The sequence below is a fragment of the Nicotiana tabacum genome, chromosome 1 (genome assembly GCF_000715075.1).
Source record: "Nicotiana tabacum cultivar K326 chromosome 1, ASM71507v2, whole genome shotgun sequence".
Taxonomy (NCBI): domain Eukaryota; kingdom Viridiplantae; phylum Streptophyta; class Magnoliopsida; order Solanales; family Solanaceae; genus Nicotiana; species Nicotiana tabacum.
In genome coordinates, this window is record NC_134080.1 from 38231864 (window position 1) to 38303952 (window position 72089).

At 39.3% G+C, this 72089-nt stretch overlaps 2 protein-coding genes and 1 long non-coding RNA gene across 5 annotated transcripts; 1 reads left to right on the top strand and 2 right to left on the bottom strand.

Moving 5' to 3' along the window:
* The first annotated feature begins 39724 nt into the window (after window positions 1–39724).
* Window positions 39725–41992, top strand: LOC107808076 (uncharacterized). The gene is made up of 3 exons (XM_016632560.2): window positions 39725–40399; window positions 40495–41688; window positions 41762–41992. Exons 1-3 carry the CDS (start codon window positions 39725–39727, stop codon window positions 41990–41992), a joined length of 2100 nt encoding a protein of 699 aa, XP_016488046.2.
* A 565-nt stretch (window positions 41993–42557) lies between these two features.
* Window positions 42558–53494, bottom strand: LOC142179516 (uncharacterized). Of its 3 annotated transcripts, none has more exons than XR_012707872.1 (5): window positions 53146–53494; window positions 51499–51771; window positions 51337–51417; window positions 42921–43052; window positions 42558–42851 (listed from the first exon to the last, which is right to left on the bottom strand). It is a non-coding gene; the product is annotated as an uncharacterized LOC142179516 (long non-coding RNA). The 3 variants fall into 3 exon arrangements; XR_012707871.1 differs by having other exon boundaries at window positions 51533–51771; window positions 51847–53494; XR_012707870.1 differs by having other exon boundaries at window positions 51847–53494.
* A 14454-nt stretch (window positions 53495–67948) lies between these two features.
* On the bottom strand, window positions 67949–69549 carry LOC107775407 (uncharacterized). The gene has a single exon (XM_016595135.2). The coding sequence runs from the start codon at window positions 69418–69420 to the stop codon at window positions 68260–68262; it is 1161 nt and encodes a 386-aa protein (XP_016450621.1). The 5' UTR covers window positions 69421–69549; the 3' UTR covers window positions 67949–68259.
* Between the last annotated feature and the right edge of the window lie 2540 nt (window positions 69550–72089).

Here is a 72089-nt window from a genome sequence, read left to right on the forward strand (position 1 = left end):
TTTCGAACTATAATCCAAAAATATTTGCTAGAAGCCTAAACAAAAGTTTAGAAGAGTTTAAGCTAGACATAGAAATCGAATTTTACTCGATAATAGATTTAGCCATACATTTTATATATCTAGAACAAAATAAGAGAATTTGTTCAGACCTATACAGAAAACAACTTCATTTGATAATTTTACTGCTATCATATCATCTACGAAGAATATAATATATCATCTATCTGGTTCTCTTCTTCGTAATTATCATCGTCCCCTGAGCTTTAGGACCTTTCTGGACTTGGATTAAGACTGGGATTTTTAATCATATCACTTGTGTTAAAAGTAAATTCTGCATTTCGAGGCCTTAAAGAGCTCTTTCGGCATTACCTCGATTTACGTGCGCAATCCGAACGCGTAACCTGAAAACTATTATGTGAAAATCTGTGAAAATGATAAATTTTACCTTTAAAATGGATTTAAGTTGACTTCGGTCAATATTTTGGGTAAACAGACCCGAACCCGTAATTTGACGGTCCCATAGGCCCCGTAGGAAAATATGGGACTTGGGCGTATGCTCGGAATCGAATTCCGAGGTCCCAATCCCGAGAAATCAATTTTTAAAGAAAATTATTTTCTGGGAATTTTTATGAGTTTTGGAAATGAAATGCATTTAGAACTTGATAGTATCGGGCCCGTATTTTGGTTCTGGCGCCCGGTACATGTCTTATATGTGGTTTAGGATAAGTCTGTGAAATTTGGTAAGAAAGGGACTTGAAACGACGTGAGTCGGATCGTTTTTGAGAAAATTGGAAATTTGAAGTTCTTAAGAAAATTTCATGATTTTGATGCTAAATTCATAGTTGTTGATGTTATTTTAGTGATTTGAATATACGAGCGAGTCTGTATGATGTTTTTAGATTGGTGTTCATGTTTGGTTTGGAGCCCTGAGGGCTCGGGTGAGTTTTGGATAGGCCACGGGATGGATTTTGGACTTGGTGAGTTACAGGTTTTTAGCTGATATGATCAAGCCTGCAGGCTTCGCATTTGCGAAGCCTGGCTCGCAAATGCGAAGCAGCCCAGGCCAGCTCTTCCTCGCAAATACGAGATTTCCTTCGCAAATGCGATACGTCCCTTTTGGGCCTGTTATCGCAATTGCGATCCTTTGTTCGCATTTCCCAACTCGCAAATGCAAACATAGCAGAGGTCGGGGTTCGCAATTGCGAACCTTGGTCGCAATTCCCATATCTGCAACCTTCAATTTTATAACTTGTCACACCTCCTTTTTGCGCGCCCGCCCCGAAGGGTAAAATGCGCGAGGGGTTTTTTCCAATTTAAGTGACAATATTCGAAATGGGATTGTTTATTTAATTCAGAGTCGCCACTTGGGAAAGGTTTGGTTTTTGGTGTCCCAAGTCACCGGTTTATCTTGAATCCCAAATCGAGGAAATTTTCGACTTTTCCAAATGAATTCTGCGAACCAGAAATTCTAAGTAAGGAATTCTGTTGACCCGAGGGAAGGTGTTAGGCACCCTCGAATCTCGTGGTTCTAGCACGATCGCTTAAATTGTTATAATGGCTAAATATCTGATTTAAATACATGTTGTGACTTATGTGCTTTTATTAAGTTTAAACCGCTTTCATTATTACCATTTTTTATGGAATTGCAATGTCGTGAAAATGCATCTTGAACCACGTCGCAATCAATGCACCCGTAGTTGTTAACACATCTTGACTCCGTTGAGATTTGGATTTGGGTCACATCAATGTGCACCCAAATTTAAGAATGTAATTTAATTAAGTCGCGCCTAAAGAGCCTAACGCATTATTATCTTTGGGGAAGGAGTGAACTTTTCTAGACAGTCCATCCCAAAACCTATGTGTTTATTATGATCAATTATTGAGGGCCCCGCAATGTGTATCTTTATTTGACGAGGCTCGTCTCATTACTTTTTAAAAAAAGGATGTCCTAAAGTGACTACATTTCTATTACGTTTGTCTCTAAAAAATAAAAGAAAGAAGATACCAAATTTACTTGTTTAAGCAACTACATGCTAAATCTTTACTATGTTTGCCGAATCCGAATTTTGTTTGATTACCTGATTAGTTGTTTACGAGGTGAGAGTTACCTCATGCCTTGTCTTCAACGAGTGAATACGCTTGTTAATTTGCTAAGGGAGATTGCAAGCAAACTAATAACATATACTAAACTTACATTAAACGACCTTCAAATTTGAATTTTAAAACTAGCTTATTTGGGCTTGATTAATGAAATCGGTTGTTTATTAGGAAAACTACTACTAATTGAACTCAAAAATGCCTATTAGTTTCCTAAAAAGTCATCGCATTATTTCGAAACAGTGAATCTATATCGAAGCCCATATCGAACCTATATCGGAACAAGTAGTCTAACAAGAGAGTTGGCGTACATGGCCAAACTGTTAACGTAACCACATGAGAATTTGTTTGGGATACATTTATCCTGAAGTCAAATGGAACCAAATACAACAGATTTGACAGTTCAGAGGTCTAGACAAAATACATACAGATGCTTGCCATGATTCTATGTTATAATGTCATAACTAAATCAAGACCCAATGGTTATATGCATTAAAATACGTCTGATCTAACAAACAATGCTATCTAATAGTTCATCTCAATCAGAATGTATGTTAATTCATACAGAGCAATTGCAGTTTGAAGTTAAACAAATGCAGGCCAACTTATCAGTCAAACTATGGCTATATTTTGAACACAAGCATTGTGAAGTAAACAACATTCATTTCTTTATTTCTGCTTCAAAACTTCAAGCTTTCAACAACACATGGTTTCAGAAGTGTGTACCTGGAAGTGTTTACAGTTGAAGAAGAAGAGAAGTCAGCAGAGTAACAATGGCAACAAATGCAGCAGCAGTAACAACAGATAACAACAGGACAAATCCCAGAGCAAGGTGCAACTATAGCCGATAGAACAAGTAGTAACAAAACAACAACAGCACACAGTGCAGTAGAAACAATGCTCCAAGACAAGACCAAGTCCAGGAGAACAAACAATGCAAACCAAACAATAGACTTAGTCGAGACTTGGAAGAAATCAAGATTGATTGAACAGGTTGAACAAATGAAACCCAAACAACAGTAGGAAGAAACAGTTTCTGATTTTTTGTATGTTTTTCTCTATTCTGTATGTGTCTGTATATGCCTATTCTGTGATATCTCTCTGTATCTATGCTTTCTTAAACCCCTCAAAATCCAGTCTAATTTTTTTTCAGTCCCCAAATCTGTCTGAGTTCCCTCCTTTTTATAGCCTAACATCATCCCCTTTTAGTTTGTTAAACATATCAGAAACCCCCTTCCTTTCTTGCTATTTTTCCACTCAACATTTTAAAATATGAAAACCTCCCATGAGATTCCTGACAGCCCTTTTAATCAGCTTATTAAACTAAAAGCAGACATGGGCAGCAGGAATATAACCTGACAGCATATGCTGTCAAGTTATTTTAGACTCTAAAAGGGCCTTTATGCACATGTTGTGCACAAGTGCACATGCCACCAATTCAGACTGCAACTACAAACCAAATCCTTAGATTTCTGATTCAAATTAACAACTATAAGTAGCTATACTCGATCCTCAATTTGATTCAAACAATGTTCAGCAAGAACAGATCAAATTGTTATCATTCAAACAGCTGAAACTATTCGACGACACGTATCGAATCGACTATACTAACTATAACATATACAATTAACAGCCAAGGATTGGAATCAAACAGTATTGAGCAGGGGTTCAGATTGTACTGTCAAAACAAAGACGACCTTGGGAACTAATTAAATGACCAATTTCAAATTCAATCAACTATGCAGTTTACATAATACACACATTATTAGTGAATGAAGAAAGACTTGGCCATATACAGAGGTCCGGGCAAAGTGGACAACAATAGTTGATAAACATTCAAAACATAAATTAAACAAAACATTTGGACACCTAAATAGACATTCAAATACAACAGACAAAACGAACTGATAAAGAAAACAAAAATTACCTTAAAACTTTGAAAAATCAGAAAACCTTAGCTTGGATTTGAATAGATCTTTCTTGGGGTTGAACGGACTTTAAACGAAGTGTTCTCAACTGAGAACACTTCGATTAAGGTCCATTAGACCCTAATCACTCGGCTCAAACGGACACAGACCGGGCATGAGGATTCCTAGGGTTCCTAGAGGGCAGATTTGGGTTTTGGGTTTCCTTGGTTAGATTCGGACCAAACCAAGCATGGTTTGGTCACGAGGGAGGTCCGAGGACTGTCTGGTGTGAAGCTGGGGTAGATCGGTGTAAGTCGAGGTCTGACTCGTATCTTCAAATGAAGATTCGAGAAGGTGGGAGGGGATTCGAGCTAAGTGGTTGGTGGATTTGGGTTCAGGGTGGTAAGGTGCATCTATGGTGTTAAGGTGGGGGTCACAGGCGTCCATGCCACCGGGATTAATGGTGAAGGGAAAGGGGGCGGCTAGGGTTTCGTGGGTTATGGCCTGTGGTGAGGATGAACTAAAGGCAGGGGTGTTTGGATAGGGGGTGGGGTATGAGTTTGGATTTATATAGTTAAAGATTGAATAGATCCTGGCCGTCGGATGAGGTGAGATGAAAGGCCAGGATCTTTCAATTAGTGGGGAACGGTGTCGTTTCAAACGCCACGGGTTGGGTTGGGTTGGAGGTTGAACGGGTCGAGTCTGTATGCGGGTATGGGGATGTGATCTTGGCCGTTGATCATTCTGAGATCAACGGCCCAAATCAGACCAGATCAAAACTACGTCGTTTGGATGCCCCTAGGGTCAGCTGGTTTGGACCGGGCAAAACACAGGTTTTGGGCTTGATTTGGTTCAGTTTTGGGCCTGTTTTGTTTTGACTTGGACTGGCCTGATCCGAAAATCCTTCTCCTTTTCTCTTTTTTTTTTAATTTCTTAAATTAATTTGCCAGATAATACTATATAAAACATTGAACAACAATTATCACACAATTAACATTTAATTACACTAACGTCACTTAATGACAAAAATAGAATAAAAGATGTATTTTTTACACTAAAGATTTGACCGAATCTTTGCTTCAAAGATTTCCTACATATCCTGGGCTAAATAGGAATCAGGTCAATGTAGTTCGGGAAATTTTGGCAACTGGGACTACCATGGGATTGCAATGCTTGTTGTTACTGCTGTTGCTGTTGTCACCGTTGCTTTACTTACCGCCTTATTACAACCAAAGAAAAATTGAAACTGAACTAAATACTTATGCTTGTCACTTGCTAGTTACAAGATTCTTATCTATGATTCTTTTGCAACTTGATCTCGGGTCTTAGCTGATTTTGCTTGTAGACTTCGATCCGAATCTTGATGCTTGCAAGTTGTAGGTGCCTGTTTATTTCTGCGACACTGAGTGAGACGGGAGTGGTAGAGCTCGGGGCCTTGATCGAAACTTGGAGCGATCCGCCCTTCATTTTTTCAAGCATCTCGGAACATCTTCTCTTTTTTTTTATTCTGGGTTGAGGCTCATCTCGTGGGTCTTCTCGATCCATGCGCCTCGAGGTCAGACCTGCAGGGAAAAACAAAGGAACGAAATTTTCTGCCCCAGTTTCACTAGGAAAATTTCGTGAGTTATTTGCCAGAAAAGTTCATAGAATTGATGAAGGAATTGGATCAACGATATTCCCACAAGGTAAGAATACTCAGCTTAGGGTTGGAGCCCTAAGGCTGGCAGAATGGAAATAGTTCAGTTCAGGGTTGGAGCCCTAATGCTGGCAGAATAGAAATAGGTCAGTTCAGGGTTGGAGCCCTAATGCTGACTGGCTGGGGAGAAGCTCAGTTTAGAGTTGAAACTCTAATGCTGACCAACTGGGGAAAAATTCAGTTTAGGGTTGGGGTCCTAATGCTGATTAAGGAAAAGTTCAGTTTAGGGTTTAAAATCCTAATCCTGACTAAAGGAAAAGTTTAGTTTAGGGTTTAAAACCCTAATGCTGACTAAAGGAAAAGTTCAGTTTAGGGTTTAAAACCCTAATGCTGACTAAAGGAAAAGTTCAGTTTAGGGTTTAAAACCCTAATGCTGACTAAAGAAAAAAGTTCAGTCCAGGGTTTAAAACCCTAATGCTGACTAAAGGAAAGAGTTCAGTTTAGGGTTTAAAACCTTAATGCTGACTAAAGGGAAGAAGTTCAGTTTAGGGTTTAAAACCCTAGTGCTGACTAAAGGGAAGAAGTTCAGTTTAGGGTTTAAAACCCTAATGCTGACTAAAGGGAAAAGAGTTCAGTTTAGGGTTTAAAACCCCAATGCTGACTAAAGAAAAAGTTCAGTTTAGGGTTTAAAACCCCAATGCTGACTAAAGAAAAAGTTCAGTTTAGGGTTTAAAACCCTAATGCTGACTAAAGGGAAAAGTTCAGTTTAGGGTTTAAAACCCTAATGTTGACTAAAGGGAAAAGTTTAGTTTAGGGTTTAAAACCCTAATGCTGACTAGAGGGAAAAGTTCAGTTTAGGGTTTAAAACCCTAATGCTGACTAAAGGAAAAGTTCAGTTTAGGGTTTAAAACCCTAATGCTGACTAGAGGGAAAAGTTCAGTTTAGGGTTTAAAACCCTAATGCTGACTAAAGGAAAAAGTTCAGTTTAGGGTTTAAAACCCTAATACTGACTAAGTGGAAAAATTTCAGTTTAGGGTTTAAAACCCTAATGCTGACTAAAGGGGAAAGTTCAGTTTAGGGTTTAAAACCCTAATGCTGACTAAAGGGAAAAGTTCAGTTTAGGGTTTAAAACCCTAATGCTGACTAGAGGGAAAAGTTCAGTTTAGGGTATAAAATCCTAATGCTGACTAAAGGAAAAGTTCAGTTTAGGGTTTAAAACCCTAATGCTGACTGAATGGGAAAGTTCAGTTTAGGGTTTAAAAACCCTAATGCTGACTAAGAGGAAAAAGTTCAGTTTAGGGTTTAAAACCCTAAAGCTGACTAAATGGGAAAGTTCAGTTTAGGGTTTAAAACCCTAATGCTGACTAGAGAAAAAAGTTCAGTTTAGGGTTTAAAACCCTAATGTTGACTAAAGGGAAAAATTCGAGGATACTAACTGGCCGGTTTTTTTTTGAATTTTCTTGTTCTAGTAAGAGATAAAAGAGAATTTCGTGGAAACCTAACTTTCTTGTGGATTCCTTATTACCGAACTGTTTCTTGTACTCATGTACCTTCTTCTTTGGGTGACACCCGCTTCTTGCACGGTCGTCTTGTATTATACCTGTTTTAACTTCTCAAACAAAAAACAATTGTTAGTTCGGAAATGGCGGTTGGTTCGGTGACCTTGATTGTTCCAGTTGCTTTGTTGCGTCCTTATTTCTGTTGAGAAGTCCTTCCATTGATTGGATTCAAATGGCGAAACCCTTTTGGACTGCTCAGGCTTGTATTTCCCAAATTCTGTGATGATTTGCATTGTAAGGCTCCTTTTTTGTGTCCCATTTTGCTTGGGGATTCTCAACGGGGATTTTAATTAGGAGACTCTATGGGGATTTGTACAAGGCGGTCTTGCCGGGGAGTTGTTGCAAAGCGGACTTGCCGGGATTTGTTGGGAAAGTTCGCTGGGGAATTTTACAAAGGGATGGCGCTGTGGGGGATTTGTACAAGGGAAGTTCTGTGGGGATTTGTACAGGGGAAGTTCTGTGGGGATTTGTACAAGGCGGACTTGCTGGGGAAATTTCTCTCCCTTTTTTTTTTTACTTTAAATGTAGTCGAACATCATGATTCATCAGGTTTGCCCAAACATGCCAACGAAACAAGGTATTTTCCTTCAAAACGGAATTCCGTGAAACCAAACCTGCCACCTGTCCTTTCCGGTATATCTGGAAACTTAGGGTTAAAAATGAAAGGGATTTGAAGAAAAGCAAAGAAAGGAGAAAGCAAACTTCAGAAAAGAAGTGTCCCTTTCGGGACGAAAAAGACTTATCTGAGGAAAACAATGCTGACTTTAAATGGACATGACATGCTCTTTGGACTGGACGCCTGACCTTCAATGAACTTGCATTTCCTCCCGAACCAAAATGGGTTTGTGTTTCAAACTGGTGGAACTTTGCCGAGACTTCCTGGGGTGGAGTCATCTTTTCGGCCAACAGCGCCCTTTGTGGGTTTTCGCTAGTTGACCTCTCTCGTTTCCCTCATTGTTGTCGCTTGATAGCACTCTTTACGAGTTTTTACTACACAAGCTCTCTCTTTTTAATTTCTCTACTCCCGTCGCCTCGAGGTGCCCGGAGGTTTTCACCGACGAGACTCTCTCATTTTATTTCTCTCAATTTACAGTGTACCGGTCTCTATTCGTGACGTTTTTTGTCTTCCCGTTACCTTTGGTAATTGATCTGAAAGGCTTGTGCTTGGCAAAGAAAAGTAGATGATACTAACTTCTAAACCGCTTGACGTGCCCCGGTTTCAATTTCAGGGTAAATGGGATTTTATTGTTGGTGTGACTGAACCTCAGGGAGAGGCTACCTACGTATCCTTTCGGAATCAAGTCAAACGTAGTTCAGGCCTCGATCAATGTTTTGTTTTGTTTGTTTTTTTTTGTTTTTGTTTTTGCTTTTTTCTCTTTTTTTTTCTTTTTTTTTTGTAACCGGCTCAAAGGCTTGTAGAGAGAGTTGATAATGGGAATAAAACCTTCAGCATTTCAAATGTGTCAGGACCGCTGGGGCGTCACTCAGACATAGTATCTTTTGACTGCGTCTGCATTCACTGCTGTTTCGGGATCATTTCCTTCAATGTCACCTAGGTACAATGCTCCTCTCGGCAATATCTTCCTGATGATGTATGGGCCTTTCCAGTTTGGAGCAAATTTCCCTTTTGCTTCCTGGTGATGTGGCAGAATGCGCCTCAGTACCAGTTGACCTACTTCGAAATTCCTAGGTCTGACTTTCTTGTTGTAAGCACGGGCCATTCTTCGTTGGTACAACTATCCGTGACAAACCGCGGCTATTCGTTTCTCATCAATCAAAGTCAACTGCTCCAATCGAGTCTTAACCCATTCGTTGTCCTCGATTTCTGCTTCAACAATGGTTCGAAGCGAAGGGATTTCTACTTCCGCTGGTATCACAGCCTCGGTCCCATAAACCAAAAGATAAGGAGTTGCTCCTACTGACGTGCGTACCGTAGTGCGATACCCCAATAATGCAAATGGTAACTGCTCATGCCACTGTCGGGAACTCTGGATCGTTTTCCTCAAAATCTTCTTGATATTTTTGTTTGCCGCTTCTACAGCGCCATTGGCCTTGGGCCGATAAAGAGTAGAATTCCTATGCGTTATTTTGAATTGCTCGCACACATCTCCCATCAAGTGACCATTCAGGTTCGCTGCGTTATCTGTGATGATAGTTGCAGGGATACCGAAGCGACAGATAAGATTCGAATGTACAAAATCCACTACAGCTTTTTTGGTGACCGACTTGAGAGTGACAGCTTCTACCCATTTTGTGAAGTAGTCAATGGCAACCAGTATAAATCTATGTCCATTTGAGGCCTTCGGCTCGATCGGACCAATGACGTCCATGCCCCAAGCAACAAACGGCCAAGGTGCAGACATGGGATGCAACTCCGTGGGAGGTGCATGAATCAAATCACCGTGCACCTGACACTGATGACACTTCAGAACGAAGCTAAAGCAATCCTTTTCCATGGTTATCCAGTAATAACCTGCTCGAAGGATTTTTTTTGCCAAGACATACCCGTTCATGTGAGATTCGCACACACCTGCATGTACTTCGTGCATGATCTTTCTTGCCTCCTCGGCGTCGACACATCTTAGTAGATTGAGGTCCGGGGTCCTCTTGTACAACAATTCACCGCTCAGAAAGAAACCACTTGCATGCTGCCTAATGGTTCTCTTTTGATCTCCAGTAGCATGCTCGGGGTATTCTTGCATCTTCAGGAACCTCTTGATGTCATGGTACCAAGGCTACGTATTTGATCCTGCCTCGATTACGTTGCAATAACCGTGTCTTTCCCTGATTTGGATTTCCAAAGGATCGACGTGGGCGTTGCCCGGGTAGGGTAGCATTGAAGCCAGAGTAGCAAGCGCATCTGCTAGTTCATTGTGACACCTCGGGATATACCTGAACTCTATTGATTTAAAACGCTTGCTGAGGTCCTCCACGTGCTGTCGGTAAGGGATAAGCTTGACATCCCGAGTTTCCCATTCACCTTGGGCTTGCCGGATAATCAGGTCAGAATCTCCCATGATCAGTAAGTCTTCGACATCCTGATCGATCGCCATATGCATGCCCATGATGCAGGCTTCATACTCAGCTGTATTGTTTGTGCAAAAGAAACGCAGTCTAGCTGTGGCTGGATAATGCTGACCGGAAGGCGAAATCAAAATTGCCCCGATCCCTACACCTTTGGCATTCACGGCTCCATCAAAGAACATCTTCCAAATATGAGCGTCCTCCGAGACCACTTCTACGGTGTTTATTTCTTCATCTGGAAAATAGGTATTCAATGGCTGGTATTCCTCATCGACTGGATTTTCGGCCAAATGATCTGCTAGCGCCTGGGCTTTCATTGTTGTGCGAGTGACATTGACTATGTCGAATTCAGTAAGCAAGATTTGCCACTTGGCCAGTCTTCCAGTAGGCATTGGTTTCTGAAATATATACTTCAAAGGATCCAACCTGCTTATGAGGAAAGTAGTGTGAGCTTGGAGATAATGTCTCAGTTTCTGAGCCACCCACGTTAAAGCGCAACACGTTCTTTCCAACAGAGTATACTTGGCCTCGTAGCCGGTGAACTTCTTGCTCAAGTAGTAGATTGCTTGCTCCTTCTTTCCGGTTATGTCATGTTGCCCGAGGACGCAACCGAAAGAGTTTTCCAAGACTGTCAGATACAAGAACAGTGGTCTCCTTGGCTCTGGCGGGACCAAAACTGGGGGGTTTGAAAGATATTCTTTGACTTTGTCAAAAGCTTCCTGACATTCAGCCGTCCATTTGATCGCCGCATCTTTCCTCAACAGCTTAAATATGGGCTCACACGTGCTTGTCAGCTGGGCAATAAATCGACTGATATAGTTTAATCTGCCCAACAAACTCATCACGTCTTTCTTCGTTCTTGGGGGAGGTAGATCCCTGATAGATTTTATCTTTGTTGGATCTAATTCGATACTTCTCCTGCTCACTATGAAGCCCAAAATCTTGCCCGACGGAACTCCGAAAGCACATTTGGCTGGGTTCAGCTTCAAGTCATACTTCCTCAGTCTCTCAAAGAACTTTCTCAAGTCTTGGATGTGATTATCCTGCGTCCTGGACTTGACTATCACGTCGTCCACGTACACCTCTATTTTTTGATGCATCATGTCATGAAAAATGGCAGTCATGGCCCTCATGTAAGTAGCCCCAGCATTCTTCAGACCAAATGGCATGACTCGATAACAGTAGGTGCCCTAAGGTGTGGTGAAGGCAGTTTTCTCGGCGTCTTCTTCATCCATCAATACCTGATGATACCCAGCGTAACAATCTATGAAAGACTGTATCTCGTGTTTGGCGCAATTATCAACGAGGATATGGATGTTGGGTAGTGGGAAATTATCTTTGGGACTTGCTCTATTCAAATCTCGGTAATCTACACATACCCGAGTTTTCCCGTCCTTTTTTGGTACTGGAACCACATTTGCCAACCATGTTGTATACTGGACTACCCGAATCACTCCCGTTTTCAGTTGTTTGGTGATCTCCTCTTTAATCTTGTCACTGACCTCAGTTTTGAACTTTCGTTGCTTTTGTTGAACTGGAGGACAATCAGGGTGAATTGGCAATTTATGAACCACTAGATCGATACCTAATCCCGGCATGTCATCGTATGACCAAGCAAACACATCTTTAAATTCAAAAAGAAGTTGAATTATCGCGTATCGCGTTTTCTTGTCCATGTGAATGCTTATTTTGGTCTCCCGGATTTCTTCAGGAGTTCCTAAATTAACCGGTTCGGTGTCATTTAGATTTGGCTTAGGTTTGTTCTCAAAATATTCCAACTCTCGGTTTATTTCCCTAAAAGCCTCTTCTTCATCATATTCTGGTTCTGGGTTCATTATTTCACAGTTAAATAGCTCATTGTGATCTGGGCGTGAAGTCCGCAAGCATGTCATGTTTAAAGCCGCATTATTATAACTGAAAGAAAAAGATAAAGGAAAAAATAACAAAATCAGAACAAAGGAAAAATGGAAAAACAACGATGATTTTTTTTCATTTTTCTTCTTGAAATTTGGAAGACAACAATGTTTACAAACTCAGGAATTCGAAACAACAATTAAAAGAAGAAAAGATCCAAGTTATATCCTGGAGATAACTTGGGATGCAGGAAAGGTGGCAAGACAGGTCTACCCGGACTTCCGCTTAGTCGGGAATAGCGTGGCCTCCCAGTTTCGGAGTTTGGCGTTTTGCCCCATATATAGTATTTCGGCAGTGCTGGTGCCTTCTCCTGGTTGAACCATGTGAGCCTCGTAGAGCATTTCTCTCATTGCCCCACATATCTCCTCGATTTCCGCAGCCGTGAAGACCTCATTGTCTTCTTCTTCGATATATCTCGGTCTGACGAAGGTTTAATATAAATCGGGCAGGGGCCGAGGCAGTTTCCACCCCCCATTCTTCCTCTTCTTTGCCCATTCTTCATCTTCCGGGATGGGTTGGAATCCTATCCCAAAAAGTTTTTCGGCGGAAGGCAGGGTGATGGGTTTCGTTATTCCCTGTAATGTCTGTCTGAGCCCTTTCCCTGGCCTGAATCTGTGCCGGATCATCTCTTTAGCTACCATAACCGAGGTGTTAGACAAGAAGGGTTGGGGGCAAGGTTTTCCCTCTTCATGCTGCTCTGCTAACACAATCTCGAAAGCTTGATAGACCGTGTGTTCGCTCCCTTCTCTTGGTTCAAGATATGGGATAGATGGGTCCCGATAAATAGCATGCTCGTCTTCTCCATGGACCACGATCTCTCGGTCTTCGTACTCAAACTTCACCACCTGATGAAGAGTGGAAGGAACAGCTCCTGCCGCATGAATCCAAGGTCTGCCGAGGAGGAAATTGTAGGACGTATCCATGTCAAGCACTTGGAAAGTTACCTCAAACTCTACTGGCCCTATGGTCAAAACCAAGTTTACTTCTCCAAGGGTGTCTCTCTTGATGCCGTCAAAAGCCCTCACGCAGACATTATTGGGGCGGATTCTTTCGGTCCCAATTTCCATTCTCTGTAGTGTGGAGAGCGTACAAATGTCAACACCTGAACCCCCATCCAACATTACCCGCTTGACGTAGTAGCCTTCGCATTTAACTGTTAGATGCAGGGCTTTGTTGTGTGTCGCTCCCTCTAGGGGTAGATCGTTCTTGCTGAAAGAGACTTGGTTGATGGCAAAGAACCTCTCCGTCATCCGTTCCAATTGTTCAACTGAGGTTTCTACTGGTACGTATGCTTCATTAAAGTCTTGAGTAAGATCTTTTGATGCTCGGTTGACCTCATTAGCAGAGATAGCATGGACACTTGTTCAGGGCACTTGCGCAGTTGATCCACTACTTCGTAGTCTGGCATTTTCATTTGTTGGAAGAAAAATTCCGCTTCTTCAACGCTCACAGGCTTCTTTGGTGGGAAGCGTCTCCGTGTGGCGTTGTTCAGCTCTTGGGTATTTGAATACCTTCCAATGAAAGTATTTTTCGGAAGTTCTCCAGTGACTTCTTTACCTTTGTATGTTACCAACGTCCTTTGATAATTCCATGGCACTGTGGACGGGTTGGTCATCGGCTTTTGTGGCACGCGTCCGATAACCACTGGCTCATTCAGCCGAGGTGGTTGAATCGTCCCCCGGACCACATAGGCGCCTTTCGGTACGTACATAGGTTTTGCCCTTTTGACCTCGAAGCTCTGCGGCTTCTCTGCTCGACCTCGTGGGATGTAAAGAATCCCATTCTTCACCGGCACCGCCTTCTTCCCCACCTTCTTTTCGGGCTCGCACTTTACAATATTGGCCTTTTCCCCTTTTTCTGGTTTCTGAGCTGTTTCAGGCTTTTCCCCTGCGTCAACAATGGCGATTATAGCCTTCAAAGCAGGGTCAAATTATTTGTCTTCGCAAATCATTCTGATCATCGGCCCATTATTGTGAGCAGGTAATGGATTGTTAGTCACATTTGGGACCTCCTCGTCCCTTAGCACTATTTTCCCTTGCTCTATTAAATTCTCGACCACTCTTCTCAATGACCAACAGTCAATTGTATCGTGCCCCTAGGCCCCTGAATGATAGGCGCATCTGACACCGGCTTTGTAAGAAGGTGACGCCGGGTTGTGCCTTGTCTGAGGGACTGGCTGCAGGAAACCCAACTGGACTAGCTTCGGGAACAAAGTAGAGTATGGCTCACCGATAGGCGTGAAAGTCCTCCTCCTAGGTGGCTCTTGAGGACGGAAGTTATTTTACGGAGGCTGTGGGTTATAGTGGTTGTGGTAAGGAGGCTGATTTCTGGGAGGTGGAGCTTGGCCTCGGTTGGCTTGGTGCGGCGGATGGACATAAGGCTGGGTGTTCATGACCATGTAGGGTTGAGGAGGATATGCCGCATTTGAGTGGGGGTAGTAGTGTTGCGAGGTTCTTTCCGGAAAACGGGGCCTGGGATTACGATATTCCCTTGCTTCTGAGGCTGCCATGGCTGTTTCTTCCTTTTTCTTCCCTCTTGCCATTCCTCCCGACCCGCTTTGGACGGCTTGGGAGGTCGTCCTTATGGCTGCTTGACTCAAAATCCTACCTGTTTTCAGACCATTCTCTACCATCTCTCCAATTTTAATTGCTTCTGCAAACGGCTTTCCCATGGCTGACATCATGTTTTGGAAATAGTCAGACTCTTGAGCCTGGAGAAAGGTAGTGACCATTTCCACTTCATCCATGGGAGGCTTCACCCTCGACGCCTGCTCGCGCCACTTAATAGCATACTCTCTGAAGCTTTCTGAAGGTTTCTTTTTCAAGTTCGACAGAGAATTTTGGTCTGGTGCAATGTCGATGTTATACTGGAATGGTCTCACAAAATCTCTGGCGAGATCATCCCAGACATGCCATCGGGACATGTCCTGGTCCATGTACCATTCCGAGGCTATTCCTACTAGACTTTCCCCGAAATATGCCATTAGAAATTCCTCTTTTCCGCCGGCTCCCCTTAATTGGTTGCAATATTTCTTGAGGTGAGAAATGGGGTCACCGTGCCCGTCGTACTTCTCGAACTTTGGGGTATTGAAACCCACCGATAGGTGCACGTGAGGGAACATGCATAGGTCGGCGTAAGAGACGCTTTTCTGTCCGCTCAAACCTTGCATGTTCTTCAAACTCTGTTCAAGGCTTCTCATTCTTTTGGCCATCTCATTTTGTTCAGCAATTCTGGGGTTCTGATCCTGCCCAGGTGCAAGCTCGCACTGAGGTTGTGGAGGATTAGTGCTGGTGGCGAACCTAATTGGTTCCATTGAGAAAGATGGGGATTGGAATGTAAACGAGGACGAGTCAAAAGTCGGCTTGTATGCAGCAGGTTGTGCCGTGATCGGGCAAGGTGGTGCAGTAAAGATATTTGTGTTTACATCCGTCGTTGACACTCGGGGATGAGACTCAGAGGGCGATCCAGCAGAGAAGGCTGAAATGGCTGGGTATCCGAACGGGGTAGCAGGATAGCTTATGGGGACATTAGAAGTCCCGCTTGTCCTGGAGAATAACTCAGGGAACCCAAGGACGATGCTTGGTGGCTCTTTTCCATTATTCCAGTCATCAAGCATTTCCAGCATGCGGAGCCGCAAGATTCTATTTTCCTCCGCAGTTACGGATTCGAGCATGAGGACGGCCGAGATAGAACTTTCCTCGGAAACAGGGATTGTTGGCAACGGAATCTCTAAAGACATTTCTACACTTCCTTTTGACCTTGTGAAGTAAGTGTGAGCACTGCCTCCTGTCTTAACAATAGGTAATTGAACACTCCCTTTCGATCTCGTGAAATATGAGTGTGAGGCCAGACTTTCACCAAACCAACCACCTTTCCAAAAACCTGGAAGGAACTCAACGACAAACGATCGGTTAATTCGAATCAAATAACAGATAGGCAATCTCACGTTGGGGCATGATGAACCTATACAGTTAAATGGATTCCTACATGTTTGCGACGAAAGCATGTGTCATTCCGGCATTCTTTTAGGCTATCCTTTTATTATTTTCCCTTTTTTTTTTCAATTTTTCTCTTTGGTTAAACCGCGACTGGATCCGATGAGGATTGCCTACGTATCACGATGCCACGTGAATCAGATCATTACGTAGTTCAAAAACACAAATGAGCGCAAAAGAAGCACACCTTTTATTGTTGAAACGGTCTATTACAAACTACATTTTGCAAAAGAAAGAGCAAACTTTGAAAATAAATCTAGACTCAAATAGACTAAAACAAACTGATGGGAAAAACAGGCAGAAGATGCTAAGATACAGACTCGATTTATGAGTATATTATGGTTTTGAAAATTGGTGCCCGCGGGGCATCATTCGGCCTTGCCGCGGTCCTAGGTGTGAGATCCCTCTCAAGCTGCTCCAGCTCATGCATGGTCTGCTTGACATAACCCATCACTGCCGAGAGGACGGTAACGCTGGTCATGTTCTCAGACATCGTCTGGTGATGGCATGGGCAATGACCTTGATCCTATCTCTGGTTTGCTTCTTCTCTATGAGTAGGCGTTTTATCTGATCGCTACACATCTTGAATACCTGAGAATCCTGTATCTGCTGATTCTTTAGTCGCCGTACTTCTAACTTCATCTGGGCTAACAAGTCGTACAAGTATCTGCTCTCAATTTGGAAATCCTTGGCCTGATTAACTACTTTAATCTCAAGTATAGCCATATCTCTCTTCATTTTGGCAACAATTTTCTCGTGGTCGCGTTTCAATTGGTTCAAGTATCGGTGATGCTTCTCTACTCTTGTTCCCCACTGTGCCTTGAGCTTTGCCATGACCTTTTCAGATTCTTCTAAACCATCACGCTATTCCGTGACTTCTCTTTTTAAACATTTAATCAACTGCTGGTCTGATCGACTTCTGGGCTGTTCATCAAGAGACAATCTCAATTTTTGGATTTGGGCCTTAAGTTCTTCATTCTCTTGGATCAATTTATTCTTTTCACTTCGATCCGCCGCGATTTGTATGTTGTTATTGAATTTCAGAGTGTCAATTTGTAGCTTCAAATCACCGATCTCTGCCCGATACCCCTTTTCTTTTGCTAACCAGTTCCATTGCCCTTGGGACGATTCTACAAAATCTTTGAGATGCGGTCTCTTAGCTGGTCTTTCGCAAGACAGGTCGCCTCTGAACCAAGCGTGATACCCTGGGGCAACTTCCTCTTTTGCTATATCCATCACACAAGTGCTTGCTGTCAGATGTTGGCACTCACTCCAGATTTGGCGAACTTCTTCTTCGGGGAAACGACCGTCCGGACTGATTTCAATCACTTGGGTACTCAGATCTTCATCTTTCGGCACCACTTGATATCTCCCAAGTTGCCTCAAAACCCGATATGGTGCATAGGGTTGGATGCTTTTAAGTCCCATCAACAGAAAGTGGGGCCTGGTTGCCGGCATGTATATGATTTCCTCAATAGGCGACCATCCGAGCGTCCACTGGATTTGGCTAGCAGTGAGAGTTCGGAGAAATGAGGTCCATGATGTGACTCCCTCAGGTAAATTGAACCCTTTGATTCTTGTGTAGAATTCTCCAATACAAGTTTTTTCGGGCGAACCGTAGCCCAAGAGCGGGGAGCGGTGGCATAAATGATCGGTCATCCATATTTGCAACAGTAGGTTACATCCTTCGAAAAAGTCGCCCCTGGCTCGACAAGCAGTGAGAGCCCGGAAAATGTCAGCCATAATCATAGGCGCCAGAGTACTTTTATCTTGGGTAAGCAAAGTACTGACGACCCCAGTTATTTTTAGATCGATGTTTCCGTCCTTCCTCGGGAACACTATAAGACCCAAGAAGGCTGTCATAAAAGCTAACAGCCTGTGTTCGTCCCACTTTTGTCGGTTGCCTTTGCTACACAGTTTGAAATCCGGCTTATTGAACCCGCCCTCGTGACCGTATCTAGCATACATGAGGTGGAGACTGCAGAAACCTTTGGCAAGATCTGGATGGTGAAATGTTCGGGGTATTTTCAGGAAATCCAGAAACCAGTGTACCGTGACGGCCCTAGGTGCAATCAAGTATTTGAACCTTAACGGAGCTTCATCTCCCCCAATGTATCCCGCTATTTCTTCCAGAGTCGGGGTGAGCTCGAAGTCTGAGAAATGAAATACATTGTGCGTCGAATCCTAGTAAGTGACCAATGATCTGATAATATCGCCCCGAGGCTGAATGTCTAGTAAATCCGGGAGATTTTTCAGATATTTCCTTACTTTACCTTGCCCCTCCTTGCCTAAGTCGTTCCACCATAATCACAACTCAAAAGGGATCTTGGTCATTATTGAAAAAGGTTCGTTTTGTATCGTGATCATCCTGCACATTTATTTAGGGTGATTAAAAAAAACCTTTATTAGACTCAAAAATTAAAATTATCTAGATCTTTTTTTTTAAAAGATTTTTTTTTTTTGCAAAATGGGAGGTTGGACCCGATGAGAGTTGCCTACGTATCTCACACCGTGTGAGAATCAAACCGGCGTAGTTCGGTCGGATCAAAATAAAGGAAACAAAAATAAAATCCTTTAAAGAAAAGAAGAATAACTATTTTTTCTGGAATTTTGTTTATATGTTTTTTTTATTTTATTTTATTATTTATTTTTTAAAAAGAAACCAAGGAAATACTTATACATTTTAAACTTCCTTTTTTTCATTTTTTTTTGAAATTTCGAAAATCTTTTAAAGAGTACTACAAATGAACAATAATTTTTTTTTGATTTTTATTTATATATTTATATATATTTTGGATTTTGAAAGTGATTAAAAGGAATAGTCAAACTGAAAGACAAGCTTTGTTTTTTCATTTTTTTTATATATATATTTTTTTAAAGAAAATTCTGGTGAGGTTTTGACATTACTTGGACATTGGTTTCCAAAAGAATAAGTAATTATCTCCCTACCCTGCTATTCTTTTTTGAAAATTTTTCGGAAACCGGTCAACATGCAGATCTGAAGCAAATAGATGCGCAAAACAAACGGGATGCAGCAGGATGGTCTTTTCATTCCAGGTTGCCTGTCCTAGACGGACCCAACCCCTGTGTTGAGTCCCCTATGTCAAATGCAACATGATGCAGATAGGCGTTCCTACTAGGGATCCGGCATGAGGTTTCGTTATACTAGGTTTATGATCTGGGTAGATGTTCTAGACTGTGTACCCGAGCGGACAAGTAACTTATTCGTCCTCTTTCTTATTTCAGGTATTGACACTAACAGAATAGGGAGCCTCAACCAGCGAGCTTCTCCCCGGAGGTGAAGAGAGAAGGGTTTCGGCACAGTTTATATACAGTTCAGATAATATCAAAGCGGTAAAAGACAACATTCAGCACGTTATATCAAAACATGTAATAAATATCAGATAATAAAGCCAAATATAACAATTATTCTAAGCTCGAATTCTTGAACCCTGAACCAGAGATTCTGGGTTCGTTTCCCCAGCAGAGTCGCCAGAGCTGTCACACCTCCTTTTTGCGCGCCCGCCCCGAAGGGTAAAATGCGCGAGGGGTTTTTTCCAATTTAAGTGACAATATTCGAAATGGGATTGTTTATTTAATTCAGAGTCGCCACTTGGGAAAGGTTTGGTTTTTGGTGTCCCAAGTCACCGGTTTATCTTGAATCCCAAATCGAGGAAATTTTCGACTTTTCCAAATGAAGTCTGCGAACCAGAAATTCTAAGTAAGGAATTCTGTTGACCCGAGGGAAGGTGTTAGGCACCCTCGAATCCCGTGGTTCTAGCACGGTCGCTTAAATTGTTATAATGGCTAAATATCTGATTTAAATACATGTTGTGACTTATATGCTTTATTTAAGTTTAAACCGCTTTCATTATTACCATTTTTTATGGAATTGCAATGTCGTGAAAATGCATCTTGAACCACGTCGCAATCAATGCACCCGTAGTTGTTAACACATCTTCACTCCGTTGAGATTTGGATTTGGGTCACATCAATGTGCACCCGAATTTAAGAATGTAATTTAATTAAGTCGCGCCTAAAGAGCCTAACGCGTTATTATCTTTGGGGAAGGAGTGAACTTTTCTAGACAGTCCATCCCAAAACCTATGTGTTTATTATGATCAATTATTGAGGGCCCCACAATGTGTATCTTTATTTGACGAGGCTCGTCTCATTACTTTTAAAAAAAGGATGTCCTAAAGTGACTACATTTCTATTACGTTTGTCTCTAAAAAATAAAAGAAAGAAGATACCAAATTTACTTGTTTAAGCAACTACATGCTAAATCTTTACTATGTTTGCCGAATCCGAATTTTGTTTGATTACCTGATTAGTTGTTTACGAGGTGTGAGAGTTACCTCATGCCTTGTCTTCAATGAGTGAATACGCTTGTTAATTTGCTAAGGGAGATTGCAAGCAAACTAATCACATATACTAAACTTACATTAAACGACCTTCAAATTTGAATTTTAAAACTAGCTTATTTGGGCTTGATTAATGAAATCGGCTGTTTATTAGGAAAACTACTACTAATTGAACTCAAAAATGCCTATTAGTTTTCCTCAAAAGTCATCGCATTATTTCGAAACAGTGAATCTATATCGAAGCCCATATCGAACCTATATCGGAACAAGTAGTCTAACAAGAGAGTTGGCGTACATGGCCAAACTGTTAACGTAACCACATGAGAATTTGTTTGGGATACATTTATCCTGAAGTCAAATGGAATCAAATACAACAGATTTGACAGTTCAGAGGTCTAGACAAAATACATACAGATGCTTGCCATGATTCTATGTTATAATGTCATAACTAAATCAAGACCCAATGGTTATATGCATTAAAATACGTCTGATCTAACAAACAATGCTATCTAATAGTTCATCTCAATCAGAATGTATGTTAATTCATACAGAACAATTGCAGTTTGAAGTTAAACAAATGCAGGCCAACTTATCATTCAAACTATGGCTATATTTTGAACACAAGCATTGTGAAGTAAACAACAATTATTTCTTTATTTCTGCTTCAAAACTTCAAGCTTTCAACAACACATGGTTTCAGAGGTACCTGAAAGTGTTTACAGTTGAAGAAGAAGAGAAGTCAGCAGAGTAACAATGGCAACAAATGCAGCAGCAGTAACAGCAGATAACAACAGGACAAATCCCAGAGCAAGGTGCAACTATAGCCGATAGAACAAGTAGTAACAAAACAACAGTAGCACACAGTGCAGTAGAAACAATGCTCCAAGACAAAACCAAGTCCAGGAGAACAAACAATGCAAACCAAACAATAGACTTAGTCGAGACTTGGAAGAAATCAAGATTGATTGAACAGGTTGAATAAATGAAACCCAAACAACAGTAGGAAGAAACAGTTTCTGATTTTTTGTATGTTTTTCTCTATTCTGTATGTGTCTGTATATGCCTATTCTGTGATATCTCTCTGTATCTATGCTTTCTTAAACCCCTCAAAATCCAGTCTAATTTTTTTTCAGTCCCCAAATCTGTCTGAGTTCCCTCCTTTTTATAGCCTAACATCAGCCCCTTTTAGTTTGTTAAACATATCAGAAACCTCCTTCCTTTCTTGCTGTTTTTCCACTCAACATTTTAAAATATTAAAACCTCCCATGAGATTCCTGACAGCCCTTTTAATCAACTTATTAAACTAAAAGCAGACATGGGCAGCAGGAATATAACCTGACAGCATATGCTGTCAAGTTATTTTAGACTCTAAAAGGGCCTTTATGCACATGTTGTGCACAAGTGCACATGCCACCAATTCAGACTGCAACTACAAACCAAATCCTTAGATTTCTGATTCAAATTAACAACTATAAGTAGCTATACTCGATCCTCAATTTTGATTCAAACAATGTTCAGCAAGAACAGATCAAATTGTTATCATTCAAACAGTTGAAACTATTCGACGACACGTATCGAATTGACTATACTAATTATAACATATACAATTAATAGCCAAGGATTGGAATCAAACAGTATTGAGCAGGGGTTCAGATTGTACTGTCAAAACAAAGACGACCTTGGGAACTAATCAAATGACCAATTTCAAATTCAATCGACTATGCAGTTTACACAATACACACATTATTAGTGAATGAAGAAAGACTTGGCCATATACAGAGGTCCGGGCAAAGTGGACAACAATAGTTGATAAACATTCAAAACATAAATTAAACAAAACATTTGGACACCTAAATAGACATTCAAATACAACAGACAAAACGAACTGATAAAGAAAACAAAAATTACCTTAAAACTTTGAAAAATCAAAAAACCTTAGCTTGAATTTGAATAGATCTTTCTTGGGGTTGAACGGACTTTAATCGAAGTGTTCTCAACTGAGAACACTTCGATTAAGGTCCATTAGACCCTAATCACTCGGCTCAAACGGACACAGACCGGGCATGAGGATTCCTAGGGTTCCTAGAGGGCAGATTTGGGTTTTGGGTTTCCTTGGTTAGATTCGGACCAAACCAAGCATGGTTTGGTCACGAAGGAGGTCCGGGGACTGTCTGGTGTGAAGCTGGGGTAGATCGGTGCAAGTCGAGGTCTGATTCATTTGAAGATTCGAGAAGGTGGGAGGGGATTCGAGCTAAGTGGTTGGTAGATTTGGGTTCAGGGTGGTGAGGTGCATCTATGGTGTTAAGGTGGGGGTCACCGGCGTCCATGCCGCCGAGATTAATGGTGAAGGGAAAGGGGGCGGCTAGGGTTTCGTGGGTTATGGCCTGTGGTGAGGATGAACTAAAGGCAGGGGTGTTTGGATAGGGGGTGGGGTATGAGTTTGGATTTATATAGTTAAAGATTGAATAGATCCTAGCCGTCGGATGAGGTGAGATGAAAGGCCAGGATCTTTCAATTAGTGGGGAACGGTGTCGTTTCAAACGCCACGGGTTGGGTTGGGTTGGAGGTTGAACGGGTCGATTCTGTATGCGGGTATGGGGATGTGATCTTGGCCGTTGATCATTCTGAGATCAACGGCCCAGATCAGACCAGATCAAAACTACGTCGTTTGGATGCCCCTAGGGTCAGCTGGTTTGGACCGGGCAAAACACAGGTTTTGGGCTTGATTTGGTTCAGTTTTGGGCCTGTTTTGTTTTGACTTGGACTGGCCTGATCCGAAAATCCTTCTCCTTTTTTTTTTAATTTCTTAAATTAATTTGCCAGATAATACTATATAAAACATTGAACAACAATTATCACACAATTAACATTTAATTACACTAACGTCACTTAATGACAAAAATAGAATAAAAGATATATTTTTTTTATTTTTCTTTTAATAAACGGATTACGGTCCACACGACGTATATTTTTTATATTTTGTTTGAATAAAATAAACACGGACAAGATCACAAATAACTAACAAAATGGCACGTAAAAAATCCAAAAATTGTACAACAAGACCATTTGTTATTATTTTTGTTTCTTTTGGAGTGATTGTCGCGTAAAACAAAAATCACGTGCTCACATAACTTAACCGAAAATCTCTAATTTTTCACACTCTTTCAAAACACTCTTGGGCGATTTTTTAAAGACAACTCTTCTTCCAAATCGATTGTAAGTCAACTTTAACTCGTTTCCTTCAATCATTAACATCTTTTCACATGATTTCAACTCAAAATCAATGATTTTCATGGGGAAATTGGGTGTTAGGTTGAACCTAGGTTTTTCAAAAATTGGGGATTTGGACCTCGATTTGAGGTCTGATTTCAAAACAAATTATATATTTGTGTTCGTGGGGGAATGGGTAATCAGGTTTTGGTTCGAACCTCGGGTTTTGACCATGTGGGCCCAGGGCGATTTTCGACTTTTTGGGTAAAACTTTAAAAAACTCATTTTCATGCATTAAAACTGATTCATTTAGCATTTATTGATGTACTTAAGTAACTTGTGGCTAGATACGAGCGAATTGGTGGTGGAATCAAGATGTAAAGCGATAATTGAACGTGAATTGTGTTCGTGGCATCTAGGTAAGTGTTTGGTCTAACCTTAGCTTGAGGGATTAGGAGTCGAGTCCTATTTGCTATGTGGTATTTGTCGAGTATCTATACGTTGGTGTAAAGCATGCCCGTGAGTCTTATATTGTGACTATTATGGCTTCGTTGTATTATTCATTCTTTGATGATGATTTCTATTATTGGGCAAAGTTTGTGGAAGTAATTGTGACATTTGAACATTGAGGAGCGTTGGCTCGAGTTGTACAAAGAAATGTGAAAGTATAAGTGGAAATTGAACCTTTTAGAGCATTGGCTCAAAGTGGTGAAGTGAGTTGTGAAGTAAAAGTGAAAAAGAGAAGAGAATCATTATATTATCTCCCTTGCCGGGATATTGTTGCTTTTTAATGTTATCTCCCTTGCTGGGATGTTGATGTTTCTTTTGATGTTATTCCCTTGCCGGGACTTGATTGTTGAACTATTGTTTCCTTGCCGGGATTCTTATTGTAATTTTATTTATTCCCTTGCCCTATTATTTGTGATTGTTGTTTGGGTGAGGAAGAGTGTTAAAGCACGAAGGGTGATGCCGTGTATTGTTTTGGCGAGAGAGTGTTAAAGCACGAAGGGTGATATCATGTATGATTTGTGAGGAAAGAGTGTAAAGCACGAAGGGTGATGTCGTGCCGCACGATGTACAATTCTGTGCCGATTCTATTGATTATATGGTGAGGACGAGAGTAAAAGCATGAAGGATGATGCCGTGCACATTTTCATTACTTGATTGATTTGGTGAGGACGAGAATAAAAGCACGAAGGGTGATGTCGTGCACTTATTGATTTCTAATTATTTGTTGATATGTGAGATACGTTGTTTCTTTCAATTGCATGTTGTCTTTCTATTCTAAATCGATAGTTCCCCCGCATCATGTTACCCCTCCCCCCCATACTTGACTGTATATTACTGTTCTTCTCTTCCGCTGTATATAGTTGAATTGCACAGGTTTATTTGGTAGTCTGGTCCTAGCCTCGTCACTACTTCATCGAGGTTAGGCTAGGCACTTACCAGCACATGGGGTCGGTTGTGCTGATACTACACTCTGCACTATGTGCAGATCCCGGAGCAGCATCATTTGGACCAGATTGGGTGGTTGCCTTCAGTCCACACGGAGATCCAAGGTAGACCTGCAGGCGTCCGCAGGCCCTGGCATCTCCCTCTATCCCTTTATTCCTGTTTCATTCCTTAATTCAGAAACAGTGTATTGTTTATTTTTGGAATTTGTATGTAGCATTCTTAAATCGTCTGTGGTACTGTGACACCAGTTCTGGGTGGTCGAGGTTCAAACAGTTGTATTAGACATATATATTCAGATAATTTACTGCATGTCTTCCGCTTATTAAAATTTTTCGCTGTCCACACGCTTTGGATTTATAATTGTTAAAGAGTATAAAATGGATAAAGAAGCAATTTGTTCAAATAATTGGCTTGCCTAGCTCACATTAGTAGGCGCTATCACGACTCCCGAGGGTAGAAAATCTGAGTCGTGACACATATGTTTGTCTTGTTTTTCTTTTTCTTGGAAGAAATTTTCTAATGTCTGTTTAATTATGTCTTCTATTTTCTCTTCTTTTTTTTTTCTTTTTGGAAATTATACTCTTCCTTTTTAATGTTTATCCCTGTGTTAGTGTTCTAGGTAGTCTTCGTCTTGATGAACCTTCATGTTCACTTTTCGCAAAGTGATAGCCATAAACAGATTTGATGTGTCTTTACCGGTCACCATTTGAACCGGACTAACTCTATCATTATGCGATACAGTAGATTTTGTTGCATTCATTGGGGAATGCACACCCTTCTTATTCATTTTTTCTTGAGATGGAGAACCCTGTTTTGGACTACTCATCTCCGTGTCTTGTTGAGAAATAACTTGAGTCTGACATTGTGCTAATTCAAATTTTAATGCATGTATTCTCTATTCTAGTACCTTCACTTGCTTCATCAATCTTGTTTTTTCATGTACCAGGAGTTCATTCTTCTGGTTTATTCTTTTGAAGGCTTCCGTTATTGATGAGCAATAGTCACAAAATATTATTTTATCGTTGTTGGATGTTATATTGGAGAATTTTTTATGGGTTTTGTCTGAGTGCTGGAGAGATATAGTAGTTTGGTCCTAGTATTCCTCTTGCATAGTCTAATGCTTTAGTAAAATTATTAAAACCTTTGAAAAATGGCTTTTCAAAATCTTTAATAGAGCCTAGTACTTCTAACTAGGTCTGAAAAATACTATTTATCTTACCATGTATAACTACATAGTATTTAAATCTTTTTTCTTGATTTTTGTCTGTAAAATACTATCCTAAAGCAGTAAGAGCTGCTATAAAATATTTAGTATTTTTTTAATTATATGCAATCCATAAATTATCAATTAGACACCTTTGAGGTCTACTATGACACATTCTGGTAAAACTCTAAATGACATGTTTGACGGTGGAAAAAATATTAAATTATATTTTTCAAAACTTATCCTATCTATATTAGTCTGTTTTACAAAAGACTGTGACTTAAAATGAAGGTTACCTAATACTGTCTGCAAGTATTTGTCTGAGGGTAAGGCTTGAATGCCATTTCCCTTGTCTTTGGTTTTGGGAACTGTTGGTCTGATGCTTTACATGTAAAATATATTTATTAATTGACAGTAATTTTCAGCCTACTTAACTGATCTGCGAGATTATTATCTTTTTCTTTAATATGTTCAAAAACTAAATTATATGTTGATATAGTATCAATAAAGTTTAACCATCTTCGTCTACTGCTATTCTTTGCATTTATCTTTTGGTGAAACTTAACTATAGCTTCACAATCAGTTCTAATTGTTACTTCTGGTTTATTCAATATATATAGTTTGAAATTATTTAGTCCGTAGATTATAGCTAATATTTCTGCATTTATACTGCTCATATTTCCTTTTTCTTTATATTTACCACTTTGGTAAGCGCATATTTTTTTCTGTATTTTTATCACTATATTTATTTGATTTTGCTTTCAAAACTGCTCCCCATTCTTCAAAACTTCCGTCTGTTTCTATAATTAAGTAGTCTATTTCTAATGGCATATTTAAATCAGGAATATTTTTTTATTTTTTCTTTAATGTTTTGTACCAATTTAATATCTTCTGTATTGAAATGTTTTTGTCCAGTAGAGCCTGTCTTAGCATATAGCGGTCCTGCTATTTTTTATTTCAAGAAGACTATAATTACGAAAGTGGGAACCCCAAAGTTAAATTACTAAATTACCCCTTTAGTTAACCTAATAAATACCCTAATTGATTTATATAAAAAAGACCTAAAAATACAAAGAGACGTTTGCCTTCGGACACTTAATACGAAGAGATTCCTCTTCAGACACTTTTAATTTAATACCTCACTTATTAAGATAAAGGAATTCCTTTTTAGTCTCAAATTCCCCTTTAACTCAAATTCCTTTTTAGTCTATTCCAAAATAAATGACACATCTCTAAATTTGGAAATAATTTAACTTTAAACTTTTCATTTTACCCATTTTACTCTCTGAGAAGCTTTTATAACCACACAAATATCATGACCTCCAAATTTAGTTACACTTAATTTAAAAACTTGAATGAAATAGATCTGAGGTAAAGGATTAAAACATGGTCTATTTATTAAGATAAGTGGAATTTGAGATTATATAATAGAAGACGTCTTTCAATTTCAAACGTTATAATTGACATCCTTACACATTCCAAATTGCGACTTTAGTTTAAATATGTTTGGCCTACTGTATATGTTACTCATGGTGTAACTGTAACGCATTATGTTAACTTGGATGTTGAAAGTTTTTTGATGTTAGAGATGTCAAACTTATTAAAAGTACTTCTTGAATCACTACAGTGTGACCTTATCAATCGAATTTTTGCACAACTTCAACAAAATATTACTTTTATTCGACAACAACTTCTTGGTATGTATGCAGCAGTGAAAAGGAGGCTACAATTTCTTAACGACAAAGCTGAAACTTCAAAATGCGAAATATTTGTCTCATACCCGACATTGCTCATATTCACATTTAAACTAAGTAACTGATATATTTAAAACAAGAAAACAATCAAGTTAAATATTCGATATATTAGAAGACAACATCCATATGACGATACATATTAATTATTCTTATAAAAACATGTACTTTGTTTATCCATATATAATATCTATGCCGAGTTATATAATATACGGTATTGTATTATCAATATTATAAATACAAAGTTTTGATCACGTGCAACGCACGTGCAGAGAAACTAGTATATATATATATATATATCTTACTTATTGAAGTTTATTCTACTTTTTTTTTTGTAGATTTAACATGTAACCTTATATATTAGACTAGCAAATAGGGAGGAGTAATAAACAAGCAAACTTTTCACAAATTAATGACAAAGAAATCTGTTACTACAAACTGTATGACTCCCTTTGTACCAAAATATTGGCACTTTGGTCCTTCTGGAAGTGGAAGTTAATTAGAGTAGTACTAATATTTAATTATTTATATGTTTTATCATTTTGATATGCAAAAATTATAACTTACAATCATTGTCGTAGCTTCTAAATAATTTTCTTTGTCTCAATTTATGTGATAGTGTTTGATTGGATAAAATACTTTAAAAAAAATAATTTTTGAAATTTGTAATTTAAAACAAGTCATAAATATTTGTGTTACTATAAAGTATAAATCAACAAGTTTAAAATTTAATTTTTTATAAATATAAAATATATTATTCTTTTTTAAATAGACTAAAATCGAACAGCAACAGAGTGAGTACTTTTTACTGTACTATAAGTTTGGATTCTTGCCAAAAACTTTTCTTCTACTATAAATACAAAGTTACTCGTAGAAAAGAAAAGATAAATAAAAAGACAAGACAGAATTGAACCCAAAACATTTATGAGGGGAGTCTTGAGATGTTAATTACTTCTCCGTTTCATATTAAATGATTTACTTTTTTTTAGTCTGTTCCAAAACAAATAATACATTTTTAAATTTGAAAATAATTCAACTTTAAATTCTTTTATTTTATCCATTTACTCTTAATGAGATGCTTTTATAGTCACACAAATGTCATAACTCCACAAATCTTTTACTCCTTAAACTTTTAAAACCACAAATTTTAAAAATTTTATTCTTTTTTCTTAAACTCCGTATCAGGTCAAACTACCTCTTCTTAGATGAAATGGAGGGAGTACTAGAGTAGTAGTAGTATAATTTTGCTGGCACACTGACAATGGCCGGTCAACAGACAGAAGCAGGGAAACTCAAGACTGAAAGAGCTTATTGTTTTGATTTCCAATATCTACCAATCCCATACTTACTGGTTATTTTTAGCCACGTCTGACCTTTACCGGATTTAACTGAACCTATAAATTTATATGTAAAAGTTTATTAATATTGAACCTTAAATAGATTTTTTAAATATAAGAATTCAATAATAAAAATCTTAAAAACTAAACACATAAAGATTAAATTTTAACCTTTACTTCTTTAAATGTATTTGAACCTAAGAAAAGTATAGTAGAGAATAGATTGGAAAAGGGCAGAAGTAAATGAAAAATAAAAGTGGACTTCCAAAAGATAAGGGCGCATGCACTAGATTCGTTACTTCAGGTTCACGAGGCTGACTTCTATTTGGAGACAGCAGTCCGTGGAATTTGTTGATCAGTTTCATCACCCCCCACCCCCATATGCACATCCACACATCGCCTTCTCTACCATTTTACTTCACTATTTTTAGGTCCTGAAGTGTCACGTCACCGTACAAAAAAGTTATACGTACTATACTTTTGCTGAAGTATAACTTGAACTCGAGTCCGAAATTCGTGGGCTTTAAGTGTATTTTTTTTTAAAAAAAATGTCTAGTTTTTTGAAAATTACTATATTTTTAAAGCTTGCAATGGCTAGATTTTTGACTTATTTAATAAACTTAAATGTTACTATGTTAAAATAAAAATTAGAAAACAAAGTAAAAAATTATAAAATATTAAAACAAAAGACTTGTAATGAAATATTCTAGTAATTCTAAATTTATAATAGATTTATAATTTATTTAATATAATTTCAAAGTATTAACTATTAAGTAACTAAGACAATTCATAAATAAAATTCAACGCTTAGAGCCTTTTATTTTATTAATAGAACTTTCAAATCTCAAATACAAATGAAATTCTTTTGAAGAGCACATAATCGACGCAGCCACCTTCTAGGAAAGGTTCTGTTTGAACTAGGCCTTTTAGTAGCCAATTACAAATTATCATACTAATATTTGTAAGCTCTTATATAGCTTCTTTGTAACTTATCAATAATATCTCTCGGACATTCTGTTGGAATTGGCAATGTTGATTGATGTTCCATGAGCTCCATGTCGTCATAGCTCCCAGTAGTTAGTATCTCATTGTATTCTTCTTCTTCCCTAGTGGTTAATTTTTCAAAACCAAGATTTCTTCTTTTTGCATTAATCCAATCTCTGAATAATACGGAAATCTCTAGAGTGTCCTCCGCTAATGAATGTCTATGATCTTCAATTTGAAATCTACCACTCTCCGATGCTACTGATGATGCTTGAATAGTCAGGATATCTTGGGCCATAATTGAAAGTATTGGAAAAGCCTTGCCACGCTCCCTCCACCATGACAAAAGTTGTTCCTTGCCTTCTTCGTCTTTAATATTTTCCAATCCTTGATTAAGATAAGAATCAAGTTCATCATCAATAGAGGAATCAAAACCTGTTATATCATCCATATCTTCCCATAAAACTTCTGCTTTAGAGTCTAGACTTAGAAGTAGAAGGAGCAGTTTCACAACCAGTTGTATCCATAGATTTATATTTATCAAACATTGATCTAGCATAAGAATATATGCTAGCTTGGCAGTTTTCGAGAGATGGTTGTTCATTTTCTTGAATTTCTAAATTCTCATAAATTTTACGAACAAGTCCCTTTGCACCTCTTAGTTTTAAAGATGGGTTAAGTAGAGTAGAAATTAAATAAACTTCGGGAATAGGGAAAAAATACTTTTTAAATTTTAAAATCATTTGTTTAATTGTCGGTGCATAAGTTGGATTTATTTTATACTTACCAAATACAACAGAAATTCCACAAATATACCATAATATTTGTGTAACAGTAGGATAATATATACCAGAAAATTGTTTTGTAGCATAATAAAAATTTTCTAAAAATTTAGTAAGCTCTCTGATCTCATTCCAATCAGAATCAACAATTTAATCAACAGGGTGAGCATTATGCATATTAAATATTTTTTGGATTGGCACCCGATAATCATAAGCAACTTTAAGCATTTCGTAAGTAGAATTCCACCTAGTACAAACATCTTTTGGAACTTTTCTAAATGGAAGGTTAGCACTAGCACATTGTTGAGCAAATTCACGAATTCTACTTTGTTTATGAGCACGAAAAATATAGCCACAAGCATGTTGTATTTTACTACAAGCATCAGAAAATAAATTAAGACCATCTTTTACAACCAAGTTAAAAATATGGCATGCACATCTAACATGAAAAATTGTTGGATTAATTGGACAAAGTCTAGATTTTAAGCTATTTGCTGCGGTTGTGTTAGAAGAAGCATTATCTAAGGTGATAGTTAAAACTTGATTAATGAGTCCATAAAAATCAAGTATTTGTAGAACAGTAGTTGCAATATATGCTCCAGTGTGTTTTGAATCAACAAATTTATAACCGATAATACGTTTTTGCAAGTTCCAGTGATGATCAACCCAATGACATGTAACAGTTAAATAATCACAACCATTAGGACTACGACCTATATCAGATGTGATAGACACTTTACAATCTAAGTGAAAAAATACACAACGAATATACTGAAGATATTCGGTTTGAAATTTAAAAATATCATTTCTAACCGTGGTCTTAGGAAAACCTTGAAAAGCAGGATTATATGTTTCTTGTATATAATGCACAAAAGCATGGTGAGAAGGGAAAGTAAAAGGTAAGTCACAGACAGCCACCATTTTTGCTAAGTTCTCACGATCTCTATCTTTGTTATATTTGCGTAAAACATGACCAAAAGCAGGGTCAAGTTGTTGTTGAATTTGATTAGAAGCAAATCCACTAGGAGTGTTAGTACTGATGGTAAGATCTATAATTTTTCCGGCTTCTATGTTAGCTAGTATCCATAAAGATTTGTGATCCATTATTAAGTGTCTACTTAAACCCCTCGTCCCACCACTTGTTGTGTGTGCAAATACTTGCTTACATTTTTCACATATAGCATGATGATTGACTTTATCATGTTTAAAAAATTTCCATACAAGTGATGTTTTGGGACATTCAGCCTTAGGCTTACCCCTTATAGGGGGTACATGGGGTAAAACTCCAGACTGAGATTGACTCTGAGTTGGAGCTTGTGTTGCGGGACTAGTGGGTGTTTCATCTAATTCTTCTTCCTCATTTTCTTCATCCTCAAAAAAAATATCATTGCCAAATTGTCTTTTTAAAGTTTCATGATCTAATTGTTCTCCAACATGAACATCATAAAATGTGGGGGGGGGGGTGTTGGGAAAATGAAGTTTCATCAACATGAGTCATTTCATCAATATGCTTTCTAATTCTAGGTCTAGGAGAAGGGTTAAGATTAGGATTACTACTACTTTCACCTTTACTATTTTTTTTACTGTTTTTTTAAAAATACCAAATACATTTTTAAGTGTCATAATTTAAATACGAAATTAAATTAAAAAAGCTAACACAAATATTAAACACACAAATGAAATACGAAAATATAACACGTAAAGTAAACACAAACATTAAGCACTAAAATGATACGCAAAAATTATATATTAAAATTAGGAGATGGAACGAGTGCACCGTGATTAAATAATGAAACTTGAAGAAATTGCCAAAAATATTGCTCCAAATACTTGACGAATTAATTTGAAGCTTGAAAGTTGCTCCAAAAAAATTTCCCAAATACTTGAAAGTTATCACTTGATACTTGATAGTTGATAGTTGATACTTGATAGTAACAAAATTGAGAGAATAATATAGAATATAGATAGAATATTAGAGTGTAAGAGATTTGAGAGAGAAGATTGATTTTTCATGGGAAAAAATGAAGAAGAATGGGGGTATTTATAGTAGAAAATAGGGCCAAAGTGTAATTTAATAAACTTAGGGGTTATATTAAAAGTTTGAGGGGGTAGGGGTGTTTCGGGGAGGGGGGTAGGGGCTGTTTGGACCGTTGGCAACGACTATTTTTGCAATTTAAGTCGTTGCCCAACGACTAGTTTTTTTTAAAAAAAAACTGGCGGGACGGGACGGGACGCGGGACGGGATGCGGGACGCGGGACGGGGCGCGGGACGCGGGACGGGACGGGACGCGGGACGCGGGACGGGACGGGACGGGACGGGACGCGGGACGCGGGACGGGACGGGACGGGACGCGGGACGCGTGACGGGACGGGACGGGACAGGATGGGACAAACGGGACGAAATGGTCGTCCCGTCCCATCCCGTGTTCCGTTTAACATTGGCCCATCCCATTTAACTTGAAGCGGGACGGGACGGGACACGAGACGGGACGGGACGTTGGACAGCCATAAGTATAACTAAACTCCCCCCCCCCAAAAAAAATAATATTAATTAAACAATTTAGAAAAAAATCCATTTATTCGGTAAGGTTTCAAAATTTGTTCAGGCACAATTCAACATTTCTTAGTTATACTCCGTTTTCATTTTTTTTGTTTGAGTACATCTTTATTATTAGCAAATTGTCTTGTACTTGCCCTTATCACTAGCGGAGACGGACTACATGTGTTCAAATTTTTTGAGAAAAAGGGTCTAAATTTACCTTTTAACATTTGACTATAGTTTTGAATTACCCTCAGGTTGAAGTTCTATTAGGAGTCGAAGGATAAATATGAGACTTCTTTTTCTAAATATAGAGTTATAGTATGTTTGGCCGTGCTTCTTTTTTATCAAAAGTGCTTTTTTGAAAGTTATAGTGTTTTGCCTAAGCTAAGGAAAAAAATGCTTTGAGCAGAAGCAGAAACAGTTTTTGAGAAGCAAAAAAAATAGTTTCTCACCAAAAGCACCTTTTTAAAAGTAATTTTGAGAAAAATATACCTAGAAGCTGGTCACACACTAATTGATGCTCAAAAGTGCTAGCTAAAATACAAATTGTTTCTCACTAAAATCACTCCCTCTGTTCCAGTTTATGTGAACCTATTTCCTTTTTGGTCCGTTTCAAAAATAATGACTCCTTTCTAAATTTGGTAACAATTTAGTTTAAACTTACAATTCTAGCCTTAATGAGACTCTTTTATAACCACATAAATACTGTGGGTCCCCTTTTAACTTGTTTAAGACCACAAATTTCAAAAGTCTTTATTTTTTCTTAAACTCCGTGCCCGGTCAAACAGGTTCACATAAATTAGAACGGAGCGAGTACTATTTTAAAAGTACGATGTTACGAGTCTATAAATATGAGAAGGGCATAGTAGTAGTAGTCAATTTCGGGGGAAAAGTTAGTTAGGCGGTTAGACAATGTTAGTGGGGGGGAGGGCGGAGCTGACATTCTGTTAGAAGAGAATCTCGACCAGGGAATATAAGGAAATAAGCTCCGTTGTAATATTTATTCAAACTTAATACAATAACACTTTTCTCTCTAACCTTTCTTTGTGTCCTTAGTTCTCTTCCAAGAACAGGGTAGCTGTAGATTGTTCACGAACTATTCTCTCAATTGGCTCTTTAGATTTACAGATTTGTACTTAATTCAATTAGGTATATAACAATGGAACTAGAGCGACGGTCTTGGGCAAAATTATGTCAGAGATGATGAGCAGAAACGGCGAAATCCGACGGGAATTGGATGAGCTCCGCGAGAAAATTTGTTCCATGGCAGAAAAACATGATGAACATGTTCGAACTGTTACAACCCATATCCACATGTGTTAGTTCATGCCATATATTAGTTAACATAAATCCAAGAAGGAATTATCTTTGAGATGATAAGAAGTCAATCCTATTGGTCTTAAGTGATACAAGAGTGTATAAGGGTGATTAACCAGTATTAGAAGTTAAACGAATCAAGGATGTTGTAACTCGTATTTTCAGGTAATCTAGCAGTGCTTAATACACTCAAGAGGTCATTTATTAAGGTATTTTAATCATATAATATCCGTATCATAAGTCTTGAAGTCAAACGAGTTATGAAACAAAAGTCGACAAAAGTTGTCGCAACTTAGGTTCATAATTTTACTTAAACATTAGGTCAAATGTTTCTAATCTTTTCTCATAATTTACAAGGAATTAAGGGGTGATCTACCCACCAAATTAAAGATCTATGAGTCTAGTTTCTAACTCATTAAACCGTTCATCGATACAATCTCGGAGTAGAGAGATATTCGAGTTTTCGCGAGACTGTGCCAAGCACCTCTCTATGGGGCCCACTAAGTCGGTTTAAGATATTTGGACCTATATAGGATGACTACAACCCGTTTTAAGTCATTTCTTTTCTCTATTTTCAGACCTTAGAACCCTAGGAACATCCTCTCAAGGTTCTCTCAAGATTCAAGACCCAAAAAAGGGCAAACAACACAAATCAAGTGTCGGGAATTCCATGGCGCTAGTAAGTCTCTTGTTCTTCTTATTGTTGCTCATTTTTGTGTCGTTCCAGCCCGTGTGGGAGGTTTTTTTAAAGGGTTTATGTTCTGTAAATACTCCCTCATGTTTTTAATATCAATCCTAGGTGATATCAAGCCTTCTAAAGTGATTCTAGTGCCAAAAAGCACTAATTGATCGCTAGTTTCGTTTTTTTTGTTGTGTGGCAGCATTGGAGGGATATTTCATGGAAATTTAAGGTAAAATTGGAGTTGTTCTTTCTGTATAAAGGTAAGGAACCTCTTACTCTATATGTATTTAAGATTATCCAAGTTGCGGCTAAGCCATTGAAGCTAGAACTTGTGAGATATATATCGAAAGGTTTGGTAGTAATGTTATTGTTTTGTGGACTGTTTTGCGTTGTTGTTGGGCTGCGTATTTTACTACTATCTTGTGGAGTTTTGGAGGAGTAAGGGTGTGGGGAAACACCATATATATGTAGGGTTATGGGCTGATAGTTATTCGTAACATTTCCAGATTGTTTGACACGACTATGGTGGTCGTCGTATGTATGGAGTGATTAGGCTGTGTGTGGACTATATTGGGAGGCTCAATATGTTTATTATTGATGTTGTTTGGGCTGTTTGGTGACTATTTTGAATTGTGTGAGGTCATATATATAGGGGAGGTGCTGTCCGTTTCATCGTAAAATAGGTTGTGGTCGATACATAATAGTTATGACGCTTAAATGATAACGATAGTATCGTTTCTCTTATTGTAGACTAAGGAGTTTTGACAATTGCATAGCTTGAGATTGGGGCAGTATATACAAGGTATGTGAGGCTATCCCTTTCCTTCTTTTGCACGACTCCGCTTGTACATAATGTAATGAACGAGCTTCCAAGATACTCTACTCTTAGAAGGTAGCAGTACTTACATTGTTTTCCCTCTTATGGAACGATTGATGTTAATGTTGCTTCTCTTATTCTTATGTTATCAATGTTGTTGGTACTTCCTGATTCTTATAAGGTTCATAGTGAAGAGTTAGTCCTAATAATATGTACAGAGAATACCGACCTTACGTCACTCCGAAAGATTTAGAATGTGATTCCATGAGTCGAGCATGCATTATATATATGTATCTATTTTACTCTACCGAGACACGCTATAGTTGGCCGGGTACGGCACCTATTGTGCAACCACTGATCAGTTGGGTTTTACCGAGCTCCACGTGGCCGGGTACGATTCTACTGAGCCTATTATGGCCGGGTACGATATGATGATGATGATGCCCACAGAGGCGAATGCTTTAAAGGTTTATGTATTTATACATATGTATCATGCATTTCATGTAAGTAGCCCTCAGAGGTACTAAGATGTTACAGGTGGTATATTCTTTATCCTTGCTTACATTACTGATCGTATTTATGGTTCCTTGCCTTACATACTCAGTACTTTATTCGTACTGACGTCCTTTTATTTGTGGATGCTGCATGTCGTGCTGCAGGTCCTGATAGACAGACAGGTGCAGCTCCCCCACCACAGTAGACTGTCCAGTTCAGCGGTGATTGGCGAGATCCCTTCTCCGGACTTGCCTTGGTCTTGGTATGCAATTTTTGTTATAGACATTATGGGTATGTCGGGGCCCTGTTCCGGCTATGTTGCAATACTTATGTTCTTTTAGAGGCTCATAGACAGGTATCGGCTCATGTATAGTTTGGTATGCCTTGTCGGCTAGTTTTTGTCGTATAGTCTTTCATAGTAGCGTGGTAGCTCATACCTTATATGTAGTTTCTTGATTGTCTGGTCATCCCCTGCTATGTATATTCATGCCATCATATTTTATTGCTGGTTGTCCATGATCTAGGTCTACCATTTATATTGATCTCGTCAGCCTTAAAAGATAATAATGAAGGTTAGATGAAATGTACGTTGGTGCTCGGCAAGTGTGGTCGGGTGCTAGTCATGGCCCTTCAGTTTGGGTCGTGACACGAACGATGGGGGAAAGGTGGGAGGATGCATTGGGTGAAATCCGTCAATTGATCGCGGCGATGACAACCAACCCAAGGGTGGTTGCCGGAGCTCAGGTGGAAAATGGGGGAAATCACGATCATGGTAACAATAACCAATTTGGAATGAAATATTCTAGGGTGGAATTTCCTAAATTTGGCCCAAATCCCCCTTACACACTTTCTATGGACGATAATAACCTTACTCAAGAAACCTTTCTAAAGTGTATCTAGTACCCATCTCCTTTGACCAGATCCTGTTAATAAGACATCCGTGTATGTCACGCCTTTGACTTTACATAATTTTAACCCATTACCTTATAATAACTAACCCGACCCTACCCGACCCTAACTGACCCTACCCGACCCACAAGGTAAAAGCGTTAAAACCAAACTTACCCAAGTCAGTACTCAAAATCCGATACATCTAGAAGGAGCTACTGTAAAGGCGATTCCGGCGACCATCTCAAGCTACGCTTTCATCGTGGATTTCCGGTGGATTTATGCGGTTAATAGGTTAGTAATTTTCTTCTCCTTGCATTACCCGTTTATTTTAGTAGTGGGTGGGTTGAATCTACGGTTTTTTTGAAATTTCTTCTATTTTGCTTAGGGTTATCAGATTTTTTAAAAGGGGAATCTTTTGTCATTATCGATATCACTGTGAAGTTGTCGTCTTGTTACCTTTACAGATAGTTTTTTTATAAAAGAGATTTGTCTTGTGTTTGCAAACCGTGTGTAAAGTTAGGGTTTAACTGATTATTATAATACCATTGCTTTGAACAATGTGATATGCTCTTGTCTTTGTCTCCACTTTTATATTTCATCTGTAGTTCTTTATTTTCAATTATTGCATGTGGAAAGTCCATTTATTTGTCCCTTATTTGTTTGCAGATAATGTCTTTTAAAATCATTACCCTCAGGTGGTACCATGATGGGGTATTAGTTCCTGGTAACTTTGCTCGTTATGTGGGTGGTAGTCAAACATTGACTTTAGATGTAGATGTGGATTTACTGTCTCTTATTGAACTAATGAACTACACTAGGATATATGACTTTCAAAATGTGGCTGAGTTGTATATTTGTCCAATGGATAGGACAGATAAATTGGTAAATATTCTAATAGACAAGGATATTTTAGACATTTGTAATGAATTAGAAGATAGGGATACCTTAGATATTTATGTGACTCATGCTGCCCCTTTATGTGTTGTTGACATAAATGAGGCTAGTAAAGGGGTTGGTGGGTGTAATAGTGGAGCTTTTAAGAGCACAACTGTCTTAGAAGAAGAGGAAGATAGTGAATCTGAATCTGCACCTGCTCATGAACCTACCCCTTCCCCTTCTCCTTCTCCTGAACCTGCTCCTGCTCCTGCCCCTTCACCTTCAAGAGAACAAGAGAGTGGAGTGGATAGTGAATCAGACTTTGATAATAGTGAAGGTGAGGATGACAATGAGAATGATTTAGATTTTGACAATAGTGATAGTGATGAGAGTGATGGAGTAGATTTACATGTTCCTGATGATAAGGATTATGGATCTGATGTTCATGAAGAATTTGTAGAGTGTAGGGATGAACTGAGGAAGTATAGGAGGAAAAGGAGTGAAAGGCCAAAAGATAGAGGTGATATTAACCTAGGTGATGCAGGAGTTGATATTGGTTTTGATGAATTAAGAACTGGTAGCAAGCAAGATAGGTACACAGGCTTAGTAGGGACAGATGAGCCTTACTTTGGGTCTTCAGATGCTGAAAGTTTTCCTTCAGATGCTGAAGATGAATTTGATGAAGAACATAAGGAGAAAATAGCTGCCAAGAGAAGGAAGAAAGCTCTGATATTTGGTCCAACTGTCAAGAAAATAACCTAGGAGTTGGGGCTGATTTTTTAGAGTGTTGAACAATTTAGGTTTGTTGTTAGTAAGTATGCAATTCAGAAAAGAGTTCAAATTGAAAAGTATATTAATGAACCTGGCAGGGTGAGGGTAAGATGCATGCATCCAAAATGTCCATGGATCTTGGCTGCAAGCAAAGATGGCATATCCAACAATTTTAAGGTAAAAAGGTATTGTCCTGTCCACAAGTGTTACAAAACAAATAAAAACAAGCTTTGCAACTCCAGATACCTAGCAAAGCATTACAGGGATAAGATTGTGTGTCAACCAAATATGAAAGTTTGGGAGCTAAAGAAACTCATTAAGGATGAACTGGACATGGATGTTGGTAGGTCTACTGTACATAGAGCTAGAGCAAAAATTCTAAAGGAGATAATAGGTGATGTGCATGCTGAGTTCAAGAGACTCTATGATTATAGAGATATTCTGTTACAAACAAATCCAGGTACAACTTGTGTTGTGAAGGTAGAAGATCAAGGTGAAGGCAAGCTTGTCTTCAATTCATTTTATGTTTGCTTCTATGCTATGAAGAAGGGATGGTCTGAAGGTTGCAGAAGGATAATTGGCATTGATGGTTGTTTTCTGAAAGGCATTTGTAAGGGTCAACTTCTTGTAGCAGTATCAAAGGATGGAAATAATCAGATGTTTCCTATAGCTTGGGCCATTGTAGAGGTTGAGAACAGTTTCACTTGGACATGGTTTTTGAAGCGTGTGACTCATGACTTAGAGCTTCAAGATGGAAGGGATCTTACTATCATGTCTGATATGCAAAATGTGAATATATTCTTCTGTTTCTGTTTTCTGTCAATATTTATTTTTTCTAATTTCTGTTTCTGTTGGCAACTAATTCAATTCTTTTTATGTTTAAGGGGTTGCTTAAAGCTGTATCAGAAGTGTTGCCTGAAAGTGAACATAGGTGGTGTGCCAGACATATATTAGCAAACTGGTCCAAAGATTGGAGAGGATTAGAGAGGAGAAATAACTTCTGGAGGTGTGCTAGAGCATCATGTGTGGCAGAACTGAATTTTCACCTAGACAGTTTGAATATGCTTGGGAATGGGATATGTGAGAGCCTCTTGAGGTATAACAAGGAAACCTGGTGTAGAGCATACTTCAACTGTGACAGGAAATGTGATATAATTGACAACAATATGTGCGAGACATTTAATGCTTGGATACTTGCTGCTCGGCACAAGACAATTATCACAATATTGGAGGAAATTAGAGTGAAGATGATGGAGAGAATAGGAAAGTTGAGGGAGTTTGCAGATACATGGATATATGATATATCCCCAATTGCTATGAAGGTGTATCAAGATAACATGGCACAATCTATGAGGTGTACAATCAAGTGGTATGGTGAATATGGCTATGAGGTTGAGGATACCTCATTAAGAGTGGTGCTGAAGCATTGTGTGAATATGCAAGCTCAAACTTGTACATGCAGGTCATGGATGCTGAAGGGTATCCCTTGTGCTCATGCCATTGCTGCTATGCATTTCAAGAACCTTGACCCAATTAACTACATATCTCACTGGTACCACAAATCCACCTATCTGAAGGCATATTCAACATTCATCCAGCATGTGTCAAACATGCAGATGTGGCCAACATCTACCAATCCACCAATTGAACCCCCACAAATTAAAAAGATGCCTGGTAGACCAAAGAAGAAGAGAATAAGAGAAGAAACTGAACATCCTACTTCTGGAAAGCTTTCAAGAAGGGGTATGGAGATGACATGTTCAAACTGTGGTGGATATGGACACAACAAGAGGAGCTGCCCTAAGAAGGCAAGGCCTGCAGATTCTACTCCAGCAAATGCTTCATATATCCAAAGATGTGGAGGAAGAGGCAGAGCAAGAGGAACAGGAACTCCAACTACTTTTGCCCCAGCTGCTGCTGGTAGAGGAAGAGGAACTGCTGCTAGTAGAGGAAGAGGAACTGGTACTCCAACTACTTCTGCCCCTGTTGTTGCTGGTAGAGGAAGAGGAACTGGTAGTGTTAGGGGAAGTTCTGGGTTTGGACTATTTCAATCAAGCAGTGGGTTTACAAGTTTTTCTGTAAGTAGTTCAAAGTTAATTTTATATCTTGTTTGCTTTAACAACTTTACTGAATATTTTCTATTTTTGGCAGTCTGGTGGAGGTAAGCCAAGAGTGGTCTCTCATGGTGGTGAAAAGAGGTCCTCGGCAGATATTCTGGAGTGTGCATACAAGCCAAGAAGTGGTGTAAAATGGAATGGTAGACCAGCCATTACTAGAAGACAACTTGAAAGAACTGCTGCAACTCGTTCCAGAACTGCCACATCTCAATCCAATTTAAGTCAAGCAAGTTCATCATCCCAGCAATCCCAGAACAACCACTGAATTCTGTTATTGTCACTATTAATTTATTTTGGAACTGTTGTAATTTTCCTTTGGAACTGTAATTTATTTTGGAACTGCTGTTAGGTTAATTTGGAACTGCTATTTAGGTTTGTTGTTAGTGTTGTTATTTTGTTAAGGCAGCCTGCTGTTATTTTGGTATGCTGTAAAACTGGGCAGCGTATATTTTTGTTAAGGCAGGCTACTGCTATTAGGTGATTGTAATAAACACCTTTATTCTATGATGAAATATATTTTTAGTGTTGTTTGATAATTTCTGGGCAGATGTGTCTTTAGTGTTGTATGAATGCTGTTATTTTGGTATGTTGTTAAGCATTTGTGTTGTCATTTTTGTATGCTGTTATTTCTGGAAAATTTCAGCATTTGAGTTGTATATCAGCCACTAATTGACTGTGTTTCAGTATTTTATCAGTCACAATTTGAGGTGTGTTTTAACTGTACTATCATCTCACACAGCAACAAAGTCAAACGAAACAACATTAACAATTGCCAAAAAAAATCATTCTAACTCACACAGCAACAAACTCAAACAAAACAACATTAACAATTGCCAAAAGATTTCATTCATTTCTAACAAAGGGATACAAAATCTACCGAAAACTTCATTCATTTTCTTACACTATATAACAATCTTTAGAACTACCTAACACAATCAACTTCAACACAATTGCAATTAAAATCAGCACACACAATCTCCTCCAATTTCTTTGGTTTCTATTTTCCTTCAACAATGCATCAAATGCCCTCTTCTTCTTCAGCAGCCCCAAAATCACCATTTTCAAGTGCTCTGGAGTTGGGGGTCAAACCACATAAAGAAATTACATGCCGATCGTCTGTCCCTCTGAAAAATTGAAGAGACAAAATTATTACGGAATATAAAATCGATTAGAAAAGTACAATTGATATTTACCTCATAAAATGGACATCCGTAAAATCGACGACCCGAATTATCAACACTCCATGACTGTATCACCACAGCTTCTTCACCACAATAGCAAAATTTTCTCAGATTATGCATTTTCCCAAATCTTAAAATTGAGCCCTAGAAATTTAACCCTTATGTCAAAAAAGAGAAGGAAGAAATAGAAGAAGACTGTAATATTGGCTTCGAGCTTCAAGAAGAGGAATAAATTTTGGCTTCAAGAAGATAAAATTTTCTTCAATTTAAAGCTTTCAAGGAGGAAGAAGAAGATGAAAATCGGGTTAGTATATAGATAGAAATGGGTTAAGGCCCTTTTAATCTTTTAAAAGGGGTCACTGGAATGTGTTTTTGACCGTTTATTAAAGACAGAAATTGTCTTGAAATAGTGTCCACGCGCTTGGTCCAGTTTGTATTACACACGCTTAGACCTGGTCAAAGAAGGTGTGTACTAGGCACACTTTAGAAAGGTTGCGTGTGTAAGGTTATTATGGTCCACAGAAAGTGTGTAAGCGGGATTTGGGCCATAGTTCGGGTGCCAACTTATGTAATTTCCCAAATTTGGTAACAATTTAGTTTAAACTTACAATTCTAGCCTTAATGAGACTCTTTTATAACCACACAAATACTGTGGGTCCCTTTTTAACTTGTTTAGGACCACAAATTCCAAAAGTCTTTATTTTTCTTAAACTCCGTGCCCGGTCAAACAGGTTCACATAAATTGGAACGGAGGGAGTACTATTTTAAAAGTACGATGTTACGAGTCTATAAATATGAGAAGGGCATAGTAGTATTAGTCAATTTCGGGGGAAAAGTTAGTTAGGCGGTTAGACAATGTTAGGGGGGGGAGCTGACATTCTGTTAGAAGAGAATCTCGACTAGGGAATATAAGGAAATAAGCTCTGTTGTAATAGTTATTCAAACTTAATACAATAACACTTTTCTCTCTAACTTTTCTTTGTGTCCTTAGTTCTCTTCCAAGAACAGGGTAGCTATAGATTGTTCACGAACTATTCTCTCAATTGGCTCTTTAGATTTACAGATTTGTACTTAATTCAATTAGGTATATAACAATGGAACTAGAGCGACGGTCTTGGGCAAAATTATGTCGGAGATGATGAGCAGAAACGGCGAAATCCGACGGGAATTGGATGAGCTCCGCAAGAAAATTTGTTTCATGGCAGAAAAACATGATGAACATGTTCGAACGATGGGGGAAAGGTGGGAGGATGCTGTTGAATTTGGCAAAATTTTGTCCCACATCGGTGGGCTCTTGAGTTTTGGGGGGATTTTCCCCCTATAAAAGAAGGCCTAATGTTTAGGATTTAAACACACCTCTCATTTGCCTTCTCATCTGTTTAATACATTTGTATCTTCTCTCTTTAGTATTATTTCACTTGTATTATTTGGAGTGAAATAAAATATTGGTTGTGTCCGAGGAGTAGGCAAAATTAGTCGAACCTCGTAAATTCTGGTATTCCCTTTATTGTTGTTTTATTGTCTTATTTATTATTTGGTGGCTGTCATAATTTTTGGTATAGTAGTTGTGACTTATTCACACTATATACATTTGGCTTCCGCAACAATTGATATCAGAGCCAAGGTACTGTCTAAGTATGCTCTGTGGTTGCAGCATAGTCTGATCTTCCACATAAGAAAAGATTTATCTTGGTAACTGAGTCAAGGTTCTGTCTGAGTATGCTCTGTAGTTCCAGCTTAGTCTGATCTTCTACATCAGAAAGGAAATAATCTTGATTTGTGTCGTCAGCTATTAAATAATATTTGTGTCAAATATGGGAGACAATAAACAAGAAGAATCTACATCAAGTGTCAACAACACGTCATCATTGGCATCTTCGCTTATGACAAGAATTGTGTCAAATGCGAAATTTGCGGTAGAAATATTTGACGGGTCCAGACATTTTGGGATGTGGCAAGGTGAGGTTCTAGATGTCCTTTTTCAACAAGGGCTAGATCTGGCCATTGAAGAAAAGAAACCAGATGTTATTGGAGAAGAAGATTGGAGAATTATCAACCGTGTTGCTTGCGGTACCATTCGATCCTACCTTGCTAGAGAGCAGAAATATCCATACACAAAGGAAACTTCTGCAAGTAAATTATGGAAAGCACTGGAGGATAAATTTTTGAAGAAAAACAGTCAAAATAAATTGTACATGAAGAAGAGACTGTTTCACTTCACCTATGTTCCTGGTACCACGATGAATGAACATATCACCAGTTTCAATAAGTTGGTCACAGATTTGTAAAATATGGATACAATTTATGATGATGGTGACTTGGCCTTGATGTTGTTGGCGTCACTTCCTGATGAGTACGAGCACCTTGAAACTACTCTACTCCATGGAAATGACGAAGTTTCTCTCAGAGAAGTTTGTTCGGCTTTGTATAGCTATGAACAAAGAAAGCGAGAAAAACAGAAGAGCGGAGAAAGAGAAGCACTATTTGTGAGGGGTCGTCCTCAAAATCAAACGAGGACAAAGAAGGGAAGATCCAAGTCAAGATCCAGACCCAACAAAGATGAATGTGCCTTATGTCGAGAAAAAGGGCACTGGAAGAAAGACTGTCCGAAGCTGAAGAATAAGGTCAAACATAACAATGGAAAGGCCATTATGGATTCAAATGTAGCTGATTGTGATGATTCAGACTTCTCATTAGTTACAACAGAGTCATCAACATCATCAGACATATGGTTGATGGACTCGGCTTGTAGCTATCATATGTGTCCCAACAGGGACTGGTTCGTGGAATTTCAAGAAGGAGAATATGGAGTCGTCCACACAGCGGATAACAGCCCTCTTACCTCATATGGCATTGGTTCAATACGATTAAGGAACCATGATGGAATGATCAGAACATTGACAGATGTTCGATATGTACCGGATTTGAAGAAGAATCTCATCTCTGTGGGAGCCCTAGAATCAAAAGGGTTCAAAATCATTGCAGAAAATGGAGTGATGAGAGTATGCTCCGGTGCACTAGTAGTAATGAAGGCTAATCGGAAGAATAATAATATGTACCGCTATCGTGGCAGTTATTGGGACAACGACAGTGACATCCAGTGATGACAAAGAAGCAGAAGCAACCAAGCTATGGCACATGCGCTTGGGACATGCTGGGGGAAAATCCTTGAAAACTCTATCAGATCAAGGATTGTTAAAAGGAGTCAAGGCTTGCAACTTGGAGTTTTGTGAGCATTGTGTTAAAGGGAAACAGACAAGGGTTAAATTTGGTACAGCGATCCATAATACTAAAGGCATTTTGGATTATGTACACTCTGATGTTTGGGGTCCTTCCAAAACACCTTCATTGGGTGGGAAGCACTATTTTGTAACCTTTGTTGATGATTTTTCCCGAAGAGTGTGGGTGTATACAATGAAAAACAAAGATGAAGTGCTGAGAATTTTTCTCAAATGGAAGACGATGGTGGAGAATCAAACAGGCAGGAGGATCAAGTGTATTCGCACAGACAATGGAGGTGAATACAAAAATGATCATTTCAATAAGGTCTGTGAAAATGATGGCATCGTCCGACACTTCACTGTTAGACATACACCACAACAGAATGGAGTGGCAGAACGTATGAACCGGACCTTGCTGGAGAAGGTACGGTGTATGTTGTCCAATGCTGGCTTGGGCAAAGAATTTTGGGCTGAGGCAATTACATATGCATGCCACCTCATTAATCGTCTACCATCTGCTGCTATTGATGGCAAGACACCATTTGAAAAATGGTATGGAAAATCTGCTGTAGATTATAACTCTTTGCATGTGTTTGGCTCAACTGCATATTATCATGTGACAGAGTCAAAATTGGATCCAAGGGCAAAGAAGGCTATTTTTATGGGAATTACTTCTGGAGTCAAAGGATATCACTTATGGTGTCCTATGACAAAGAAAGTAATATTCAGCAGGGATGTTACCTTTGATGAATCTGCTATGGTAAATAAGGTAACAGAAGATACCAAACAAAATAAAGGTGCTTCTAAGCAGGTGGAGTTTGAGGGAAAATTTATTTTTCCTACACAAGAAGCAGAGGAGGAAACAAATGAAGATTATCCTCTGGAAGGAGAGCCAGTAGAGGAGATTCCAACTCAGGAACCTCAACAACAACTTGAATCAATAGCAACCAGCAGGCCAAAAAGAACAATAACGAAACATGTTCGTCTCATAGAGACGGTTGCTTGTGCAACCTCAATTGTAGCTGATGATGTTCCTACTACTTATAAAGATGTTGTCCAAAGTTCAGAAGAAGATAAGTGGAGGATTGCCATGAATGATGAAATACAGTCCCTTCATCAGAATCATACATGGAGATTGGCCAATCTCCCGAAGGGAAAGAAAGCAATTGGGTGCAAATGGGTATTTGCAAAGAAGGAAGGATTTCCTAACCAAGTATATGTTCGCTACAAAGCAAGATTGGTGGCCAAAGGATATGCTCAAAAGGAGGGAATTGATTACAATGAAGTGTTTTCTCCAGTTGTAAAACATTCCTCCATTAGAATTATGTTGGCTTTGGTAGCACAATTGGATTTGGAACTAGTTCAGATGGATGTAAAAACTGCATTTTTACATGGAAACTTGGAGGAGGAAATCTACATGACTCAGCCAGAAGGATTCAAAGTTGCTGGAAAAGAAAATATGGTGTGCAAACTTGAAAAAATCATTGTACGGATTGAAACAATCTTCTAGACAATGGTACAAGTGATTTGACGAGTTTATGTTGCGGCAAGGGTACAAGAGAAGCAAATATGATCATTGTGTATATTTGCACAAGCTTAAAGATGGTTCCTTTGTATATCTTCTCCTATATGTTGATGATATGTTGATAGCTTCCAAGAATTCGGAAGAAATTGATAAGTTGAAGATTCAACTGAAGAAGGAGTTCGAGATGAAGGATTTGGGTGAGGCAAAGAAAATTCTTGGCATGGAGATAATTAGAGATAGACGTTCAAAGAAACTCTGTTTATCTCAAAAGGAATATTTGAAGAGAGTACTTCAACGTTTTGGCATAGATGACAAGACTAAGCCAGTTAGTACTCCACTTGCTTCCCATTTTAAGCTAAGTACTACTATGTCGCCAATGGATGAAGCTGAACGAGAGTATATGTCAAAGGTACCATACGCAAATGCTGTTGGTAACTTGATGTATGCAATGGTTTGCACAAGGCCTGACATTTCACAAGCTGTTGGAGTTATTAGCAGATATATGCACAATCCAGGGAAGGAGTATTGGCAAGCTGTGAAGTGGATTCTACGGTATATTCATAATACTGTAGATGTCGGGTTAGTTTTTTTAGCAGAAAGATAATCAGTCTGTAGTTGGATATTGTGACTCAGATTTTGCGGGTGATCTGGACAAACGAAGATCAACTACTGGTTATGTGTTTACTTTTGCAGAGGCACCAGTTAGTTGGAAGTCTACTTTGCAGTCAACAGTTGCTTTGTCTACAACAGAGGCAGAGTACATGTCTATTACAGAGGCTGTGAAAGAGGCAATTTGGCTTCAATGATTGCTAAAGGAGCTTGGTGTTGAACAAAAAGGTATCACAATTTTTTGTGATAGTCAAAGTGCTATTCAATTAGCGAAGAACCAAGTGTATCATGCAAGGACGAAGCACATTGATGTTCGGTATCATTTCGTACGAGAAATCATAGAAGAAGGTGGAGTCATAGTGAAGAAAATTCATAGTACGGAGAATCCTGCTGATATGCTGACAAAGGTGGTGACTGCGGTCAAGTTTCAACATTGTTTGGATTTTATCAACATTGTTGAAAACTGAAGATTGAAGATGAAGACACAATCAAAATTTGTTATTGAGAGAAAATTGAAGATGTGAAATTTTGCCAAGGTGGAGATTTGTTGAATTTGGCAAAATTTTGTCCCACATCGGTGGGCTTTTGAGTTTTGGGGGGATTTTCTCCCTATAAAAGAATGTCTAATGTTTAGGATTTAAACACACCCCTCATTTGCCTTCTCATTTGTTTAAGGCATTTGTATCTTCTCTCTTTAGTATTATTTCACTTGTATTATTTGGAGTGAAATAAAATATTGGTTGTGTCTGAGGAGTAGGCAAAATTAGCCGAACCTCGTAAATTCTGGTGTTCCCTTTATTGTTGTTTTATTGTCTTATTTATTATTTGGTGGCTGTCATAATTTTTGGTATTGTAGTTGTGACTTATTCACACTATATACATTTGGCTTCCGCAACAGATGCATTGGGTGAAATCCATCAATTGATCGCGGCGATGACAACCAACCCAAGGGTGGTTGCCGGAGCTCTGGTGGAAAATGGGGGAAATCACGATCATGGTAACAATAACCAATTTGGAATGAAATATTCTAGGGTGGAATTTCCTAAATTTGGGGGCGATGATTTGGATGGATAGATTTATAGGTGTGAGCAATTCTTTCATGCTGACGGAACAATGGAGGAATCTAAGGTACGATTAGCGGCTATTAATTTGGAAGGTCGGGCGCTTTAGTGGCGCAAAGCATTGATGAAAGCCAGGATGGGCAGGTTGCCAGACTGGAATGACTATTTGCGAGCTTTGCAGCTAAGGTTTTGGGACAACTTGTATGATGATCTGATGGTGGAGCTAGTGGCATTGAAGCCGACAGGAACAGTGCAGGAATTCTTAGACAAATTCGATGGGATGATAAATCAAGTGGAATTGACTGAGGAGTACTCGTCAGTTGCTTCTTGAATGGATTGAGGCCAGACATTGAAGTTTAAGTACGCATGCTAGCACCAAGAACTCTTATGAGTGCTTACAACTTGGTCAGATTAGCAGGACAATCCTTGAAGTTGCAAAAAGAACAGAACCAAGTGGCCATTAGGAGTTCCAGATTAGCAGAGTTACAATTCTTCATGGCAATCGAGGAACTATCCTCAGCACTCAAGCAATGAAGCCATAAAGGAGGAGGGGGAACATGGTTCTTAATCAACCTGCAGGCAAGAGCACAAGGCTTATGTTACTCGTGTGATGAGAAATACTCCCCTAACCATGTCTGCAAAAAGAAAAAGCAACTGTACATTTTAGAAGTAGAGGAGGAAATGGAAGAGTGGCAACTGGAGGATAGTGTGGAGGAAGAGAATTTTGAAGAATCTGCCTTACAATATCAGATGCATGGCTATGCTTTGGATGGTACAGTGGATTACAGAACTATGAGGGTGAGAGGAGGGTTTAAAGGTAAGATGGTGCATGTCTTGATTGATTTGGTGTCAACACATAACTTTATGGACTTAGACATAGCCAAGAAGTTGGGGTGGAAGTTGGAAACTATTCTCACTTTTTCAGTGGTTGTTGCAAATGGTAGCAGAGTGCATAGTTCTTACATGAGCTGGGGCGTTTCAAGGAAAATGCAAGGTGTAGAGTTCAAGGAAGACATGTTAGTAATGCCTTTGGGAGATACTGATGTAGTTTTAGGGATTCAATGGCTTATTACATTAGGAGACATAAGATGGAATTTCAAACTACTTAAAATGGAATTCCAGATAGGAGACAGGAAGGTCTCATTGAGGGACAGCCAACTTGGGGGGTCAAGAATGATTGATAACAGTAGAATGGAAATGTTATTGCACAAACCAGTTGGACTTAGTATGATGGTCGTAGCACATGCGCAATCAATGGACACATCAGAGGCCTGCATCAACTCACAACAAATGGAGATACCTGGTGATTTGTAGGACCTGCTAGACCAATATTCGACAGTGTTTGCAATTCCTACTAAGCTGCCACCCCATAGAAACTATGATCACAAGATCATTCGGAAGGAGGAAGCACCTCCAGTAAATGTCAAACCGTATTGATACCCAGCTTTGCGAAAGAACGAAAAATTGAATGAATGATACAAGAGATGCTGGATGCAGGGGTAATCAGACCTAGTGTAAGTCCTTACTCTTCCCCTATAGTAATGATTACAAAGAAGGATTAAACATGGAGGCTATGTATTAATTATAGACAACTAAACAACCACACTGTCAAAGATAAGTTCCCTATTCCTGTAATTGAAGAATTGCTAAATGAATTAGGAGGGACTGAGTATTTTTCTAAGTTTGGACCTTAAGTCGGGATATCATCAAATCAGAATGCATGAGAAGGACATTGAAAAAATAGTGTTTAGATCTCACGATGGGCACTATGAGTTTGTCATTATGCCCTTTGGTCTAACAAATGCCCTATCTACCTTCCAATGTTTAATGAATAAGGTTTTTCCGCCCCACCTCAGAAGGTTCACCCTAGTCTTTTTCTGTGATATATTGGTATACAGTTCTTCATGGAAGGAACGCATTATACACCTACAGAAAACCTTTGAGATTTTGAGGGAAATTACTTATCTGTTAAGATGAGCAAATGCCAATTTGGTCAGTCAGAAGTGGAGTACCTGGGACACTTTATATCTGCTAAAGGAGTAACAGCAGAACCCTTAAGATCAAAGGCATGGTGGACCGGCCTACACCTAAAACTGTCAAAGAGGTAAGGGGGTTTCTAGGATTAGCTGGATACTACAGACGATTTATCAAAGATTATGAAAAAATAGACAAACCTTTAACTGAACTTCTCAAAAAGGATAAGTTCACCTGGAATGAAATGGCTTCCACAGCTTTCCAGGAATTGAAAGAAGCAATGACAACAACACATGTGCTAGTTCTTCCCAATTTCAACCTGGAGTTTATTATAGAAACCGATGCATGTGGTATTGGCATTGGGGAAAAGCTAATGCAGGAGGGACATCCTTTAGCTTTTATGAGTAAATCACTTAGCAGTAGGCATCAGCAACTTTCAGTTTGTGAAAAGGAAATGATGGCAATAGTAGCAGCTGCACAAAAATGGAGATATTATCTCTTCGGAAAGATATTTCACTATCAAGACTGATCAACAAAGTCTAAAATACCTCATGGAATAGAGGATATCAACCCCTAGTCAACAAAAATGGCTAGCTAAGCTCATGGGGTATGATTATTCTATCACCTACAAGAAGGGTCGAGACAATTTGGTTGCAGATGCATTGTCTCGATTGCCTAAAGAGGAGATTCAGCTGCACACTTTATCATATGTGTCTTCTTACTTCTTAGAGAAGATCAAAGCTTCTTATGAGAAAGATACTTACAACAGATTATCCAACAATTGAAGTAGGATGCTCTGTCTAAACCCTTGTATATGTTGAAGGATGGTATTCTCTATTGAGGGGGCAAGATAGTGGTGGGTGCAGATAAGGAAGCAAGGCAGGAAATACTACAAGGTCACTCAGGGATAGCTGCTACTCTGAGAAGAGTCACTTAGTTTTATCACTGGAAGAAACTAAAGGTGGATTTCCATGAACACATCAGAGGGTGTGAAGTTTGTCAAAGATGTAAGGGTGAAAATGTGAAATCACGAGGAATACTACAACCCTTGCCCAACCCAGATAAGGTGTGGCAGGACATTAGCCTTGATGTTTATCGAAGGCCTATTAAAATCAAATCACCACACAGTGATTATGGTAGTGGTTGATAGGTTGAGCAAGTATGCTCATTTTATTGCCCTGAAACACTCATACACTGCTGCCTTAGTAGCTCAGGCTTATTTGGATAATGTTTACAAGCTCCATGGACTACCTCAGACATTAGTCAGTGACAGGGATGTGGTCTTCCTCAGTAAATTCTGGCAGTCTCTTTTTGATGTTCAAGGAGTGCAACTGCATCATTCTACAGCTTACCATCCTCAATCGGATGGCCAAACTGAGGCAATGAATAAATGTTTGGAAGGGCATCTCAGATGCATGTGTATTGATCGACCCAAAGATTGGGCACACTGGTTGTCACTGGCTGAATGGTGGTATAAAACTACCTACCATTATACTACTAAATTGACCCTATTTGAGGTATTATATGGACAAAAGCCACATACGTACATGCCTTATGCTCCATACAACTCATTGGTGGAAGAAGTGGATAGAAGCTTGCAGGCTAGAGAAAGCACTATCAGGTTACTCAAGCATCATCTACTGTTAGCTCAATCTAGAATGAAGATTCAAGCTGATAAAAACAGATCCTTTAGAGAGTTTGAGGTGGGAGATCAAGTGTTTGTCAGGCTGCAACCTTACAGGCAGATCTCCTTCAAGGTCACTCTTATCACAAACTAAGTCCAAAATATTTTGGTCTATTTCAAATAATCAAGAGGGTTGGATCTGTAGCCTACCAATTGCACGTACCTCCTCATGCCAAAATCCATTCCACATTCCATGTTTCATAACTCAAAAAGCACAGTGGATATGCTCCTGGAATACCTGATCTACCAGTATCTCTTTCTCCTCATGGCAATATTCTTTTGGAACCAGAGCAAGCACTGAAATTTCGATTCATTTCCAAGCATGCAGGTCAGGGAAGTGTTGGTGAAGTGGTTCAACTGTCCAATTGAAGATACCACTTGGATAGATGTCCATGCCTTCAAGCAGCAGTTTCCTCAATTTGTCCTTGTGGACAAGGACCTTAGCAGGGAGGATTTGTAACAGCCTATTAATAGGAGAAGGGCATAGTAGTTAATTTACGAGAAAAGTTAGTTAGGCGGTTAGACTATGTTAGTTGGGGTGGGTGGGTGGGTGGCTGACATTCAGTTAGAAGAGAATCTGGACTAGGGAATATAAGGGAAGCTAAGTTGTAATAGCTATTCAGACTTAATACAATTAATTACACTTTCTCTCTAATCTTTCTCTGTGTCCTTAGTTCTCTTCCATGCACAGGATAGTTGTAGTTTGTTCAAGAGCTATTCTCTTAATTGGCACTTTAGATTTACAGATTTGTACTTAATTCAATTAGGTACATAACACACGAAAAAATACTATTCAAAACAAACTGATTTTAGAATCACAGTAAACAAGCTATTAATGAACGAAAGGGTCTAACGAAGGCAAAATTTCTCAATTATGGTTAACCTAAATCATCCAAAACCTTTAGACTAATTATCGATGGTGGTTGTGCATCATTGTGAAGGAGATATTATTGTTACATCCATCCGTTTCTTTTCGGAATGTGCTTGTAGATACCATTTTGAAACATCAAAATCGATTTTCTTTATTTTGTTTTTGAAAGATTACTTATTTATAGCAATTCTTCACTTATTCCTTAAAGGGTCATTCATTCCTCAGATGATTGAGTGGCCTATAGGAAACAAATTAAACAAATGTGATTTTATTATACAATTTAAATTAGTTGTGTGTGTTTGACCAAAAAGTATTTAGCCTTTTTGTTAAACTAAATAAGTAAATGATAACGGGTAAATTCTAGCTAAATATAAAAAATTCTAGATCCAATAATGTAAATATAATGAGGTGGATGATTCTCCCTCTGACAATGATGTAAGATAACCAAACGTGGGAATATCAAATGCTTTATCAGATCTGATGTGGGAAAGCTTGGAACAAAGCAACAAATCGAATCTTGTATAAAGATTATGTTTGTAGTTATTTGAGAGTCAATTTTTCTAGAGAGAACTTATCAAGATAGAAAATTAGATGCCCCTTCTTTCTCTATTTTATTCCTACTTATATGAGACATTCCCCGTACCTACTGAAAGTAAAAATACAGAGAATATTCCTCCTAATATTCCTTTAAAATATTTTATTGTTAAACTAGCTGTTTTGGCCGATCTGAATGGTCGACCTCGCCATTCGCTACTCGGCTCACCAGTGTTGCTTCTTAAGCACGACCTCGGCCTAGTTAATTCTTGATTTCCTTATTTTAGGCGAGGTCCTTTTGGTTAGATTTTGACGCATACAGTTAATTCCTCCGCTCGTCGGGGTTGTTTTTAGACGAGCTCGGTGGACGGACTTCACCAGTTGCAAATTTTGAAAAATTTGAGCATGTTGGTCGAGGAGTGACCCTTTTACAGCGAGATAATGATGTGGCACTTCAAGAGCCACATCTAACTATTACGTCAGTTCGAAATGACATCATTTCATCATGCATCATTATGGTGCATGTTCCCAATACGTTACATCGTTTCCCGCGTCTCTTCCATTTCAAAATTAATGAGGAGGCATTTAGGCTTTCTCGATCGGGGTGCCCATATTCTTATAAATAGGGATGGGTATTTTTCATTTGAACTGTTGCATTTCTAGAGCCTTTGAAACCCAAGTTTTTCCTTCTTCAAATTTCTTGCGTCTGTATTTTCTTTCTCCCTTCAGCATTTTCTCCTATTGTCATCTCTTTCACTTTTGCATTTCCTTTTCGTATATAATTAGAAAAATGGCTAGTGCTTCCTCTGATCTTGTAAAGTTGGTTGTGGACATGCCTCCTCATGAAGAAGGAGCAGCCATGGTAGAAGACGAGAATTTTCCCACCGTGGATGAGCTAATTCTACGTTCGGGGAAGGCCAAGTCAGACTTAAAGAACCCGCCTGAGGGTGAACCTAAACTCGTCGTTTCTGAGATGGATGCGTTGGCAATTGCTGCATTTAGGGCTACGTGGAGAATCCCGGCTCACGTTGAAATTATCCCTGATAGTAGTGATGTAGTGCAAGTACATCACCAGGGTACTACGCATTTTACGCGTACCCGTTCGTTGTTGGCTATACACTTCATCTTCCTTCCTTGGCGGAGGATTTTTGTCATTTTTATGGTGTGTGCCCGGCTCAGCTCTCTCCGTGCATATACAAGCTTTTCCTTATGTTTATCAAGTACGCGGAGCTGGCCAACCGTGGTATTTCTCTCCGCCATCTGCTTCACCTCTTCGCCCCAAGTTTTCACAAGGGCACGATGATTCACATGTGCCACCGCGAGACCAAGGGATTGGTGGTGAAGATGGACGATAAAACTAATCGTCGTTTTTAGGAAAATTTCTTCAACATGAAGACAGAGCACGTGGTATCGAACCCCAGCGGATTCCCCTAGGAGTGGAACTTTGCTCGTAAGTGTTTTTCTCCCAAATGACTTCGTTGTTTATTTTTGGCAATCTGACCGCTCTCCTTCTCTTTTTGCAGCTGAGAGAGATCCTCCTTTGCCACTCGTTGACATTCGCGACTGGATAAGTCAGATTTTGACTCACACGGTGGGGATTCGCAAGTGGTTGCAATTTAATGAAAGGTTTGGGCGTAGGCCTGTGGCCGGTGAGTCAACTTACTCTAGCTTTTAATAGTTTTGACCTTTATATTGTCTTTTCTACCCTGTTCATTATTTATCTTTCCTTTTTGGTAGGTCGGAGGGCTTCAAGGAGGACGAGGGCTCCTACGCTTGCTTTTCGCTAGTAGGGTATTTCTGCTGTGCCCATACTCGTTGTGGTTATAAGTGAGCCTGCTCAGATGTTAGGTTGCTGCCCCGCTTGCAAAGATTCCGGCTTCTATAGTATTTCAATTGGTCGATGAGTCGGATCAGGGCAAAGATAAAGAGGCTCCGCTGAAAAGGTAAAGGATAGAGGTTGATGGAATAAGGGTTAAAGAGGAGCCCGCGGGGGGCGAACCTAAGTTGAACATGGCCGAGCTAAGTGGCAGTACGACCTTAGATGTAAAGATAGTGCCTCATTCGGACGTGGAGATCACCTCCGTGGAAGAAGATGAGCGACTAGAAGCGGTTGTGACCATTTCGAGGAGTGATCCATTGACGTCAGGACATGCCAACATTCCTTCTTCGGCTGAGGAGAGGGCAAAGAATGTGATCGTAGATGATTACGAATCTGGCTCTAATGTCGACCTCAAGGAAGCAAACATATTTGACGAAGGGCTTACTCGGCTGGAGTGAGAATGGATGGAACTTCTTGCTCGATCATAACCCCTTTGGACTACAATTTGTTGGAGGATACGGTGAGCAAGTCCCTTTCTTTGCCCCTCTTTGTTATGCCATTGAGAACAGGACCCTTCAGGCACTCCGAGATTCAGACCTGTCACTGGGAATATCTGGGATGGCTTTGAGGGTGAGTTTCTTTCGTCATTTCTGAAGTTTGCATTCTCGAGATCGAGAGTGCTCTCCAGAAGAGAGGCAGAAAGTTATTTTCCAGAAGATGGTTTTGAAGTACGTCCGTTATCATGAAAAGTACCGTGAGATGCGTGCACGGTTTAGAGCATGTGGTAATCTCTAGGCCCTTAGAGATGAATTGGGTCAGAAGGACGAAGAGCTTGTGCAAACTATTAGTAGATTCAATGAGCTCGAGGGGCTGCTCAGGGCCAAGGACGACGAGCTCGAGGTGAGCAAGGGGGTCGTGGCCGAGTGCGTCGACCTTCAAGTGCAAGTGGCGACCTTGCGGTATGAACTTGAGCAAAGCTCAATTAGAGTTGCCGGCCTGAGTGGTGAGTTGACTGAGAAGGTGGCAGAGTTGGTGAGGGCCGATGACGCTCGGGTAGCGGCCATGGCAAAGGCGTCTGCGTTATAGAGCACTATCCCCTGAGGGATACGTGGCTTGATAAGCGAATTGGTGGGCTTGAGAAATAAGTTTTGAGCCTAAGTGAGCAAGTCGCCGCCCTTGAGGCTGAGAAGGCACAGTTGTTGGTTCGACCTTCTTCCTCTCGTGCTTTCGCTTTCCCCGACGTTCCTCGTGATTTGTACAAGATATGGATCCATGCTGAGGCAAAGTTGGACATATATAGGAGCTTGATGGCGGCGGGGAAGGTTCCTAAGGCCGACTTCAAAGATTCCCATGTTAAGGCACGTGATGCCAGGCTTACCTGTGGTTATGACCCCGCCACGCCGGGAAACGACGATGATGTAGAGGACTTGGACGGGCTGACATCCGATCCTTGGTACGACAATGAATATGTTGATGGCGCAGGCAAAGGTGGATATGGTGCTGCTGGGCCCGACGGTGAAGGTGGCGATGGCGCAGGTGGAGATGATGTTGTGTGATCTTTTTGTACTTAGTTTTTTGCTCTTTTCTTTCTTTCTCTTCGTTTTTCTTTTTTTAGGGGGTCTTTCTGGCCCTTTGTAAGATACTTTATATTTTGGAATGGAATGACTATTGACTTTTTGTTGTATGTTCTTGGCTCTTTTTGCTTTTATTCGCATGCTTTTTCCTTTGTAAGAGTTCCTGACTCAGTTGATTCGAACAAGGTCGAATGTTAATTAATTGAGCGAGGTCTAATGTTGATGAATTCGAACGAAGTCAAATGTTAAATAATTTGAACTAAGTCGAATGTTAATGGATTTGAACGAAGTCGAATGTTAAATAATTCGAACAAAGTCGAATATTAATGAATTCGAGCGAGGTCGAATGCGTGTCGATTCAAGCGAGGTCAAATGTTTGACTCTTAAGTGATTCGAACGAGGTTGAATGTAAATAAATTCGAGCAAGGTTGAATGTGAATAAATTCGAGTGAGGTCGAATGTGAGTCAATTCGAGCGGGGTCGAATGTTTGACTCTTAAGTGATTTGAATGAGGTCGAATGTAAATAAATTCGAGCGAGGTCGAATGTGAGTCGATTCGAGCGAGGTCGAATGTGAATAAATTCTAGCGAGCTCGAATGTGAGTCGATTCGAGCGACGTCGAATGTTTGACTCTTAAGTGATTCGAACGATATCAAATGTAAATAAATTCGAGCGAGGTCGAATGTGAATAAATTCGAGCGAGGTCGAATGTGAGTCGATTCAAGTGAGGTTGAATGTTTGACTCTTAAGTGATTCGAACGAGGTCGAATGTAAACAAATTCGAGCATGGTCGAATGTGAATAAATTCGAGCAAGGTCGAATGTGAGTCGATTCGAGCGAGGTCGAATGTGAATAAATCCGAGCGAGGTCAAATGTGAGTCGATTCGAGCGAGGTTGAATGTTTGACTCTTAAGTTATTCGAACGAGGTCGAATATAAATGAATTCGAGCGAGGTCGAGTGTGAGTTGATTTGAGCAACGTCGAATGTTTGACTCTTAACTTGGCATAATGTATAAACTTGGCAGATATAAAAAACTCGTGTGTTTGCGTATTTTTCTTTGTTTGTACATTCATTGCAGAAGTTCTCTATTCATGCATACATTCATTAGAGAAGTTTTACATGTTTTTGCTTTGTTCATGCATACATTGGAGAAGTCCCAATCCATTTAGTCCATTCATTGGTTGACCTAGAAAAGTAGCTGATAGGTCGAGCGATGAACTTTTACCTAAAACTTCGAGATGCTCTCTTCAACTTCCTTGAGAAAACCCAATTGGGACAAAACTCGGGTAAGGGAAAAAAGAGTTCGACTCGGGAGACGTCTATCCTTAGAAGTTGAAGTATTTGAGTTGGGCGACGTTCCAATTGTTTGGTAGTAATTTTCCTTCCATTGTTTCCAGCTGGAATGATCCTTTGCATACTGCCGCCGTGATTTTGTATGGGCCGTCCCAATTGGTTCCCAATTTTCCTTCTTGTGGGTCTTTACTCGCTTGTGTTTTGGCTTTGAGATGTAGTCCCCGTCTTGGAGTGGCCTAATTTTGGATTTTTTGTTATAATATCGTTATGCCCATTGTTTTTGAGCTATCATTCTTATGTAGACCATGTCGCTCCGCTCTTCGGACCCGTCGAGGTTTTGCCTTTTATTTTCATTGTTGCTTGGCCCGTTCTCATTTGAATACCTTAAGCTTGGTTCCCCTACTTCGACCGATATTACTGCATCAGTCCCATAGACTAGTGAATATGGTGTTTTTCATGTTCTCATTTTCGGTATAGTGCAGTATGCCCATAGCACTTCTGGCAGTAGTTCCGACCACAGTTCCTTGGCGTTCTCGAGCTTCTTTTTCATGATGTTCAATATTGTTTTGTTGGAGGATTCTGCCTGACCGTTGCCTGCGGGATGATATGGCATGTAGAGTATTCTTTTGATGTGCCATTTTTCGAAGAACTCGGCGGTCGTTTTTCCAGTGAATTGGGGATCGTTATCGTAGCTGATTTCTTTGGGGATGCTGAAGCCGCATATGATGTTTCTCCATATGAACGAGATTACTTCTTGCTCGCGTATTTGGGTGAATATGCCTGCTTCTACCCACTTGGAGAAATAGTCAGTTAAAACTAAAAGAAATCATACATTACCTCATCCCGCCGGTAGGGGTCCGACGATGTCCATTCCCCATTTGATGAAAGGCTAGGGCAAGGTGAATGAATGAAGGTGTTCGCCCGCTTGGTGAATCATGGGGGCGTATCTTTGGCATTGCTCACACCTTTTGATGAAGTTGGCGGCTTCCTTTTTCATCGTGGGCTAATAGCAGCCTGCTCGTATGAGGCATCTGACGAGAGCTCGATTGCCGGTATGAGCTCTACAGTGGACCTCGTGTACTTCTTCGAGGACGTGCCATGTTTATTTGGTCCTAAGCACTTTGCTAGGGTACCACCAAATGTTCTTTTGTATAAGTTATTATCGACGATGTTGTACCTTGCCACTGCCTTCGAAGCTTCTAGGCTTTTTTTTTGTCGGGTGGGAGCACTCAATCCTGCAAGTATGAGATAATACAATTGCGCCAGTCCCAAGTTAGGTTTATAGATCGTACCTCGATCTGGTCTAGTGATGAATGGATGAGCATGACCACGTCCCCCTCTCCGGTTATGCTTTTGGTGACCGTTGCCAGTTTGGCGAGGCCGTCCGCTTCGATGTTATGCGCTCGGGATATTTGGTCGGGTTGGTAGCCGTCGAACTACGAGTTTTGCAAATCACATCGAATGATGATTCGCCGTGCTCCGTACTTGAGTGCCAACTTTAAACCTACAATCACGGCCTCTTACTCAGCCTTATTGTTAGTCAAATGAGGACACCGTATGGAATGGCGGACAATTTCGCTTGTTGGGACCTCGAGCACGAGCCCTAGTTTAGATCCTGATGCATTAGAAGCTCCATAGGTATACAAAACCCATTGGTTGTGTATGTTAGCAAAAGTATTGGCGGTTTCCATTTCGACCTCGGACATTATCTTCGCACTGAAATCGGCAACGAAGTCGGCAAAATCCTGCGACTTTATCGTTGTTCGCGGCTGATAGGTTATATCGTGCTTGCTCAGCTCTAAGACCCACTTTGCCAATCTGCCCGACAATTCGGGCTTGTGCAGGATACTCCTTAAAGGAAAAGTCGTGACCATCGAGATATGGTGGCATTGGAAATAAGGTCTAAGATTTCGTGAAACTACAACCAGGGCCAAAGCCAACTTCTCAAGGTGGGGGTACCTCGTTTCAGCGTCGACCAAAGTATTGGTAATGTAATAGATGGGAGATTGCGTACCATTATTTTATCGTACCAGGACTGCACTTACTGTGACGTCGAACATGGCCAAGTAGACAAGGAGGCGTTCTCTAGGTTCTACCTTAGCTAGCAACGACGGTGAAGAGAGCTAGGCCTTCAATTCTTTTAAGGCATTGATGCATTCAGCATTCCATTAGAGTCCATTATCCTTTTTGAGTATGCCAAAAAAATTTGGCACCTATCGGAGGATCACGAGATGAATCTTAACAAGGCGGCTATCCGGTCAGTCAGCTTTTGCACTTGTTTTTTGCTGGTTAGATTTTTCGGGATTCCTTGTATAGCTTTGATTTGTTCAGGGTTGACCTCGATGCCTTGTTGTGATGCCAGGAATCCGAGTAATTTTCCAGATGTCACGCCGAAAGCACATTTCTCGTGGTTTAATTTCATGTCGTACCTTCTGAATATATCGAAGGCCTCCCTCAAGTGTTCGATATGGTCTTCCTTTCTTTTTGGCTTAACCAACATGTCATCTATATATACTTCATGGCCTTTCCGAGTTAATCTTTGAACATTTTGGTCACTAACCTCTAGTACGTTGCCCCCGTATTTTTTAACCCGAACAACATCACCCTATAGCAGTACGTCCCTTGGTGGGTGATGAAGGTGGTTTTTTTCTGGTCATCCTCCTCTATGAGGATTTGGTTGTAACCCGAATAGGCATCCAAGAAGCTCAACAGTTCGTGCTCGGTTATGGCGTCGATGAGTTAGTTAATGTAGGGTAGCGAGAACGAGTCTTTTGGGCAGGCTTTGTTCAGATCTGTGAAGTCCACACACATTCTTCCCTTACCGTACATCTTTTCCACCATGACTAAATTGGCGACCCAATGAGGGTACTTCGATTCTCTGATAGAACCGTTCACTAACAATTTCTCGACCTCTTCACGAATTGCATCATTTATTGTAGTTGAACTTTCGTCCGATTTGCCTTACTGGGGGGTAAAATGGGTCGACGTTCAACTTGTGGGTGTGCCATCTCCTTTGGGATACCTGGCATGTCTGCATGAGAAAAAGCGAATAGGTCTACATTATGTTTTAGGAATTGATGAAATTTACCTGGATCTCGGAGTTTATGGCCGATGAAAGCTTTTTTGTTGTGGTCGTCGTCATCTAATTAGATAGGGTCGAGGTCCTCTACAGTTGATCCTGTGGGTTCTATGATTTCAGGGTCGCTAATGACGTCTTTATTTTCATTGTCATCTGACCCCGACTTCGCTAATTGCTATACTTTCTCGGCTTTTCCTTTCAACTGTTGGGTGTATGCGCAGTCTTAGGTGATACAGTAGCATTCTTGGGCTGTGTGTACCTCTCCCCAGATGCAGAATACTCTCGAGGGTGGGAAATTTAATGACTTGGTACAAACTGGAGGGGACGACTTTCATGATGTATCCATGGTCGGCCTATGATGGTGTTGCACGTTGTATCCTAGTCCATGATATGGAACGTGGTCTCCAAGGTGACACCGTTGGCCAGGACGGGCAGCGTGATTTCTCTAGATGTCTGCTCAACTGCATTGTTAAAACCTGTTAGCTTGATGTAGCGTGGCACTATCCTGTCCTCGAGCTTCATTTAGGTGAGAACTCGAGGATGGATGATGCACGCGCCGCTTCCATCGTCGACCATGATAAGTCTTACATCAGTATCAAAAATACGTAAAGTAATGACTAGAACGTCATAGTGAGGAAAGACCAAACCGTGGGTATCCGACTTATCAAAAATGATACTTTCTTCGAGTTCATCATACCGTTCGTGGGTGATTGACTGTTTGAGCTTGTGAGTGGTGGTGAACTTCACGTTGTTGATGGATGTGTCATCGCCTCCTTCGATGATCATTTGAATGGTCCGAACTGGGGAAGGTGGTTTGGGTGGCCCCTGATGTTGTTCTCGCCCTCGGGCGAAGTTGGCTCTCCCTCGATCGCTCATCAACTCTTTTAAGTGCCCTTGGTAAAGCATGTTCACGACCTCCTATCTAAGGGCGATGTAGTCCTCAGTCTTGTGACCCCGTTCCTGGTGGAATTCGCAGAGGCATTTGACTTTCTGGTGCTTGGTTCGGACTTCATCTTCTATGGCCGTTTTACCTTTGGGCCGAGCTTTTCTAATGCGTAGACTATTTTTGAGGGGGAAACACAAAAAATTGTGAGCTGATAAGCCCTTTCATTTTTTAGGATTCCCATTCGTAGCCTGGATGGACCTTCGTCGTGACGTGGAGGCGGCATGAGAGTTCCTCTGACATAAGGCTGATGTCTTTCTCGATTAGGTCATGACCCTGCTAGATCTCTTCTACTTTTGTTTCTTCGGTCTTTCCTAGACTCCATTTGGACCAAGGTCAGATGTTGAGGAGGTCCATTGAGATCATCCTCGTCGGCTCATACCTCGACACAGTAGGCATTGTGTATCTCATCCCAAGTGGTTGAAGGGTATTTCATGAGTCGGCTCAGCAACTTTTTAGTCGCCCGCGACCCACTTCTGCTCAGCCCATTCTGGAAAGTGGCCACCACCATTCCTTCAGATACATTTGGAAGGGTCATTCTTACACGATTGAACCGGGCGAGAAAGTCCCTGAGTCCTTCGCCGGGTGATTTCTTAATGGCGAATATGTCGTTAACTCTTGCCTCCGCTTTCTTGGCCCCTGTATGGGCGGTGACGAACTTGTCAGCCATTTCCTCGAACATTTCTATGATCGCGCGGTAGCTGCGAGTACCAAGTTAGGGCCCCGCCAATCAGGGTCTCTCCAAACTTTTTCAGCAGTATGGATGATACTTGTTCTTTTGCAAGGTCGTTGACTTTTACTGCAGTGACATAGTGGGTCACATAATCTTCCGGATTCGTCATGCCATCATATATTTTCAAGTATGGTGGCATTTTGAAAGTTTTTGGTATAGCATGTGGTGCGGCCTCGTCGCTATACGGTTGCTCTACAAACCGGCTGGCGTCCCACTTTGGTAGGAGTTTTGGGGCACCTGGTATTTTATCTACCCTTTCTTGATGTTCTCTCATCTGGTCGCAAAGTGCTTTGTTCTCGTTCTCCATATCCTCCATTTTTCTAAGAATGACAACGAGAGCGTCGTTACCTGCATCACTAACAGAGTGAGTGATACCTGTCGAGGGAGGCTGGGTGTGTTGCTCATTGGTTGTTGTGGCGATGTCGACTCGCACACCCTCTCCGCTCGCCCTCTAAGCTGATTTGTCGAGTATATTGTTTAGTGTATTTGTTAGCCATTCTTCTAGTAGTTTTTTTACAGCTGGTGGTGCTTCTTCCGTGGTGGACGTAGAGGCTCCCTTTCCATCAGAATCAGTAATGCTTCCATGAAGGGAGTTAATCACTTCGCCTAGGTGAAGCGCTTGGTGTCACGTTCTTCTCGTCCTCTCCGTGAATTTCATTGATAGTGTTTAAGAGATTGGCGGTTAGATCAGCTATCACCTTTCTCTTTTCTTCTCCATTGCCTGCCATGTCAGATTTTGTGCAAACAACGAGATACGAGATTTTGCAAAGTTTTGTGCGTGTTTTTTTAGATCTAGGAATAAACTAAAACTTTTAACTAAAAAATTCTCACAGACGACGCCAAATTGTTTGACCAAAAAGTGTTAAGCTTTTTTTGTTAAACTAATTAAGTAAATGATAATGGATAAATTCTAGCTAAATATAATAAATCCTACATCCAAGATTGATGGGTAGTAATAATCTAGAAATCGCATTTAATGCTATTAAAAGCCAAAAGGAGGTTTAATGATACCGTTGTAAATGAATGAGGCGATAAGGACAAGCAATAAATATGATAAATGGTAATAACTATGAATAAAGAAAATAATTCACCCAAATGTATAATGAGGTGGATGATTCTCCCTCTGACAATGATATAAGATACTCAAACGTGGGAATATCAAATGCTTTATCGGATCTAATGTGGGAAAGCTTGGAACAAAGCAGCAAATCGAATCTTGTATAAAGATTATGTTTGTAGTTATTTGAGAGTCAACTTTTCTAGAGAGAGCTTATCAAGATAGAAAATTATATGCCCTTACATTCTCTCTTTATTCCTACTTATATGGGACATTCCCCTTACCTACTGAAAATAGAAATACAGAGAATATTCCTCCGAATATTTTTAAAATATCTTATTGCTAAACTAGCTGTTTTGACCGATCTGAGTGCTCGACCTCGACATTCGTTGCTCGGCTCATCAGTGTTGCTTCTTAAACACGACTTTGGCCTCATTGATTTATGATTTCCTTATTTCAGGCGAAGTCCTTTTGGTTAGATTTTGACACATACAATGTGATCATTATAGAAATTAATTCCGAAAATTCTATGAAGTTTTATAGCCAACTCTAATAGTGCCTCGACCACGTCTCCCCGCTGCCAACGGTCAAAATGACAAGATTTTCCAAACGCCCCCACCAAAGAAACTCCGTTGGCATTTCTCATAACTTTCCGTGCCGTTTTGTAAACGCTAGCTCCTCTCTTTCTTTCTCATTTTTTACCAAAGAAATTCCGTTGGCATATTTTGTATACTCCATCTATTTTTATAAAAGAAAAAAGTAATTGATCCAAGTATATATGGTTTACCTACCGGAGAAACAAACAACACCGTTTTGAGCTGCCTTGCACAACTAAGTATAATTTTTTGTTGGTTTCTCACCCGGTGTTCGGTATTAGCATTGAAGCCAATTATATTCGGATTCGTGCCGTATAGGACCCCCATTCGGAGGAAGTGCACTGCTTCTTACCAAAAAAAATTCATATCCAGGGCTTGAACCTGATACCTCTGGTTAAAGAAAAAACAATCTCATCCGATGCACCACATCTTTTAGGGATGCACGACAAAGTTTATCGCGTAAACACATCCTTTTATGATCGTCTTTTTGTTGAATTAGTAGAGAATAAAACATATCTCTTGCAAATTCAGATATATTTATATTAATATAGTACTTTTATGCCAAGCTTAATTCATATACGCGGACAAAATTGCTTTCGGTTAGGTAAGCGTTATGAAAAAAAACCACTATTCTTGTTGAAAAGAATTAGTCAAGTAACATATACAAATACAATTGATTGAATTAGTAAAATTTCGAAAACTTGATATTATATTATATAATCTGCTATTTTGTAAGTCCTACATTCGTCTATGAATCTTACTGCTCCTTCTAAATATAGTTTCATATTTTAGTAAAGTTTCTTAACTTGTTTCTTTCAACTTACATTAGAACAAAAAACATAGGTGATTTAAACCGAAGAGAGTTTTGTCCAAGCCTAGAAAAATGATGGGGTTAGAAATATATTTAGAACCTGAAATCTCTAAAAATCATTGGGAATCACCAATTAATTCAACCAATTAGAGTTGGCATAGGATTCTCTTAGTTAAAGCAAAAACAAAAATTCAAGATTTTTCTTTTAAAGTGTAAAGAGGAGGACAACCAAGGCCAGGCCGTTAGCTTGGCTTCACATGCATGCCAAATAGTAGTAGTGGTCGGAATTAGAGGAATCTTTTCCTCCAAATTACAAACATTTGTTCCCTACAATTTCAATCATAAAACCAAACAAACAACTCCATGCCAGGCTATCAACCACAATCTATACTCACTATACACCACATATCTTATACATCTTACAACTTCACTCTTTATCAATTAGTAGGATTTCAATCATAAAAAAATAATTTGGTACACAAAGTCCGAAGAAAAACTACTAGATATTTATTCTAATGCAAGCAGTAGTAGTAGTAGCTACTTTTAGGTTCGAACCCCTTGGTTCTACCTCAATTATCTAATAGTATATAAAAATTAAGAAGGGGAAAAAGTGTAAAGGAAAAAAATATTAGTAGTACTAATAAGGTGAGGGGTCCCACAAAAGCAAACAGCAATCTCAAGAACACACTCATAAACAAATTCCAATTCCAATTCCAACGCTCATCATTTCAGATCAGAGAAATGCATTATCCATCATCATCATCATCATAATACATGTTACTGGAAACCAGCCTCTGCATATTTCCAGCTGCTACTTCCTATAACCAATGCACTCTAGTTATATCTAAAGTAACTAAACGCACATGACCAAAGACCATTCTTGTACTAGTACTTTGACTTGTCAAATGTAACGTTTATGATGACATCTAATGTGGTATTTTCGGTGCAAAAAGTAGTAAGTATAAAATTTGGGTCTATTTTTTACTTAATTAAATTTAGTTGAATGATTTTTTAAGTGGCAAAAAATAAAGTGTAATAATTTTTTGTACCGAGTTTTGAATAAGTTTTAAGTGACAAAAATTAAAATAGTGAATTTTGTGCAATAAAGTAAAGGCCCTAAGGTCGATTACACTTTCCACTACTAAGGCCTAACATTTACAAAAGTGTAATGAAGGAGGCCGTTTGGACATAAGAAATTTTTTCCTTTTTTTAAAAAAAAATTTCACTTTTTTTTTTAAAATCAACATTTATTCATAAAATTTTCAAAAAATTGTTGTTCAAGATTTTCACTGATAACTTCAAAAACAACTCAAAATTATATTCTATATCCAAATGCAACTCTAAATTTCTAATACCATTTGAAAAAAATTTCACCATTTTTTAAAATTTTACAATTCTTATGTCCAAACGCCTATTAGGTAATAAGACAATGAAACTAAGTAATACAACAAGTAATAACGGAGATCCTACTGATAATACTGACACAGTATAAAATCTAGGGACTAAAAATAAAAAAATACACGACTAATACTGCTAATGAAGAATCAAAAGAACTCAAAAAATCATGAACAATTGGATCCAAATGAAAGGAATTAATGTGTAAACAAAAAATAATAGCACTAGAAATCTGCAAAACTCTAAAGGATATACAGTAATGAAGAAGAACAATATGTAATTTCTTTATATTTTTCTCAAAGAGCATTGTTACATTGGATCCACTCGAATTAATAAAAAAACTCACCATTCACTCAAAAACAATCAGAAAAATAAAGACAAAAATAGAATAATAGTACATTCTTCAGTTGCATTCAATGTTAGTAGCAGCTAGAAAACTTCTATTTAAAGACCTAAACTATACACCTAGTATTAAATTTCTTGGTTTATTCTTGCTATATTACATGAATAAATGAGTTAGTAAATTCAAAGAAAAACATAAAAGTTAGCAGTAGTAAAGTACCAATCCTCCTCAGCTTTTCCAAGCATAAACCAACAAAGAAAATCCAGAAGGACCTTTCAATTCATTTTCTTCAGTACTAGCCCATTCCATTACAGAGCTACAAGTTGAAGATGCTGAAGATAAAGATGAAGAAGATGAACTTCTTGAACTTCTCAATACACCCTTTTTCATCATTTTTGTCTCGAACCCGAATCCACAAGATTGTTGAGACCACAATTGAACTCCATTGTTAAAGTTGGAATCATCAGTAGCTACATATTCGTAACTTGATTTTTCGAATTTGAACATGAACAGAGCATACCCATCTTCGTCATCGTCAAATAACCAGTTGTACACATCCCATGAAACCAAAACTGGAACTCCGTCAACTTCAATTCTTTCATTTCCTCTGAATTTCCATTTCAAATGCTTAATTTGTAAGACCCTTTTGTTATCTACGCTGAAATATAGCCTTGGATCTTCTCCTAACCTGCAATCGATTGAGATTTCTTTCTCTTTCCCACCGAAATTTGCTTTTGTTTTGTAGAGTTTGTTTCCACATACGTGTTCCCTTCTCAGCACCAGGTTTGGGTTTGGATTCGGATTCGGATTTTGATTTTGATTCTCCTTCTTTTCTGGCATTCGAGCTCGGGTTTTAGCGTAAGCTTCTTTGTTTAAATCGCCGACGAGAAGAACCATTTCGCCGTTAACAATAACAGCTACGTAAAATCCAGATATAGGTTCAGGCCCAGATCCAAATTTAGCTTTAGAAAGATCCCAAAAGATATGAACAACCTTGTTATCTCCGTCGAGCTTTTTTGACCCATGTTTTTTCCAGAAAATAAAGGGCTTAATATTGAGGTGGAAAGACGGGGTACTGGTTGAAGATAAATGAGGAGAAGAGATTGTATTATTGTAGTCAGCTCCAACTCCATCAGAATCGTTGAGGAGAAAATGGATGTGAAAAGATCTACCGAAGAGATTGCGAGACCAAGTGAGAGCAAAGAGGCCGAGGTGGGTTTGGTAAAGGGAGGTGGCGAGGTTGGGATTAGCAGCAAGCGGTGGCTGCGGCAGCGGTGGCGGTAGAGGACGAGCGGAGGCGGCGGCAGCTACCTCTAAAGGGCGGCGGAAACAAGAAGGGAAAGGTGAATAATAATGGTGGTGTTTTTTGGACTTAGCAACAATTTCCATGATTGAAAGAAATAATAAGAAAAAAAAAAGGAAAAAGCTGATATATTGAGGTATAAGAGATTGAAAGAAGAGAGAAAGGAGATGAGGGATATATATGAGAAAGAGGTAATACCAATGGCAGAAGGGGTGGGGTGCGGGGGCGGGGGGGGGGGGGGCAGAATACAGATATATGTTGAAAATAGAAAACAGTGTATACTTTTGGGGGTTTAGGGAAGTCGTAGTCTATAAGGAGCAGCTGGGGTTTTGGGGGGGTTGGAGAAGACTGGCCAAAGGTGTTTGATTATATGGAGCCACAATCACCTCACGCGTAATACCATATACTTTTCCAACTAGTATTCAAGTCTTACACATAGTCAATATAAAAAATTAAAAAATAAAAAGAAAATTAATCCGTCTTTATTTTTTTTTTCTCATTCGGCGTTGAAAAGTCCGTTAACATTTTCTAATAAAAAAAATCTATACACAAGATTCAAATCCGAGAACCATAATTAAAGATGATAGAGTAATTATCAATCTACTATTAGAATGTCTCGTAATATAATGTGTACGCAAGTATTGTTTATGTATACAATAATTTTAGATTATTTTACGTAAATAAGTGGAGGTTCCCCTTCCTAAAAAGCTCCACCCACGACTGTTAGGTCCCGTTCGAGTCACGTCGGAGAGAAAGTGTAAAAACACTATAGATCTTTCTAAATTGGGTAAAAATTTAAAAAAAATGTTAGAAAGCCATCCTATGCAATTCATGGTTAAAAATTGAACCTTTTAATGTCGAATGAGAGAAAAGTCCAGAAAAACTTTGTTTTATTCGCAGTAAATTAGATTGCAAGTTCTTTTCAACAACAATGAAGTTGCAACGATCCATAACGAAAACTTTTCCACTAAATAGTGAAACCAATGATATTCATAGCGAAATTATAACTAATAGTAACAAATTTCGTTAGGCTTCATTTATAGCACGTTCCAAAGTTGAAATACTCTCGAAATAAAGGTTTGGCTCTATATTTTTTGCTCACTTACTTAATGTGTACATCTTATATTCTCATGTTGGCAGTGTGAACGGAATAGACAATACATTAGAAAAAAATGAATTGTTGATTAGACGCTGACCCCAAAACTAAATCATGCTTAAAACTTCCAACAATATCGAACTTAAAGTATAAACTAATAATAACAGTAGCTTTGAATCGATCATTTACATTCGCATGAACATCAATGTTATGAAAGATTTTCTCCAAATGGTGATCGTTAAAGCAACATTAAAGATTAAGTTGTGTATTATGAAATTAAGCATGTATTTGTAATGAGTTAAGTAATATATATATATATATATATATATATATATATTAATTATCGAGTGTAAAGAATTTTTTCATTATCAGGTTAATCAAATAATATCTACAGATAAGTCTTCTTAAAATGTGTAATATATAATTTTGAAAATAAGATAAATTATTTGCTATAACTCTATAGGGTGAAATCAATTTATATTAAATGCTCGAATGATGACGTGACACGTGGAATCATAGGCAGATGAAAGATGAATCAAGTGGAAACCAAGACCGAGGATAATAGCTTCGGTTGGTACCGGGTAGCCCCCGAAGGGAACGCAATCGACCGAAGCAAATGAATGTTTGCCACCGATTGGCATTTAATGAAGAATATTCCTCAGTATTATATATGCGGCCGTTGTACAAAATTTTGGCATTCATGACTTGCCGTTACATATTTATCAATGACCCCCTTTATTGTCATTTAAGAGGAGTTTGATCCTAGGATCTTGTTCCCTATGTATAGCCATAAATAGTGGCTCCAACAACCATTGTAGAGGGGAAAAATCTCTCACAAAACTTATGCTACACATTATTCTCAAGCTAAGTAATATTTTATTTTATGTCTAATATTATTTTTATCGCTGTCTTAGGAAAGCTTGCTCTCAGAACCAAGCTACGTGTTGTTTATTTCGATTTCAACGTTGAGTCTTATATTTTCATTTAATTTATTTATCATTTTGGGATCAAATCAGTTCCTTTGACTAGGGATGAGGCCGAGTATGAAGCATTGATGCAGGACTCGAATTGGCCCGGGGACTTGGCTTCTTTAGACTTTTCCAAGGTTTTCCTCCTCATATGGTACACATAATGTGTTTTTTCAGTGATGAGCGAATCTCCTTAGTGCTGAAGTTTTGCTTTAAGCCTATCAACCTCGGTCAATAGGCCATCCCACTCGGATCTCAAGGCACTAAGGCTATGGTCGAGATCATGGATTGTGGTTATGTGAACCTTATTTTGATCCATGATCTTCTTATAACTATCTTCCATCCGGGACCACTTCTCCTCGGCGACAGTAGCTTCTTCAGATTTGGAGTTCAAAGCTGCCTCCAAATTATTTTCTCGTTCAATGGAGGCAGATTTGCGCTCGGTAGCAGCAAGAGCAGCGTCTTGAAATTCATCCCACTTAGACTTTGCATCCTGAAGTTGTGTGCGAAGCTGAGTGGCTTCTTGACTATGAGCTATCGCATCTTGCTCATTCTGTTTCTATAGGGCCTCGAGCTCCGCTGCTTCAGTAGCTTTCGCCTTTAGCACCGGGAGGCGCTACAAGTGATTTTTTTCGGCCAACAGTTGATTCCGCTTGGACATAAGTTCCTCTTCATTGAGGATCAATCTCTT

Coding starts and splice junctions, on each gene's coding strand:
- LOC107808076 (XM_016632560.2), top strand. CDS start 39,725: ATGCATCCAAAATGTCCATGGATCTTGGCTGCAAGCAAAGATGGCATA. Junction 40,400..40,494: donor TCATGTCTGATATGCAAAAT/GTGAATATATTC, acceptor TTTATGTTTAAG/GGGTTGCTTAAAGCTGTATC. Junction 41,689..41,761: donor GTGGGTTTACAAGTTTTTCT/GTAAGTAGTTCA, acceptor TATTTTTGGCAG/TCTGGTGGAGGTAAGCCAAG.
- LOC107775407 (XM_016595135.2), bottom strand. CDS start 69,420: ATGGAAATTGTTGCTAAGTCCAAAAAACACCACCATTATTATTCACCT.